The sequence below is a fragment of the Garra rufa genome, chromosome 2, assembly GCF_049309525.1.
Source record: "Garra rufa chromosome 2, GarRuf1.0, whole genome shotgun sequence".
NCBI classification, from domain to species: Eukaryota; Metazoa; Chordata; class Actinopteri; order Cypriniformes; family Cyprinidae; genus Garra; species Garra rufa.
The window spans coordinates 57,400,177-57,470,876 of NC_133362.1; the positions used below are offsets into that span (position 1 = coordinate 57,400,177).

A 70,700-nucleotide genomic window follows, 5' to 3' on the forward strand; every position below is an offset into this window, starting at 1 on the left:
CCATTCTGAATTCTTATTTGGGGTTATCCACACAAATATGGATTCAAATCCAGACTTTACTTCGTCTCTAGCTTTATATTTTTGTGGAATTCCTCTTGGTTGGCCAATTGAATCTATGTATACATTTGGATCTGTTTCATAGGCTCTTTTTACTCTGTGTCTTTTTGGCTGGGGCTGTATTATTTCAGTTAAGTTACCCCCAATCATTGTTACCCCTTGTAACAATCTTACTCTGGCACAAGTGCCTTTCCAATCTTTTGGTAGTGTTGCCCTCAGTCTTTTTCCCCCACATACCCAATAATAGTCTGCTACTGCTTCTGTCTGATCTTCCATAGCACGAATCTGTGGAAAACTAATAGTTGCTTCTGTACAATTGTCTTTAACCTTTATGATTGTCATGTTCGTCTTTACAGTAGCTGTGGCATAAATCAAACTGAATGATTTTAGTACACTTGAGTCATAGTACATATCTTGGTCTAGATGCCAAATTATGGCGCAATTCCCTCTAAACTTTCCCACATCGTGATTCCCTTTTGATTTGTTGAAACACTCATATTCTAATGTGCGATCAATCATATAAGCAACTGGGATTTCCCTTTTCTTAATGTCAATTCTTATATCCATCCTTTGGCACTCATCCCCCCACCCTGGCTGTTTGTAGAACTGATGGAAGTCTTTGTTCCCAAGCATGGTCAAACATTCTGATGGGCAATAAGGATACATCCTCCCAGTGACATTATCACAGTAATTTGAGTAAAATCTACCACAGTGTCTGTAATCATATGGGCTTGGAACAACCACAAGTTTTTTAAGGGGAGATGGGGAACAAAGTACACAATTAATCATTCCTGCTTCTTTTGCTGTGTATTCTGCCCATTTGAACCATTCATTGTGATAGGCTGCATCTAACAGCCCTTCTTTTTGTAAGTATGTTTCTATATCATAGACTAAGGTTTCATTTTCACTATCATGAAACCCTTCCACTGACCTTTTTCTAACATGTTTGTTTGCATAAATACCTGCTATTTCTTCAACCACATCAGGAGAATAGGTCAGCAATGGTGGCTGAATCAAGTGTGAGAAATTCATCAGGTTGATATCTGGATTGGGCACTAGTAGAGGGTCTTGACTCAGTGGGGCTTCTGGGCTGCCCTGTATCTTGGGCAATTGCTTCAGCAGGTATATCAGCACTAGGACCAGGATCAGTCTCTCCCTGACCTTCTTGTTCAGTGTCAGCAGGTAGCATTTCATCTTCAGACAGTTCTCCTGTTTCAGCTTGCTCTGTTCCCCTAAAATGAGGTGCATCAATATTACTCTCTTCCCTTTCCTCAGAATCATGGGCTTCAGGGATCTGTTCTCTTTCTGGGGGTTCTATTTCTTCTTCATCACCCTCATCATCAATTTCTGGTTGCTCTTCTCGCCGTCTAGGTCTTAGTCTGGGCACTCTAGTGCAATGGTTTAAATGATACCAGGTTGTGCTTCCCTCTACCTGTACTGCAGTTGGAGTTGCTCTTACAACAGTATAGGGACCTTCTCTTCTTGGTTCATTCCATCTACGCCTAAACACTCTCAAATATACTCTATCACCAGGTTGTATAGAGCAGGGAGTTTCTTCTTCCTCCCTTGGGGCTCTGCTCTGTTCTTGAGCATTAATGGCTTCATGAATGGCTGTCAATTGTTTCATATATGCCCTTAATTCCATTTGTAATTGTTCAAGAGGCGGTCCTTCGTATGGGCCCCTCAAATACGGGACTGGCATTGGTCTGCCAGTCAGCATTTCATGTGGAGTCAAGTTTGTTACTCTATTGGTTTGCATACGGTAGCTCATTAACGCTAGTGGTAAAGCATCTACCCAGTTCAACTTTGTATCAGCACAAATCTTGTTCAATTTTGTCTTTAAAGTCGAGTTCGCCCGTTCAACTATTCCTTGAGATTGTGGTCTATAAACGCATCCAAGTCTTTGTTTTATCCTTAGTTGTTGTATTACTGTCTTTACTGTTCTTTGAATGAAAGCTGACCCATTGTCTGAACTGATCTGGGATGGTATACCAAATCTAGGAATTACTTCTCTTGTCAGAAATTTAATCACTGTTTGGGCTCCTTGATCTGCTGATGGGACTGCTTCTATCCATCTGCTAAATCTATCAATTATTACCAATAAGTATCTTTTTCCCCTGACTGTTTTTATCATGTCTGCATAGTCCATTACAAGATGCTTGAATGGACCCTCTGGGACTGGTATGTGGCCAATTGGAGCAGATGTTCCTTTTCTAATATTATTTTGGGCACAAACTTCGCATTCGGATAGATACTCGTCCACCATTGCTTGTAAATAAGGCGACCAATAACCTTGTCGCTTTATTTTTCTAATCACTTCCCCCCTCGCGCAATGGTCAAAACCATGCGCGTCAGAGATCAGGATTGTAAGCAATGGTGTAGGAGCAATCATATGGCCTTCATGAGACCTCCAAAGTCCGTTTGCATCTCTTGTTGCCCCTCTTTGTTGCCACACACTAATTTCATATGGTGTAGCTTGTTGTTGCATACGTGTAACATCTGCCAATTGTGGTTGAGGTTGAATCAAAATAGAAGGAGCCATTATTGCTGTTTGACAGCCAGAAGCTTGTCTAGCATATTGGTCTGCTGCATTGTTGCCCTTAATTACAAAATCATTACCTTTTTTGTGTGCCTGACACTTGATGATGGCCAACCTCTTTGGATACATCATAGCTGATATTAAATCAATTATCTGGCTACCATGCTGGACTGGCGTGCCGTCACTTTTCTTAAAGCCTCTTTGCTTCCACACTGCTCCAAAAAGATGGCAAACGCCGTGGGCATATGCAGAATCTGTGTAAATATTTACAGTTAAATCTTTGGCTAGCTTACAAGCCTCAGTGAGAGCCTTCAGCTCTGCCAGTTGTGCTGAGCATGGTTGTTCACAATGCTGCACCACAACTGGGACAAAATCATTATCAACACGTTTTACAATAGCAAAGCCAGCATGATTACCCAAATGGTCTCTGAAACATGAACCATCCACAAAATAATCAGCATGTGTATCTGTAATTGGTGTTGATTCTAAATCTGGCCTCAGTCTAGTAAATGCTAAAGAGTCAGCTATACATTCATGTGGTGTGCCTTCATCTTGTAATGGTATGAAATTGGCTGGGTTAACTGTTGTGCATCTTTTTATTGTAATGTCTGGAAAGGTCAGCAATGTTGAGTATGCTATACACCTAGATGGAGTCAGGACGAATTTTCCCTGCTCCAATAGCTCTGCTACTTTGTGGTGTGTATATATTGTGACTGGGTAGCCCATAGTTATTGTAGATGCTTTTTCATATGCAAAATAGACTGCAGCCAACCCTTGTTGATAACATGGCGGATAACCTTCAGCTACACTGTCCAGTTTAGTGCTATAATAGGCAATTGGCTGTTTCTTTCTTCCGCTACATGTTTCCTGCATTAGTACTGCAGATGCATAACCATCTTTTCGGTTAGCAACATACAAATGGAATGGTCTGTCATACATTGGCATGGTCAAGGCAGGAGCATTTTGTAACTCTTTTTTCAGTGATTCAAAGGCTACTAGTGCATCAGTTGTCCATACTAGGAGTGCTCTAAGATTTTGATGGCCTACTTGTTTCATTAGAGATCTTAAAGGAGCTGTTTTGATGGCATAGTCTTCAATCCAGTCTGCACTAAATCCTGTCATCCCTAAGAAAGTCATCATCTGCCCTACTGTTTGAGGTTTGGGTGCTTTACTGATACCTTCTAACTGACTGGGTGAAACTGCTTTCATCCCATGTGAGATTGTACGTCCTAAGTATTCAACTTGTGGTAAGCAATACTGCAGTTTTTCTTTAGAGGCCTTGTGTCCCCCCTCAGCCAGTTTGGTCAATACTTTAATTGAGTCTTGGTGACACTGTTCTAAAGTCGCAGAACAAATTAATAAATCATCTACGTACTGTATTAACGTGCTGTCCAGCCTTAGATCACTCAGGTCCTCTTTTAAAATTTGGTTATAGACATGAGGACTGTGTTTAAAGCCTTGTGGTAAGCGTGTGTAGGTGAGTTTTTTACCTTGGTAGGTGAATGCAAACAAAGGTCTGCTCTCTTCTGCTAAGGGAACACTGAAAAAGGCGGAACAAAGATCAATTACAGTGTAATAATTAGCAGCAGATGGAACATTGGTTAGTAGCGTGTGTGGATTTGGAACTTCTGCAGGCCAGTCTTCCACTACCTCATTCACTGCTCTCAAGTCATGCACCAAGCGCCATTTTGATTTATCTGCCTTAGCTACTGGCAATATTGGGGTATTACAATAACTAGTGGTTTCAACAAGCACCCCTGATTTAATCAATCCCTCAATGGTCTTTTTAATCCCTATTTCTGCCTCTTGTTTCAAAGGGTATTGTAATTTTCTTGGCATTTTAGCTCCAGACCTAAGTGTTATTCTAACTGGATTAGCTGATTTTACTAACCCCACATCAGTGTCATGTTGAGACCACAACTCAGGTGGTACCTGTTTCTCCATTTCTTTTAACAATTCAGCCTGCTTTGTTTGATTGTCTTGATGTGGTAAGTCAGTTTTAGTATTTACAACTATTCTGGGGGTACCCATCATTGGGGTAGCACACAAAATTTTGAGGTATGTTTTATCTGCTGATTGGAGAATTAGAGGATTTTCTGTGAGCTCCCACTTACTTTCTTCTGCTTTTTTCATCATGGGGCCTAAATCTTTGGATGCACAGTCCTTATTTACATACAGAGTAACATGGGGAACTGAATCTGGCACCTCAAACCATTCATCAATGAATTTTTCCCTGTCTACCTGCAGAGCTGCTCCTTTTGGTCCTATTACTATACATTGTGAGATCATAGGAATTTTTAACCCCTTTGTGTCTGCTAACCATCTTTTTTCAAAGTCTGGGTCTTTGTTTTCATCATACTTCATTGTACAATGAAATTCAGTTTTTGGTAGACTTGGTTCATAAAGCTGTTCCCTTATATACCTTCCCCATTTGCTAAGTGTTTCTTCTACTTCCTGTTTTAGGTCACCTAACCAATACATGTTAGCACATGGCTCTTGTGTTTGTTGAAATACAGAGACATTCATTTGTGTGATTGCCCGTTCATCTATATAAATTCCGTCTGGGGTGCATAATATCTGCATCTTTAGCTTACATATGGCATCTCTTCCTAACAAATTAACAGGTGTGTGTTCTGAGACTAAGATTGGTATTCTTATTTCAGTGTCTTTCAGGCTTATGCTTACAGGGGCCGTCATGGGAAGTAGTTGTGTTATCCCCGAGAATCCTACTGTCTTCATATATTTTCCAGACATGGGGAGGTGTGAGGCATACATTGGATTTAAGCATGAGAATGTGGCCCCTGTATCAAGAAGCAAAGAAATGGGTTTTCCTTCTATTTTGACTTGCAGCATTGGTTCTTGATCAGCATCATATGTTATCATTGGAAGTTGACTCCTCCCCGTAGGATTCTCTGGGCAGCCCTAGTAGCCTTGGTCAGGCCCACGCCATGGGTTAACTGGGCCTTGGGCTTGAGCTTGCACTTGTTGCTGTCCATAGTTGACTCCTGGGGCCATGGGCTGGTTTTGTTGCCAAGGGTTGATGGGGCAGTCTCTTCTGTTGTGTCCAGGTTGATTACATCCCCAACACACTCCTGGTGGGCCACCACCTCTTTGCTGATTGTTGTTGAATCTCCCTCTGCCACGTCCACCTTGTTGCTGTTGTCTGTTCCAGTTTCTGTTGTTTGACTGTTCTGGCTTAAAGTATATGACAACTGGTGCTGGGCCTTGTGGTGAACTGACTGGTCCAGCAGGTATTGGTTGTGCTGCCATGGTCTGGTTTACTGGTGCATGCACATTCACTGCTGGAGATGGATTGGCTGGCGCTGGGTTATTAACAGGCGCCATTACTGCCGGTGGTTCTTCTTTTTGAACTGCCTGTATCTTCTTCTTCTTGTTGAGCAGTTCCTCAAGCTGCAGCTGAGTCAGCTTCCTTTGGAGCTCCTTTTCTTGGTTCTTCATTTTCAATTCTTGCTTTCTGTACTGTTCCACAGCATGGACCACATGGTCTCTGAACTCCTTGTGTGTCTTGGAGTTCAGACCAACCACGTCCTCCAGCTTTGCTTTCACTGCTGCAGGCATGGCTTCCACAATGGCGGTCCTAAAGAGTGCTGTCAGTACCTTGTCGTATTCTGGATCTCTCTCCAGCTCCTCTTTCCAACGTCTTAGCTGTTTCTGGATATAAGTCGTTGGGTTCTCAGCTTCTCCCATTGGCTCCCCCTTCAGAAAGCCAGGATCAGTCTGCATGGGATACTCAGTTCTCAATGTCTTCCATATGTCACGACGATGTTTGTCAAAGGAGACTCCATCTGCTTGAGGCCTGTCCACTGCTTGCAGGAGGCCAGATTGCTTGAGAACATCGTTCATCTTGGAGGCCCCCAGACACTTGGCAAGCAGTGCCTTGATGTCACCCAGGGCCAGAAGTTTTCCAGTTGTTTCTTCTTCAAATGTCCTGATCCACTTTCCAGCACCTTCATGAATGTCTGGTAGACGTGAAACCAAGGTATCTAGGTCTTGACTTGCCCAAGGTATATACTGGGCGTGGCCTTGCTTGATGAGGATTGGGCATTCAGTGCTTGGGGCCCCACTTCTCTTTGACAGCCTTACTGGTCTGTGTTCCCCTCCTGCTCTCTGTCTCTGCAGCTGAGGAATCTGAAATAGATCATCAGGGTATTTGATATCTTGCAAAAGCAATGTCCCTGATACTTGCTTGTATTTCTTTCGATGGACGTAGTCACGTGGACTTGGATGAGACAGCAGTGGCTCACATTCGGCTTCTGACTTACTCAGTTGCTGTCTCAGTGCATCAAGTGAATCTTGAATTCTTTCCCTTGTTTTGTTGGTTCTTTCCTCCATCTCATCCAGAGCATCCAGGATGGGGTCAGGAACAGGAAGTGTTGCTGTGTCTTCAGCTTCAGCTTCAGGCCCCTCTGTTTGGCAGCTGCCCAAGTCCTCAGAAGCTGGTGTCTCATATCTGTATTGGTCTTCCAATTCTTTTAGCATTTTTGTTAAGTGTTGGTGTGAGTGTGGCCCACCTGTTTTCCCCTCTTCTCTGTGTTGTCTGGCCCCTCCTCTCTTGAGTCTTGACTCCGCCTCATGGGTTGTTCTCACTCCTTCCCTTAGGTTTGGATGCAGCGCTGGTGTTGAAGCTCTGTGTTCAAATGATGTTAATCCCTCCCCCAAGTCTGTGTATGAGTCTCTCTCTCTCCCGTCATCTGCCTCTCTTCTCAACTCCTCCTTGCTGCTTTGTTGATCATTTTCAGTTTCAATATTATCTTGTACATACCCTTCAAATTCTATTGGCCCCTTTATATCTATTTTTCCCTGTACTAGAGGCATTTGGTTCACAACCTGGTTGCAGGAAGGAGCATATGGAGGTGGCCTTTCTTCTTTTGTTTCATTACTTTTAGTTTCTTTTTCCTGCTTTTCCCATTTTAATAATTTCATCCCATATTGTTTAAACAAAGTAAGTACCCCTAATTCTTGTTCTCTTTTCTTTTCTCTCTTTACAGATTTGTCAGAGGCTTTGTGATTTTTTATTAAGACCTCCATTTCTTTACACATCGCTACATCAAACGTGCCTTCTGGTGGCCATTTAGTTGTCAACTTCTTTGTTCTATCTGCCCATTTCTTTGAGAGTTCCCTTATCACTTCTTTACAGGCTGGATTTTTAGAGGCCAATAACTCTGCTGGATCTGACATTTTAAGAATTTAGAAGTGATATTTTATCACTTCTTGTGAGATCTGATCGGATCGTCTCAGATATTTTAAAATGATCACTATATGTTTTCTTGTCAATAAATTGAAGGGTAACACAAGGCCCTTTGGTTCTTCCTTCAGAAAATTGCTTTTTGTCCAGATGATGCTGTCCCCCAAGCTGAATGCCTCAAAACTCCACAGTCTCCCTGCATGAAATTTGCGACCTGTAGCCGTCACTCCTCCTGCCCAAATTGAGTAAGTGAGAAATGGGGTTAACCTTATGCAAAACCCTTCTGTCCTTGATACACTGATATTTAATTCATCTTTTGTGCAAAAATAGGGAGCTAGTGGCTCCATATAGTCAATTAATAGTCTTTTATCTTGTTTTGATAAAATTCGTCTACCCCTTTTACCCCTCCTTTTCTTCTCTTCATTTACTGCTTCTTTGTTTTCCATTGTCTCCTTTCTACATGAATTGGCTAGCCACTGATCGGACTATCTCTTGTTGCTGCACTTCTGCTCTCTCACGATCTTTGTGGATTTCCAACCACATACGCTGTACGTATTGGGGATCACTTTTTAGTACAATCGTCACCAACAAACGTCTCAATGTTGTTCCTGTCCCACACATTGGCACAGTATTTCCTGCCTCATCTGCCCGGACCAAAACTCTAGATGTCCAGGTTACTTGTCGTGTGACAGCTGTCAATCTGAGACGAATGTTGCTGAGGATTGTGTTTCCCACAACACCCTGTGGGCACACGCCCTCCAAATTGCGCCTTAGGTAAGGTGCTACCACTGGGTCAATGGGGATTTCTACTACATTTAATGCAGCTTCCAGTTGTGAAGACACTGGAGTGCAAAGATTTTCCAATTTACCTATCAATTGTCTAAGTGTGATATTCTTACGAACAATTTCCTCCCAGGGTATTAATGGCCATTCAAATGTTATCTCTTCTAGGTTCACTATTCTAGTCAGTTTCCAAAGAAAATTATTTTTTCTGCCTTCTGTCAATCTTTGTACCTGCCCATTCAATTCAAGAAACTGTGATTCTAACCAAAAATGATTATGGAGGCCTCTTGTTCTTGCTAAGGTCTCCAGAAATGCTTGGTGTTCTTTTGCATTCAAATGTCCATCTGATTCATCATAATATTCATTAAACTGGTACATTTTACTCTACTTTGAATGGGACAGGCACAAAAATTATCTATCAGATGTCTCTCCCTTTCTCTCTCCCTTATTTTCGGTTTTAACAGGGCTCCCTTACTCACTCAGCTCACACACACTTGCCCCCACTCTTGCTCTCTCTGATACGCACTCAGGTTACACACACAAGACTCCTCCTCTGCTCACTCACGCAAGAACCCCCACCTTTGCTCACGCACACAGAGAAAGAGAAACCAACTTGCCTTCCTTTCTCTCTCTCTCTTCAGGAATGAAAAATCAATCAGTGCTTATCTTTTCTTTATCAATAATTGAGTTTCACAATTTGGATCACAACGTCGGCAACTTGGATGATGTCCAAATAACCGACAAAGCCAATTCTTTGGAGTATTTTTTGTTCTTTCAACTCTTATAATTCTCTTTATGTATTCTTTATTTTCCATTCAATGTATTTGTTTTACTTTTACTGTTTTTGTAATTACACTTGATTGTTCATTCCTTTTTCAACCATAAAACATTTACACAAAACATATATAACATACACAGCGCAAACCAGTCAGCGTGGTTAATGGTTAGTAAAATATTTCAACGCTTCAACGCATTAACACACACACAGAGCTCTTGACATACAACAGATAGAGACTAACGGTTCAACTTCTTCTAGTCTGCAGACACCCGTCTATGCGACCCTTCCGTCATGGGAGCCCACCAGGGCCACGCTCAATCGACCTCTGAGCGGCTCCCTGGTACCCCTTGGCACCCCCACTCAGGAAGTCGCCCTTACGGGATTTTTATGCCCCTCTTGGGCACCGTGCACCTCTTATGCACACAAATCTCTTTTATCAGCCTTTTGAAATCTGGAACTCTCTAATTTATGTTCACTTTACATTTACTTTTTATGCTCAGTTAACTTTACTTCAATACTTTTAAATCTTTTTTATTCTGGTGAAGCCCTTTATCTCAGATTACCATCTCAGGTTTTAGCCTTAGCAGAACACGCAAACAATCCTTTTATCAAATTATAAGCAAAACTGCTTACCTTATTTTTTGGCGCCTTTTTGGTTTGTTTGCGTGTCAGCCAGGCCTTCCACCCGCGACGGCTCTCGTCGAAGCCGGACCTCAATCCAGTCCCATCTGGGGTGCCAATTGTTATGTTGTGGAGCAAAGATGATGAATTCTCTCAATGAAGTCAAAAAAGCTAAAAAAAAAAACAGAGTTCCAGAAGTCAAAATAAGACTTTATTGAACAGTACAACAAAGCCGAGATAACGGTCCCGCATCTCGCCTTTGTCTGTCGGGGTGTCCATATTTATACCCATCTTCGCTACCCAAACTTGGTAGTTCCGTTTTTTTATTGGCTATGCTTGTCCGGTTCGCCACAATTATTTATTGCCCCACCTGGCCCATTTTTAATGGTGGTTTTTGGTTGAGTCAGCCATTTTTTAAAAAGTAAGTTTATTCCGCCGCCTCCAATTGGTTGGAGGCGGTCCAAGGGGTCTCCAATCAGTTGGAGGTGGTCCCTTTAATTCATTTATCAAACCTGTTTACATGTATCTGTCATATGTTGGACGTCACCCAAAGTTCACTGGTTCATTTTAAGTTCACTGGTAATTTCCAGTGGAAACCACCGGTGCTGCCCTATAGAAAGCACCTGCATTTTAGCCTGTGTTAATGCAGTTTAATCTGTATTGAGACTTCTAGTATTGTGATACTCAGCATTTTGATAGATATTGATTACTGTTATAGCCATACATCATTTGTTTAAGTAAAATAATATTGTTTAAGTAAAATAATATCATATTGAGTAAAATAGCACAATATATTTTTAGGATACACAATAATACACGCAACAAAACTACATGTTATAAGAAATGCAAGAGAAAGAAAACAAATGTTAGAGAATTAACAAAAACGGCCACTCTCTCCCACAGAGCGCGCCCTCCACTTCGCAAACACACACTTATATATACTTTCAATTAACAATTAACATAGGATGGGGCCAATCAGGAACTGCCACACTCCGCCCATTAGGTTCTCAAGAAAACTCAGAGTCGTCACAGTAGCGCATGGGCCATGGGAGTAACTAGGCGTTGCGTTTGAGCGTAACCGTTTTGGTACGACCGCAAATAGTTTGTTCATGAACTTGATAATTTAGTTTGAAAGGGTGCTGGGATTATCAAGATCTGTGACGGTGCTAAATCGTGATTCCGCCGGGATTTTGCTTACATGTCGTTTTAAAGTGGCTAGGTTTAGAATGTTAAACAGAGTGCCTACAGCCGCAGCAGCCCCAGCAGGGCGCCCAATAATCGTTTGGGACGCCGGTTGTACCCGCTTAATTCAGCCTGGGTTACGATCATTTTCTGTAATTAGCGCAGCATGTGGTTCACATCTGCCTGCATGTGGGCAAGGACTTCCCGTGTCTGACGGGTGTCGGCCCAAGAGTTTTGGGGGCTGATAGGGTGTAGTGTGTTCTGGAAAACATCGTAGGGTCGAATCGGCCATACACCTTTAGAGGTAGACTTTGCGGTTAGTTACTGATAATCCTGATTACGCAGAGAAACAGGGCGGCGAATCATAACATCTACCTGGAGATAGAAAATAACAATGGGACAGTTAATCACGCGGATCATGGTTTGGCGGGGTCGCCTAATATGTTAACGTTTCTGGCAATGATTTGCAAATAATATGGTGTACTGAGTCAATCCCATCTTCAGGGGCCTAGACTTAAAAGAAAGTTAGGTAAGTTTCTGATGAGGGCTAGAAGGAAGGGACACATAGAGAAAGGGAGAAAAAGGAAAACACGAAGAGACACAATGACACTGACTGAGGTTAGACAGTAAGGATAAGTGTCACATGTGTGGAGCAGCTCCTCTCTGCTGGGTGGAGGTTGGTCCTAGCAGTGCGGCAGAGGAGAATGTTTAGGTGATTTGTGTTGTGTTTAGGAAGTTAGCTGTGTGTTCACCTAGAAGGATAGAAATCATGTTAGTGTGAGGCATAGTCATGAATTGTCGGTCTGTGTCAGTGGGTTTGGTCTTCCCCCTTTTGCTGTTAGCTGGAACCCCAGTGTCTCTTTATCTGCTTTTGGTGAACCCATCGAAGAACGGGCTCGCTGCGCCCTTGTCCGATTCTGGTTCGGTCAGTAACAGGCGAGAGCTTGTGGGATTCCTTTCAGTGGGGTAAGGACTTTCTCTGACAGGCGATAGGGAGTGTTCTGCCAAGGATGGCGGAACCGTAATACCACACTTTGTTTCCGACACTGAGTTCCTTGTGCGAAGGAGATAGCATGGGGCTTTACATCCAAATGTCTCTATATTTCCAGCATCATTTTTTTCAATTTTGAGTTATGCTCGGTGGCTTGGGTTTCTTGGTTGAAACTGGCAATACATCAGGCATCCTTCTATGTAATCTGCCACATCTTGTTGTATGCCAGGCCACTGTGCCACCTGTTTGAATGGGTAGTAGGTGGTTTTGGCACCACAGTGCACTGCGCATGGTGCATCGTGTGCATGCCTAAGCCTCATCCCCCTTTGGCTCTGAGGGACTACAAGCTTTGGCGCAGTTAGGGGCTCAGAGACATATGTGAGGGCACCATTTTGCAGATGCAGCATGTTTTTAATGGATTGGAGGGTGCGGAGGTCTGAAAACGTGGATTAGTCGAGTGTAGATCTCGTAAGGGAAGAAAAGTTCGAAGATGTGAGCAGAAATGGGTGGGTCTGCTGATGTGGGAGTAGGAGGGGTGTTGCATATTAATGGTATGTTGGTGGCGGGTAAGAGCTGTAGCCATCGGGATGGGTGGGAGGGCATGAAATGTATTGAATGGTTGTGATGGGCAAGGGTCGCTGTTGAGCCGGACCACGCCCGCTTTCAGATTGCCCTGGTGACTGTCTGGGCAGTCATGGACTTACGCTGTGGGCATCAGTTTCATTGGGCCACAGTCCGGGACGTCCTTTGCAAAAGAGTCCCTGTACTCATGTAGAATTTCTTTAAGTCCTTGGTGATCTGCTTTCTTGAGTCTGGTGTCCTTTGGTAGGCTTTGGTGTCTGGGCTTCGTTGCTTTGAAGAGATTCAGGCTGCCGGCTGAGTTTTCCTGCCCAGGGGCTAGCACTGCGACAGATACTAAAGTGTCTTGGACATTTATGGCAGTTCTGAGTTGAGGGGGACCTGAGTCCCACGCTTGCAGTGAGCAGAGGGAAGGGCCTTGTTCTTTGCTGCTTGGCGTTGAACTTGAGCTTGGCCTTGACTTTGACACTGCATCGTCACTAAGCAAATTGAAGGCAACATCTGTGGCTTGACACTGCGACTCATTGGGGACTACTGACTGGAAGGGCAATGGCTCACGGACTTGCGTCCACAACTTCAGGTGCTTAAAGTCTATCAAGGGTTTGAAGCGATTTAGCAGATCTTTTCCTATGAGGAGCGGATAGTTGTTTAGAGGTGAGATGTAGACTGGGTGAATGAGATTCATCGGTCCCACTGTTAGGTGAATTGGGGCCACATGTTTCAGCTGTAGGCCCATGTTTGAGTATGCTTGCAGGTTCAGTTCGCACCTTTGGAGTTTGACAGTTCCATCAGTTATCGTTCTTTGAATTTCCTCAAGGAGTTCAGTTGACATTAGAGTGATGTCGGCTCCTGTGTCTATAAGGGCTTCCACTTTGACATGACCCTCGATGGTGATGGGAAGGTAAAACTTTCTCGTTGTACCTTTCTCGGTGAGATTGCCTAGGAGTTGAGGGACTGGCGTTTGAGATGAGATAGGTAGGAGTTCAGGACTGGTTCGGTGTTCTTCGGAGGAGTGGCAGACGACTAGGACAGCACTTTCAGGTGATTGAGTGGTTATATCAGCAGGTGTTTGTTGGAAGCTTCTGTGATCTGACGTGTCATGTGTTGAGTCAGTTTCTGTCTCTTGCTCTGGATGTTTAAAGAAGCTTTCTTGTCCATCTGAAGTTATGACAGTTACAGTGTTCTTGGGGTAAGGAGAAGAGGTGCTGTTCTGTGTGGTTTGTTGGAGTAGGTGGTCGTTGCCTTCTTGTCTGGTCGCTAGTCAGGCCGCAGTGGGTTTCTCTTTCTTTTCCCACTTCCGATCCTCCTTTTTGCGTTTGAAGAACTCTTGCATCATCATTTTCATCAGGTCTTGTGAATCAAAACACGGCAATGTCTCTTCTTCATGTGTAGATTCAGCTTGGGCTTGATCAGTGTGGGATCTTTGTAAGTTCTTTCGTCGATTTGTTGGACTGGTTGCATTAGATTCCCACGAGCCATTTCCTGAGCTTCCTGATGAGGTTGGCTGGCTCCATGATCTCTCCCATCGATTCTCACAAGGTCTTGGATGGTACCAGGATTTTTCCCAGTAGCGTTCAGGTGAGTGTTGTCGTCCGCGTGGTCCATCCCAGCGGTCGTTTCTTTGTGTAGGTCGGGCGCCAAAGTGAAAGTCACGTTCTCTGTTGAATGAGGATGGTCTCCATTCTCTAGGAGGTGGCTTGAAGCTTTCTTGGTGTTGGGCGCCCTCTAGGGTCATTTCTTGACATTGTGTGTTAAAATCAAGAACTGCAGTAGACTTGGTGCCTTTTTCTGACGCCATCTTTTGCTTGCCGTAGGCTTTGTGCGCCAGGTCTCGCAGCTGTTGAGACGTCATTGTTTGTGGGCATGCAAGGACGCCAAGGTGGTGGCTTACCGCAGGATGGAGATTTCTCAGAAAGAGAGTCTTAAAGTTCATGTCCTGCTCCATGTCAGGTTCATTGCGAGCTCCGAAGTATGCTTCTCTAAGCCGGCTATAGTATGCCTGGGAGGATTCATGACGACCCTGTTTTGTCTCCAGGGCGGCCACCAGTCCTTGCTCTGATTCCGGGACTGCAAATTCCTTGATGAGGGCTTGGCGGAGCGATTGGTAGTCATTCTTTGTGTGAGAAGGCTGTCGGTCCAGGAAGCTCTGCACTTCAGGGCTGGATGTCGTTCGCAGCAGATAAAGTCTGTCTTTGTCAGTAACGTTGGGTCTCATTTCTAAGTGAAAATCGACATCATTCAAGTAAGAGTGGACGTCTTGACCATCTGGCAGACTCGGGGTGAATTTGCTGATGTTTCGGGTCAGCTTGTCAAGGTCTTTGAGGTCCATGCCATGTGATGGGTTATGGCTGGCCTTGGGGAGTTCTCGTAGCTTGGGTGTGAAGTAGGTTTCTTCAGAGGGAGCTGGCGAGGGTTTCTGAGTCGCTCCCTCCCCCTTTTGTTCACGGGACATTTCAGGAACAGGGGACCCGGGCCTGCTTAGCAGGGGTGAGGCCGGGGCCCGTTGCGTCCTGGTTGGCTCAGGGCGCAGTTCATAAGCATATCTGAGTTCATTTTTGACACTGTCAAATTCCTCTTTCATGTCGTCAAGTTGTTGAGTGAGGTAACTTATCTCAGTTCTTGCCTCGTTCAGATGTGTTTCGAGGGCTTTAATTCTGCTGTTCTTGTCTCGGAAGTCCAGCCTTGCCTTTTCCAGTAGCTGCTCTGCGTACTGTAGCTTGTCGCTGAGGTCGGCGCGGGCTGACTTTGCGTGCTCCATTTCTTGTGTGTGGTTTGCTAGAGTTTCTTGTAGTCTAGCGATCTCCTCAGTTGCTCTGGGATCCGTCTCATTGGACCCTTCCCGTCGATCTTGAGCCTCCAGCTCTAGCTGCTCGATGCGTTGCTGTGCGCGTTTCAGCTCCTGCTGGAGATAGGCGAAGCGTCTGTCGCTCCGTTTGAGGGAGGCGATGAGGGTGTGACTCAGGGAGCCAGTGATCTTTGCTAGCTCTTTGTGTCCGTAGCTCTGACCTGGATCATGTTTCATGATTACTGTTATGTTGTTGTCCAGTTGGTCTTGTGTCTGTTGTTTGACAGCTTCGGCGGCTTTGGGTAAGAGGCTGTCCGTCACGGCACTTAGCCAGATTTCCAAGTCCTCCCAGTGACCAACGGGGTCTGTTGGGCGAGGCATGTTTTGATGCCGTGAGGAAAGACCAGACCACTGACTGACACAGACCTGTGGAAAGAAGAACAAACAAACAAAACAAACAAACAAAACCAAAACAGTGGTGTGAGTGTGGTGGTGTCGGGTGTAAGTGGGTTTTGGGTGTGTTGTGTTGAGGTGAGTGTGGTTCTCCCCGCAGGTGGTTCACTGGTGTGCACGCCTCCAGCTAGCGTCGCTATGGAGGAGGCGAGGGGGTAACCACGGGTGTTGTAGCTAGAATAGAGAGAGGAAAGAGGAACAAACACCCACAGCAAAGAACGGCGTAGTCGTCGGCTGCTTCCCCCTTTTTCTAAAGAGAAGAGAGAAAAGAGACAACAACAAAAGGAACACTTTGGGCAGAAGGTAGAAAGAGAGAGATTGGGAGAGAGAGGGAAAGTGAAATACACCTTTCTGGCCCCAGAATGAGTACAGTCAAGGTTTTTTTTTTTTTTTTTTTTTCACTTGATGTATGCTTCTAGATACGGTGCTCAGAAATGGGAATTCCAACACGCCAGGACTATGATTGTTATTATAATCCCCTCCGGGATGAGGGAATATACAATAACAATGACAGTATTGGCTTTGCAGCTGGTAGGATTGACACTGTACACCAATCAGAGCGTTTCTGGAAACGGGTTCACGACTGGCGCCTATCAGTCCTCGCTGGATTCGTTGGGACCTTGGCTGTAGGGTTCCACGATGAGAGGGGAAAGTGAGAGTTAGACACAAGTTTAATTGGCGTTTTCAAGTTGTATGAACATTGAACATTGATTAAATGTCTTTTAAACAACCAAAATTCTCTGCTTTTATGATTCTCACAGGCACAATCGAGGAAATAGCAGCAGTAGTCAAATCAAGAGGAGGACAGCTAGGTGAAAGAGAGAGAGTGAGGAGAGAGACAGCCAATTGGAAATGAGGTTTCGCTCCCAAGTCAGGGAATATGACAAGACTTGATTATTACAATTACAATTAAAGCCTTGGTTTGCAAATTAAAATTGATGTTTCAATTCAGTAATGATTGTGGGAGAACTAAAACTGTAACGCTTTGTTAAAGTTTTAGTCAGCAGTTGTAATCAAATGAATCAACACAAACCATTGAGGTATGGGAAAAGGAACAACTATTGATTGTAAAAAGGAGTCGTTTTCAAATCAAAAATGATTGTTCCTGGTTATAATTTAGAAGTTTTCATTAAAAATTGGTCAAGGAAATTATAATTTCTCTATTCAACGTGTATCATTGCCGTCTGAAAAGGGGAAATGTGATTATGATTAAACTTAAAATTAAAATGTTCAATTAAAATCAAAAAATTTTAATTGGAATCAGAAGTTTAAATTAGAGATTAAAATTTCCAAATAAAAAAATGTTTAACATAAATTATCACCTTGGCAATGAAAGTTGGTGACCAAATTAAAATGATGCCTCCTTAAAATTGACTACAAATAATCAATGTTAAATCAATCACAGAAATTGCGGTGTGGCAAGGAGATGTGATTATTTATTAAGATTGATCAAAGTATTCAAATTAATCAGCTTAAAAATAGTATTTGATTATAAAGCTTGTAACAGTTTAATCTGGCAATGCAAACAGTCAAAAAGGAGAGAGCCTTAAATCGAAACAATAAAATGTTTTAATTTGAGATTTATGATAGGGCTTTAATGGTTTGTTACAATCGCATCAAAAAGAGATTTAAGTTTAAAATTGTCAGTATTCCTGTCACATGGGAGGAGGGAAGAAATACAAGGAATAGTGTACAGAGATATGAAGTAAAGAAGTTTGCAGAATGTGCGTTAAAGTTCAAAGCTTGTGATTGAGTCACCCAAACAACGTTACACACACTGAGTTCAAACACAATGGATCACCCTAACCGATTGCGTGCTAACTGCTATTTTTCAAGGCTAATGGTTTTACATAGGCTTCAATGCACACGCGTTAGCTTTAGCTAGGTTAGCTATACCACTTGTTGTTTACAATATGAGCAGGCGGACTGCGCCTGCACAACGAAACTCTGCCCCGGAAAAGGTGTGTTAGGATATCCGGGTCGCAGCGTTTCTATGGCAACCACCAGCGTGTGGTTCAGCAGTCTTAAATACAAAGCATGAAATGACAGGACATTTCGGAATTGCAAAGCAAATAAGCACTATTTAGATTATTGTCTCAACTCGTTAGAGTGAGGCACATTTATCCACAGCTTTACTGCGATTAATACAACATATTTCACAGGTCTCGGCGGACCTTAATTCTGTGCTTGTCTGTTTAAACAACACCACAGCACATATGGACTCAGCCACACAATTTTAAGATCTCAAAATTTCTCCCATAAAGCAACGTGTGGGTGCTCGCGCTGAGCGCCACGTCTTAACTTCACTAACGTTAGTTTTAAGTGAATATTTGGTAAAAGAGCATTAGGTCGCGAGCCTAAAGATCTTAAACCGGGAGACAGCCAGCTTAGTTTCTTTTCACTCTGGAACACGCAGAGTAAAACACTAGCTGCAAGGCCTTTTGACAGAGAGGAAAAACAAGGAACACGCTCGTTTTTCTTCTTTTCTTTGTCTCAATTTCTAAAACTTTACTGCAGTTTAAATTCTTTACACAACAACTCAAAGTTACGCTTTCATTCATTCCAGACTGGCAGCCACAATAAAGCATACAGTACACAATAAACTGTTTCTCTGTCTTTGAACTATTTCTACCGGATAAAATAGAACAAAATACCATATAGAATGACTTGTTTTATGTTCAAATAGTTAGATGTGTTCGCGTTATATTCTCCACCATCTGTAAGGATTAATTAGCTCAAATTTATAATGATTCAAATAAGGAATCGAATCGAAAGATTCGGAACTTGATTAAATTGATTCAGAGTTAATAGATTGCACTTCTTAACCATTCGTCCAGCAAAGTGGTCAATTCAGCATACTGTATTAACTCAAAAAGGTTTATATTATGTTCCTGGCCAAGATCACAAATAAACCAAAATATTACGTTAGGAAATTTTAAAGCTGAGGTAGCTTGATCTAAACACAGATAGAACTTTTGTGAACATAAAGTCAAGACACTTCTTTTAATGAAACAATGATTTATTGAACTACTCTAAGACACAACGCTAATCTACTAAACACAAATAAACACACACACACACACACACACATTCACACTCACACTCATACAGTTCCGGGGATGAGAAATTACTGAGTTGAAGAGAACCCCAAATGTTCTAGTATCTTAACTAGTTCTTAGATCGCAACCTTAGAAAATCACAAAAGCAGAGACTTAGCTTTTAACTACTTAGGGAGTATTTTGCACCAGTTTCAGCGAAGTAAAGAGAGATCTTGTTACTTGCGTTAAGTAACAAGATATAAACGAAAACATGAAAACATACGATGTTGTTTGGTCTAATCGTAACACTGATAAGCTGATTGTTTCTTAAAGAAATGTCTTTGCAGTGTACGTATCTCTATTGAGAGACGTGGTGTGTGGGAATGTCCGAGGAGAGGGGGACAGGAAGTCCGAAAGGTCACGCGAGTCACGCTGGACCTCGTGTAAATCTGTCCTTTTCTGTTTCTCTGATTGAAATTTATGTTGGGAGAAGGCTGAACATCTGTTTCTTGGCGCTCTCAGACAAAGAGCGGTTTGTGGCGTTATCGCTGTTTTAGTGTCCTGTGTTTAGGTCTCCTGACGTGAATTAATGTTAACGGGCAGGCCGGGTCAACACTAGGGAAGACTTGTAGACTAGCTGGCGTCTGGTGATTGTCATGTGATGGTCATGTTAAAATTTTATGGCTGGGAGGAGGATTCTTTTTGATTAACAGAAATGTGAACACTTCTGTTTGGGTGCTTTGTTCCGCATTCCTACACCCACAAACGCGTATACCCCTTCTCCAAGCTATGGAAGACTCATGTAGAGATTTAGCAGTTGATGCTTTTCATGGCTGGATTCACCATGCTAGGTGATATTTCCTCCGCTGCTTGGCCAGGGAAAACATTGTCTGTGATGTGGATGAGGTGCTGTGGCCAGACCGAAACAGAAGACAGGATGCAGCATAGTTTTTTTTTTCTTCTTTTTTTTTTTTTTACAGTAACTGTATACAGTAAATCCTTCTTTTGTAGACCACTGTACACTATGTGGAACTTTGTGTTGGTTGGGATGTACACTGTGTACATTGTTTTTGTGGGAAAAACATATTCATATATTCATTACCATGTATTTGTGTGCTCTGAGTATAAAAACAATATTCTCAAATATTTTACATCACAACACACTTATGTATATACTGTCTGTAGTAAGTGTAACACTGAACAAAAAAGGCCTAAGTCATTACGATGAAAGGAGAAGTGTGTTTTACATTGAGCATGTCAGTGTTCATCTGGTTCTTATAAATGTCTATTGATATGATGGTTTGTGTGTGTCATTTGAAAACAAAATACCATTTTGAAAAGAAATAACATTGTTTTGAATGTGAAGTTTAATTTTGCAGGAGAATTGAGAGGTTTTGCCCATTGTGTGTGTGTTTTTGGATTTGTGTGTAGAGTTCTGAGAATATGAGGCATGCTTTCAGAAAATGTGTTTAAACAATCGAGAAAAACTGTAATCAGAATAAACAGTATTAATACAACAAATACAAAATAAGTAATAATAACAACAACATCAACAATACCACAGTTCCATTGGTATTCTTTATTTTTCATGAAAGAATTGTACATATGTACACTTTATTAACCTTAAAAATTGCATTTATTTAATTAAATTAACAATATAACAATAACAATACAAAAAGTTGCCTTTAGCTGGATTCGAACCCCGGTCTTGGTGAGCGCCTGCAATAGGAAACAGTGTAATATAAATGCGCGATTTTCACGCACAAAGAAACCGGAAAATGTATCGTAGCGCGCATTCTAATGAAGTATTATGTTTAAACGTCACATTTCACCCTTTCTTTTCATCATTTTTTCTCTTTCTTCTTCCCTTTCTCCTTTTCTTCCTTCCCCCTTTTCTTCCCTTCTTCCCCGTCTTTGACGGACTATTGTTCCCCAGCTTGAACGCAGCGCCTTAGACCGCTCGGCCATCCTGACACGCTTGCGTGGTGGGAGCTGACCCGTTGTGGCTACACCCAGCTTGTGGTCTGAATCCCTAACGAAATGTTGATTCGATTCAAATATAGCTCCACATGTTCTGCCAAGCGCTGAAGACTGTAGCTGTTATCCGAAGCCAAAGGACAAAGGACAGTTCTGTCGGAAAAGTGGGATTCGAACCCACACCTCCAGAGGAGACTGCGACCTGAACGCAGCTTTTGGATCTACGCCCTGCAGGCAGGCACCGACACGCTAGCGCTTCGCATTTCAGACCAGTCATCCCGCCGGCCTCGTTGGCGCAGTTAGGCAGCGCGTCAGTCTCATAATCTGAAGGTCGTGAGTTCGAGCCTCACACGGGGCAGCGTGGTGCCTTTTGATAGCTGAGAGCGCTTACACGACAGAGCGGGCTTCTCTGTTCCCGTCCGCCTGCTTGTCTCCTTCGCCTGAGGGAAAAAGGCCACAGCTCATCTGAAGGGTGGACGACACGACATTGCGGGAGAAACTGTGAGTTTCCAGGTAAATTCCCTAAATCCCATCCAGCGACATTGCATTCAGTCCTAGGCCACCCTTTGACATGCAATATAATCGAAATTCAGTGTTCACGCTGGGCTAATGCTGAATGAATGCAGGAATACCATCCCTGTCGTATTCATGTAACATGTGGCGGTGTTCTTGTGAGGTTTTCTTAAGGGTAATATCATGCTGGCATTGGAAATGAAATTCCCTATTAATGGGAAGGCAAGCTTTCGTGAACCTTAAAGCAATGTTGCCTTCATCTTAAGGAAATATTGACTCGATTCTATTACGACTTGACATAGTCTTTCAAGGCATTCTTTAAAAGTGCCTGCAACTTGGTATCGGGGAAGGAGTGACGTCGCACAAACGATAAAACGGAGTAATTCTCAAGTTTAACGGAACGCCCGTCGGCGTTACTGCCACTTTATACTAATTCTGACGTCGACTGAAATGTGGTGCTTTGGCAAAGTTAATGCCCTGACACAAGGCAAAGTTGGCAAAGTTACAGCCTTGCGGCTGAAGACCGTAGCTGTTGTCCGTGGGCCGAAACTTAAGTCTGTCAGAAGTGGGATTCGAACCCACGCCTCCAGGGGAGACTGCGACTTGAACGCAGCGCCTTAGACCGCTCGGCCATCCTGACACGCTTGCGTGGTGGGAGCTGACCCGTTGCGGCTACACCCAGCTTGTGGTCTGAATCCCTAACGAAATGTTGATTCGATTCAAATATAGCTCCACATGTTCTGCCAAGCGCTGAAGACTGTAGCTGTTATCCGAAGCCAAAGGACAAAGGACAGTTCTGTCGGAAAAGTGGGATTCGAACCCACACCTCCAGAGGAGACTGCGACCTGAACGCAGCTTTTGGATCTACGCCCTGCAGGCAGGCACCGACACGCTAGCGCTTCGCATTTCAGACCGGTCATCCCGCCGGCCTCGTTGGCGCAGTTAGGCAGCGCGTCAGTCTCATAATCTGAAGGTCGTGCCTCACACGGGGCAGCGTGGTGCCTTTTGATAGCTGAGAGCGCTTACACGACAGAGCGGGCTTCTCTGTTCCCGTCCGCCTGCTTGTCTCCTTCGCCTGAGGGAAAAAGGCCACAGCTCATCTGAAGGGTGGACGACACGACATTGCGGGAGAAACTGTGAGTTTCCAGGTAAATTCCCTAAATACCATCCAGCGACATTGCATTCAGTCCTAGGCCACCCTTTGACATGCAATATAATCGAAATTCAGTGTTCACGCTGGGCTAATGCTGAATGAATGCAGGAATACCATCCCTGTCGTATTCATGTAACATGTGGCGGTGTTCTTGTGAGGTTTTCTTAAGGGTAATATCATGCTGGCATTGGAAATGAAATTCCCTATTAATGGGAAGGCAAGCTTTCGTGAACCTTAAAGCAATGTTGCCTTCATCTTAAGGAAATATTGACTCGATTCTATTACGACTTGACATAGTCTTTCAAGGCATTCTTTAAAAGTGCCTGCAACTTGGTATCGGGGAAGGAGTGACGTCGCACAAACGATAAAACGGAGTAATTCTCAAGTTTAACGGAAGTTACTGCCACTTTATACTAATTCTGACGTCGACTGAAATGTGGTGCTTTGGCAAAGTTAATGCCCTGACACAAGGCAAAGTTGGCAAAGTTACAGCCTTGCGGCTGAAGACCGTAGCTGTTTTCCGTAGCCGAAACTTAAGTCTGTCAGAAGTGGGATTCGAACCCACGCCTCCAGGGGAGACTGCGACCTGAACGCAGCGCCTTAGACCGCTCGGCCATCCTGACACGCTTGCGTGGTGGGAGCTGACCCGTTGCGGCTACACCCAGCTTGTGGTCTGAATCCCTAAAGAAATGTTGATTCGATTCAAATATAGCTCCACATGTTCTGCCAAGCTCTGAAGACTGTAGCTGTTATCCGAAGCCAAAGGACAAAGGACAGTTCTGTCGGAAAAGTGGGATTCGAACCCACACCTCCAGAGGAGACTGCGACCTGAACGCAGCTTTTGGATCTACGCCCTGCAGGCAGGCACCGACACGCTAGCGCTTCGCATTTCAGACCGGTCATCCCGCCGGCCTCGTTGGCGCAGTTAGGCAGCGCGTCAGTCTCATAATCTGAAGGTCGTGCCTCACACGGGGCAGCGTGGTGCCTTTTGATAGCTGAGAGCGCTTACACGACAGAGCGGGCTTCTCTGTTCCCGTCCGCCTGCTTGTCTCCTTCGCCTGAGGGAAAAAGGCCACAGCTCATCTGAAGGGTGGACGACACGACATTGCGGGAGAAACTGTGAGTTTCCAGGTAAATTCCCTAAATCCCATTCAGTCCTAGGCCACCCTTTGACATGCAATATAATCGAAATTCAGTGTTCACGCTGGGCTAATGCTGAATGAATGCAGGAATACCATCCCTGTCGTATTCATGTAACATGTGGCGGTGTTCTTGTGAGGTTTTCTTAAGGGTAATATCATGCTGGCATTGGAAATGAAATTCCCTATTAATGGGAAGGCAAGCTTTCGTGAACCTTAAAGCAATGTTGCCTTCATCTTAAGGAAATATTGACTCGATTCTATTACGACTTGACATAGTCTTTCAAGGCATTCTTTAAAAGTGCCTGCAACTTGGTATCGGGGAAGGAGTGACGTCGCACAAACGATAAAACGGAGTAATTCTCAAGTTTAACGGAACGCCCGTCGGCGTTACTGCCACTTTATACTAATTCTGACGTCGACTGAAATGTGGTGCTTTGGCAAAGTTAATGCCCTGACACAAGGCAAAGTTGGCAAAGTTACAGCCTTGCGGCTGAAGACCGTAGCTGTTGTCCGTAGCCGAAACTTAAGTCTGTCAGAGTGGGATTCGAACCCACGCCTCCAGGGGAGACTGCGACCTGAACGCAGCGCCTTAGACTGCTCGGCCATCCTGACACGCTTGCGTGGTGGGAGCTGACCCGTTGCGGCTACACCCAGCTTGTGGTCTGAATCCCTAACGAAATGTTGATTCGATTCAAATATAGCTCCACATGTTCTGCCAAGCGCTGAAGACTGTAGCTGTTATCCGAAGCCAAAGGACAAAGGACAGTTCTGTCGGAAAAGTGGGATTCGAACCCACACCTCCAGAGGAGACTGCGACCTGAACGCAGCTTTTGGATCTACGCCCTGCAGGCAGGCACCGACACGCTAGCGCTTCGCATTTCAGACCGGTCATCCCGCCGGCCTCGTTGGCGCAGTTAGGCAGCGCGTCAGTCTCATAATCTGAAGGTCGTGCCTCACACGGGGCAGCGTGGTGCCTTTTGATAGCTGAGAGCGCTTACACGACAGAGCGGGCTTCTCTGTTCCCGTCCGCCTGCTTGTCTCCTTCGCCTGAGGGAAAAAGGCCACAGCTCATCTGAAGGGTGGACGACACGACATTGCGGGAGAAACTGTGAGTTTCCAGGTAAATTCCCTAAATCCCATCCAGCGACATTGCATTCAGTCCTAGGCCACCCTTTGACATGCAATATAATCGAAATTCAGTGTTCACGCTGGGCTAATGCTGAATGAATGCAGGAATACCATCCCTGTCGTATTCATGTAACATGTGGCGGTGTTCTTGTGAGGTTTTCTTAAGGGTAATATCATGCTGGCATTGGAAATGAAATTCCCTATTAATGGGAAGGCAAGCTTTCGTGAACCTTAAAGCAATGTTGCCTTCATCTTAAGGAAATATTGACTCGATTCTATTACGACTTGACATAGTCTTTCAAGGCATTCTTTAAAAGTGCCTGCAACTTGGTATCGGGGAAGGAGTGACGTCGCACAAACGATAAAACGGAGTAATTCTCAAGTTTAACGGAACGCCCGTCGGCGTTACTGCCACTTTATACTAATTCTGACGTCGACTGAAATGTGGTGCTTTGGCAAAGTTAATGCCCTGACACAAGGCAAAGTTGGCAAAGTTACAGCCTTGCGGCTGAAGACCGTAGCTGTTGTCCGTGGGCCGAAACTTAAGTCTGTCAGAAGTGGGATTCAAACCCACGCCTCCAGGGGAGACTGCGACCTGAACGCCAGCTGCCGAAGGATAGTCCGACAATATTTTGGAAATGTCGAGCAATGTTGAACTGCGCAGCCAATCACGTCGAAGCACTATAACATTTGGGCCAATCGCGTCGAAGCGCTTCAACATTTCCAGCCAATCATAAAGCGCTATTCTTAACATTTTCTTAACATTTTCGACATTTGACCAATCAGAGTAGAAGAGAATGTCGACGGCACGTTTTCGCGTATTGCCGCTAGGCGGAGGAGTCAGCGTTCTAGTCAGGTGTCAATCAAGTTGCCGAACCGAGCCGAAGGTGTACGAAAGAATGACATATCCTCAGGGGGCGTGTCAGAGGTCAAAAAAGTTCAGTACTGAAGTTCATGACCTACGACGAGCATCATTGCTACGGAGTTCAGCATCATTTTTACAGAAAACAGCGAAATTGTATTTTTATAACCAAGTACAGCATTATCACGGACTACAACAGGTAAGAACATGGTCTAATTGAAAACTTCTTTATGTTTTATGTATTTTTCCAAATGAGTGTATAATTTTTATTTTTTATTTTAAAACTGTTTCATCGAGTGCGAGAAAAAATGTCTGGCAAACCAACAAAATCGCATAAAGCGATGTCGGACGCTGAATGGGTTTCACGTCTAAAAAAGTTTGCCAGCACAGGAATTTGGCCATCAAATGAGGGTAACAGGCCAGCCCCTCGACAGAAGAAGTGGTACGAGATTTATCAAAGGGTGAGTGTGAGTTTGTTACCTTTGCCTGATAGAGCAATAAAAAAGTTGTTTATTGTTGACTTGTATTATTGAACATTAATATAGTCTCTTTGTTTAATGTATTTGCATAACAGAACAACATATTAGGCCTCAATACAAACATGTACCTGATCTCATTCATTAGAACAATGTAATGTGATGGTTGCGTTATTTTATGGTTTTCACTAATGTAAACCAGGTGTCATTATTGTTTATAGATATTTATGTTGGTAATGTTGCAGGTATTTTAAGATTTATGTCATACTGTTAAAGAAAAGCTCCATTAAAGACTTTTGAGTACTGTTAGATACAGAGATTTGAAAAGGTGGGGGAAGGGATAGTAAATGAATGGTGTGTAACTGTATTGTATGTATATATATATATATAAGAAAAATATGACTCATGTTCTAGAGATTAATAAATAGATAAATAAATGTAATGAAGCATTTTATGCCATATTTTATGCCCTTGTATTGTGCATTGCATTTGTTATAAATTTGTTATAATTGCTTACAGATTGAAAAATGTCCGATGCAGTCTCGTGGCCAGATGACCTTGCTTGGAGGTGTGCTGAAATGCATTTGTGGCTTTCACACTCCAAAGGTAACATTAATGTAGCAAGTATTTTTTGTTATTATTATTTACTGAAATTGTTTCCTTTCTGAATTGTTACATGTATTTTTGTGGTTGTCTTAAGCAGCCCACTGCCTCTGCTGGACCAGCACAAAAGGTTGTGGAACAACCTGCTCCTGCTTCTGGAACAGCAAAGAAGGCCATGGAGCAGAGTCAGCCTGGGCCCCAGTCCCATCTCCAGCCCCAGCCTCATCCCAACCCCCAGCCTACTGCACCTGTAGTAACAAAAGCACCACATTTGTCAATGGTAAAAGAATTAAAACATTTTTTAAGCATTGAAGTATAAGTTCAGTTCAAATTTGAGGAAGTACAGAAAGTCAGAAGAAAAAAATCAAAAGCAAGAAGATTAGAAGTGTTGGCTGTGACCTGCTAAATTTCACACCTTTTGAACAATGGGGGTAGCTGTAGTGTCCTGATTGGTCAGTTTGAATGTCTCAGATTTGGTTTTAGTCACATGGTCAAGGATAAAAGAATGTAACCTGTGTGCTTTCTCTCTTTCATCTTTGGCCTATACTTTTGGATTGTCCTCTCTTCCTCTCTAACTGAGCTCTGCCTGGGTTGAAGGTCACTGAGATAGACTCATGGCATCTCTCTCTATAGTTTTCATGTGTTAAAGCTACATTTTCTCTTTTCCATTCTCTATCTCAGGTAACATTCCACATATACACTGGCTGTTATTAAATTTTACACATTTTAATATTTATTCCATAATGCAAACACTTTGTATTTATTTTTAAGATTAACCTAGGTCAATACTGCTAATAAATAACAATTCCTCTTATAAGAACTACACAAGTTTTTTTTTAAAGGCTCCATTTATTTAAAATAGAAAACTATGAAACTAAAGCTATTTTAAACTAATAATTTTAACAATATTAAACAAAAACAGTTACAATATTACTATGTAAATGATTTGTAAAATGTAATTTATTTTGTAATGTTCAGTATCATGACTACTTTTCCTATCCTATTCGAACACATTTTGTCCTTTCACTAAAATGCCTATTTTCTTGACCCCTTTTTAGTTTACCAAACCAAGATTTACTGGTTCTCACATTGCTGCAGCAAAGCCAAATCTTAGTGTGGCTAGGAGACCTTCTCAGGTTGGAGACCAGCCCAGCGCAGCAGTGTCTCGTGCCTCTACACAAAGCACCACTGTCACTGTAAGTAATGGCATAAATCACATTGTATTCTATGACGACACTTTCCATGTTCTGTTACATCCAAATTATTACACTTTAAAAAAAATTATATCAGAAAACCATTTGAATGAATAAAAGCGATATTAAATAGAATAAACAGATTTCATACACACTACCATTCAAAAGTTTGGGGTCAGTTAGTGTTTTTTGTTGTTGTTTTTTAAGAAATTTATACTTTTATTGAACAGGATGGCATTGTTCAAAAATCTCAGTAAAAACATTTAATGTTACAAAAGATTTCTGTTTGCCATTAATGCTGTCCTTCAAACTCAATTCTGAAAAACTCGAACAATGCAGTTCTATTAGGCATTAGCCATTTTCTTTCTTTTCTACTTTTATTTATTGCGAACATTCATTTGAGTACAATCAATCATAAAGCATATTTCAACCTATATACAATGATTGATGCAGCCATAGAGTATTTTTAACAACATGTAGATATGTACAATTATTTATTTTAAACTATAAATTATATTTTGTAAATATGTTTTAATACAATAAAAAGAGGGAGGTAATTATATATCCTATATATCAATATATCCTGATTTAATTTCATCCAGAACAATCTCAAATGACCTTCATTATGTATATAGATGCTGAACAGAGTACATGCATATTTGCAAACAAATATAAATATATAATCATCTTCTATTTATTTGTAACAACAAAATAAGACCTTCTTTATACATATTCAACCCATTTCCTCCACTTTCCCAGAAACACATCCTTCTTTAAATTAACCAAAAAGTGATCTTTTCAAATAATCAAATAATATAATCTTTTCCAATATCTTTTCGATCTATGGTCACATCTATCCAATTATCTGAAGTTGGTCTCTCTTGTGTAACCATTTATGTGAAGCATTTTCAACTAATAGTAATAAATGTTTATTTTCATAAAAATTATTTTTGAAGGATCATGTAACACTGAAGAATAGAATAATGCTGAAAATGTGCTCTTGCCACGACAGAAATAAATTACATATATGTATACATTTAACTGTACATTTAAGTTGTTGTAATGTTGTGTATTTAAAAAATCTATTATATTTCACTTCACGATTGTACAGACACAAGGTCCTCACATTCCACCCCCTGTCTCCAAAGCCACTGCAGATGTGACCAGTCCCACAGAGCCATGCAGTATTGTCTCAGTAAGTAAATTCATATTCTGTTGGTCTAAAAATGTCAATTAATCAGCTGTCACCAGCTAGGTGACAAACTATGGAGATAGAATTGTTGCATAATTCCAAATAAATACATTATGATCCACAAATAAATGTAAAGCGATTGACAAAAACAACCATATACACAAAATAAATAGAATGAGATCCACAAATAAATCTTAGAGTTCCACAAACATGAATTATATTCACAAGTAAAAAAATTCGAATTGCAAATAAAAAACATACTCACAAATATATTTTTTTAATCCTACAAACACAAATTCGACCTGCATTTATATGTGAATCGCGTATTGTGCATTTATAGATCGCTACTCGTATTTGTGGATTGCTCTCTGTGCATTTGTAAATCACTGCGCGTATTTGTGAATTTTGAAACATTTCAAGCGTCAAGACCATAGACTGTAAGGTCAAGACGCAAACTAATCCACAAATGCATGGACTCCACCCACCTTTTACTTAAGCCAATCAGATACCGGCCACGTGGGGCTGACCAATCGTTGCATGTTCTTGCTCCAACCAATCACGTTTTTATACGGTGACCGTAAGGGGAAACCTTCGGTTCACTTATGTTTGTCTTGGCCACTACATTTAACTCGTGGGAACCTGATATTATGTCGTGGCCACGAGATATTAATTCGTGGGAACATCATATTATGTTATATGTTATTCGTCTCATATTCGTTATTTTTCCTTTCATTTTGATCTCTTAACTTTCTGAATGTAGGTTCTATGACTGGGATATTTACTGGAATGCAGTTCAAAGGTTGAATTTAACATATATTGTATTTTATTTAGTCTATTAATAGACAAATCTAGTGTTTCACTAAAGAGTGAATTAATCACGTAGTTTCGTTTGGAAATCATTTATCGTAAGAGTAAAATAGGCCTACATGACATTCCTTCTATTAACTGATCGTCTTTTTTCCGTAGTTGTATTATTATTATCGTCATCATTATTATAATTATTACTATTATTATTAGCCTACATTTTATATATTTTTATTTTCGTTTATATTCGTTTCCCCCCTTAATTTTGATCTCTTAACGTTCTATATGATGATTAATGATACTGTAAAATGCTTGACATATATTATATGACTTTATGATTGTAATTATGCCTGTGTGTTGCCCACGTTTTCATTTACAAATTAAACTACGTGAATGATTCATTCCTCAGTGAAATGTCAAGCATTTACACAGTATCATTTCCATATAGAAAGTTAAGTAAAGAGATAGAAATCAAGAGGGAAAACGAATATAAACAAAAATAAAAATATATACAATAATAATAGGCTAATAATAATAGTAATAATTATAATAATGATGACGATAATAATAATACAACTACGGAAAAAAGACGATCAGTTAACGTTAATAGAAGGAATGTCATGTAGGCCTATTTTACTCTGACGATAAATGATTTCCAAACGAAACTACGTGATTAATTCACTCTTTAGTGAAACACTATATTTGTCCATTAATAGACTAAATAAAATACAATATATATTACATTCAACCTTTGAACTGCATTCCAGTAAATATCCCAGTCATAGAACCTACATTCAGAGAGTTAAGAGATCAAAATGAAGGGGAAAATAACGAATATGACGAATAACATATAACATAATATGATGTTCCCACGAATTAATATCTCGTGGCCACGACATAATATCAGGTTCCCACGAGTTAAATGTAGTGGCCAAGACAAACATAAGTGAACCGAAGGTTTCCCCTTACGGTCACCGTAAAAACGTGATTGGTTGGAGCAAGAACATGCAACGATTGGTCAGCCCCACGTGGCCGGTATCTGATTGGCTTAAGTAAAAGGTGGGTGGAGTCCATGCATTTGTGGATTAGTTTGCGTCTTGACCTTACAGTCTATGGTCTTGACGCTTGAAATGTTTCAAAATTCACAAATACGCGCAGTGATTTACAAATGCACAGAGAGCAATCCACAAATACGAGTAGCGATCTATAAATGCACAGTACGCGATTCACATATAAATGCAGGTCGAATTTGTGTTTGTAGGATTAAAAATATATATTTGTGAGTATGTTTTTTATTTGCAATTCGAATTTTTTTACTTGTGAATATAATTCATGTTTGTGGAATTTATTTGTGGATCTCATTTTATTTATTTTGTGTATATGGTTGTTTTTGTCAATCGCTTTACATTTATTTGTGGATCATAATGTATTTATTTGGAATTATGCAACAATTCTAACTCCATAACAAACACTTTGAAAATAAATTGATTTATTTTGTTGTTGTTTTTTCACTTAAAGTATGTCTAGAGATGTGAAAAGGCTCACATGCCCTGATTTTTTGAATATGACTTTTGGTTACACAAGGTGTCCTTATTAAATGTTACATGTACTTACTATTATAATAACATTTAATAACATGCAAGTGACCCTAAATCAAATTCTAACCCTATAGTAAATACATTAATACAATAAGTTAATTTATATTAGTAAGTACTTAAATGTGTAATTACATTGTAACAAGGATACCTTAAAATAGAGTGTAACCCTTTATTTTGAGGTGTCTTTGTTACAGTGTAATTATACATTTAAGTACTGAGTAATATAATATAATTTCCTATATGTACTTACTAAATGTTTAGGGTTCGGATTAGGGTTTGTCTTAGGGTTACTTGCATGTACTTATGCATTAATAATTGTTATTATAATAGTAAGTACATGTAACGTGTCACAAGGACACCTTAAAATAAAGTGTTACCTGACTTTTATTACCAGTAGTTTCTTAAAACACTGATAAACAGCTGATAAAACAACAACAATCAAACTATGGTAATAATGTCAAGCTGACGGAATCCTAATTTACTAATGATTAATAATTTATAGATGTTAACATTCATGTGTCAAAATAAAGATAGATTGTTTGTAAAATGTATTCTTTTATATATCAAGCAAGACTTTAGAATATTTTATATATAATTCCTTTTTTTTTGGAAGACAGAAATGGGTAATATAAAGTTATCCGTTTCGTTGTCATAATTATCATTGTAATACAACACAAAAAAGAAAACAATAATTGTAATGATCATTTTATGTAAAAGTAGCCATGCCTTGATGAAATGCTTATTAAATCAATAACCTTACTTGACTAAATGGTTTGTCTTTTTTCTTTCACAGACGTTTCCTTCGGGGACATTATTGAAAGCTCCATCTGTAGTTCCACTTCCTCGTTTGTGGTCGGAGACCTTGCCACCAGAAGATCACAAGTGGATTGGCAAAAGGCTTTTCAAAATGGGGTCCAAGGGAAAGCCAGAGCTCCGTGATGACCTCCAGCTCTGGTATTACCCACCACAGCCAGCACTTACCTACAATCAGGGTCCAGCTCCAGACAGATTCTTTTGTCATGCACTTCTGCTGTGGATGCCGTACAAGCTGTGGAGGGTCAAGATTCTCTGTCCCAATCCTGCCTGCGGACGGCATCAACTGACAGGAGGTGGTCTGCACAAAAGGGCACGGCAGGTTCTGGACATCGACAGAATGTACAGCATGGTCACAGAAACCCTCATCTGTACCAAGTGTAGAGCCTCGCATGTGTCCTGGAGTCAGACAGTCCTGCAACAGCTAGACCTGGGTCATCGCTCCGAGTTTCGGGTTATCCTCACGCGGAAGTAAGCACACTTTCATTCTGCATCATGTTGTTAGGCCATCATCACATACATATGCAAATAGTTTACAAATCAAATATGTAAAATATATGAATGAGTGTATTTTGCTTTTTCTAAGGTATGCCTGTGATATGCGGGTCATCCGGCTACTGCGTGAGCGTAGCTTAGGCAACAGCCCCACGCGGGTGATAAAGCAGCTGCGTGAAAACCACAGCGAGGAGTGGCTCCAGCGTCTGGCCCGATACACCACCCAGTGTGTTGACTTCCTAAATCGACCCGGAGTGTTGCCAGTAAAATTCCAGGAACCCCCACAGCCTACAGTGGTGCCAAGCTGCAAGTGGCTACTCACCGTGTACAGCCAAGACATCCTAACAAGGCTGGATGAAATCCATGCAAGGATAACATCCACCTATGGCTCTGTCTTGAAGATGGATTCTACTAAAAAGGTTAGTTGTGGATTTTTGTTTATTAATGCTGTTGTTTATATACACAACACAGCAGTATATCTGTATTTTACATGGTGGGATGTTTGATTGCATTTACAGCATGTTCCATATCATGTCTTATTACAGATAACCAAGAAGCTGGCTGGGACAGCGAGGGGAACGGGACTCTGGCTTACCTCTGTCGGCAATGAGTTTGGTCAGGTGCTCATGAGCGTGCTGACAGCCCAGGAAGGAGCAGGACTGGATATGATGGTAGATGGTCTGGTGAAAAGATACCAACAGGCTGGTGTGGATCCACCTGCTGTGTTGTATGTGGACTGTGGGTGCTGCACTGAGGTGGGCGAGACAAAGCTGAAAACCAGATTCAGAGGTTGGCCAGATCTCATGATACGCTTGGACATCTGGCATTTTATGCGCAGGATTGCCCTGGGGTGTACAACTGATGCCCATCAGCTGTACCCCATCTTCATGTCGCGGCTATCAGCGTGCATCTTTGAATGGGATGCAGCTGATCTCTCAGTGCTTCGCAAAGCAAAGAGAGCGCTATTGATCTCCCAGGGTTGGCCTTCGCTGGCAGATGAAGATGTCAACAAGCATCTTACCAGGAATGAGCTGGCTCTACATTGCCGGAGGAGAACCCGCGGAGAGGAGACTACCATCCTTCTCCTTGAACGGCTGTTTACAGAGCTCTTGAGCAGCAAGGGCAATGACTCCCTGGGTGTTCCTCTCCTGGATCAAAAAAGGATGGAGCACATCTGGAGTGTCCAGAAGAAGCATGTAAAGTGCATCCAAGACCCCCCTGGTGTTGTGCTCTATATAGAGACTGGAAGCTTAACCAAGGGAGGTGTGCTTCTAACGACATACAGATGTGCCAGAGGCTCCACTTCTCTCGAGTCCTTTCACCTACACCTGAACCGTTTCATCCCAGGTATGTCTCTGTCACACTCCCTGTGCATATATATAATATATATATATATGTATGTGTATATGTATATGTATATATATATATATATATATATATGTATGTATATATATAAAACACATTACTTGTCTTTTGTGTTTCTTTAACACTCACCTTTACACTGTTGTGTCCATTAACAGGGACCAGTGCAAACAGTCTTAACTTTCAGATTTATCTGCTGGAGGGACTACACCGGTGGAACCAGGACAGGGAGGCTGCTTCATTGTCAGCAGAACCATCAGCTTTATGCAGCTACACAGGAGAACTTGTTCACTGTGTAAACAGCAACTATGAAAAGCTGTTTGGCAAGAAAGTGGTTCCAACATTTTGTTCCCCTGCCTGTTACACCGGTAAGAAAAAGTGTTATTGTTAATGAACTTAGAATTTCTGTGTAATCTCTGTCTATATATTTAACTCTACAAAGTCTACTGTCATGATTGATATGCAAATTTCTAAGGCTTTTAAATTATCGACATTATCCAAACTTTATTGATAGTTTATACTTTTAATCAAGAAAAAGGCATTAGGAAAATCATGTTACATGTAAGTATCTAATATGATACAATAGGTTTTTGAGGAATATTTATTTGTACGTCTCTCAATTATCATTTGTATTGTGTTGCATTATGTGTTTTTGCATATGTTTTTTTCCTCCTCAATGATTCAGCATTGTATTTAATTCCTGTTTGTTTATTATTTTAATTTCAGGTGAGCTCATTGGAGTCCAGTATCTGTTTCAGCAGACAGGTCAGGCACTGCAGGACATGAATCCAGACTCCGAGCAGAACGCAGAGCTCATTGTAGACCTCAGTGTGGAGGAGCGAGATGAAGATGAGGGCTTCTGTGACATCAGCGAGGATCAGACCATTACTGATCTGGAGGCTGACTTGTCACCACCCTCTTCCACACTTGCACTTAGTGGTACTTCTGTACTGGGCTCTCCATCCCCTTCACCAGTCCCTGACCCTACACAAGGCCTCTCACAGTCTCCCACATCACCTGGACCCTCAGGGACTGCTGTCTCACCTGTCCCATCTGAAACATCTGTTTCACCTCTTCCCTCAGAGCCAGAGGATGCTGGTCAGAAAGATGATGAAGAGATGGTAAGTGCAAGATGAAACAACATTTAAAAGATCAAACAACTAGGGATGCACCTATCCGACTTTCTCAGTCCCGATACCGATACCTGGGCTTTGTATATCTGTCGGTATATCTACCCGATACCGATCCGATACCATTGTTGAATTAATAATAAACTGCATACATTCAACCTTATACCTTCCTTCCACCATGTAGAAGAAACTACAGGCACCAAACTTTCCTAACTAAACATTACTTTCCTAACTAAGACAAAACACATGTAATGTATTGAATACTTATTTATTTGTTATTTAAAGAACAATTGTGCATTCAAATCGAAAATAGAATGTAATCAAACTTCTCAAAATAAATTTAAATAAATAAAATGTAGTAGTAGAAATGGAGGAAGAAAATAAAAAAGAGCCCCGTGGATCTGTTAATTCTTCCGATCCCCGATCCAGCTATTTTTTTAATATCGGGGCCGATATCCAATCCTAATATCGGATCGGTGCACCCCTACAAACAACATCAAAGTCATTAATAAGCTGCAAATACACATAATGTCAAGTCAGCTTTCTTTCCATTGTGTTTTATACTTTAAAGAAGGTGCCAAAACAGCTTCCCACTGATAAACATTATAATGTTGGTGTTGGTGTTTTTTAATAGGCCGTTGACAGCCAAAATGTCCCTGGTTATCAACATGTGGACAGATTGGCAGAATATCTGGTGGATCTCCGGGGTCACACAGCCCTCAGCCTGACCAACCAGGAGGCCAACACCATAATTGCACTTTGGCAGAGCTTGGATGACCAGGACAAGCAACGGGTGGTGTATGCAGCTCGACATCAGAAGAGACTGCTGAGTGGACGCTTCAGAGTACCTAAGAGGCCCACTCAAACCCCTGGAGTAGAGAGCACCACCAGATGTGTGCTGGGTGCAAGCAGCGCACCTGCACAATGGCCTGACTGTTGCCGCCTGGTGGAGACCATCTTCATCAGGCTTTGCACTGTTCACCCAAGCCCCAAAAGAAAAGGCAAGGGAGCGCTGTCAAGATGGTCTCTGATCCTTCAAGACTACAGAAGGATAAGGCAGCTTGTACTGGGCAACAGTTTGGTGATGGAAGGAACATCACTGCAGCTGGTGGAGGTTAACCAGAACACCCTGATTCAGTGGCACAACAACAGACAGAAAAAGCAGGAGCTGTCTGTGCTGCTTCAGGGCATTCAGTTGCCTCAGTCCCTCCCTGAAGCTCAGGAGCCTCTCCAGGCTGCCAAGCATCTACGGACTGAGACAGAACAACCAGCGGAGCAGCACCAGTACAAGCTACCAGAGAGCACGGCAGGTCAAGCAAAGCAGAGGCAGGGTTCTTCTGGGCGACCCCCTCTCAGACCCAAGGCACCAGCACAGAGTCCTGTGTCAGTTACGCCATCAGCACCTGGAGCATCAGCACAGATGCTACCCAACATAGTCCTATCAACAGGACCAAGTTTTCAGGGAGTGCCAATGCTTCAGGGTTTGCCAGTGCTACAGGGTCTGCAAGTGGTCCAAAGACTGCCAATGGTCCAGGGAATGGCGATGGTTCAGGGAATCCCATTTGTCCAGGGGATGCCAATAATTCCGCCTACAGTTGTGCAGGCCATCAGTTCACAACCTGCTGCACCAACTGCCAGTCCGCAAACCATGCCCAAGAGACCCTACAGGAGAACTGTTGAAGCAAACACTTGTAAGAAGTGTGGGCAGTTTAAAACAAGTGCAACGGGGCATAGCCAGTACAGGGGCAGGGTGTACTGCCCACAGACTGAAACTGTTACAAAAGAACAGTGGCTGGAGGAAATGCGGAGAACCATTCCCAAATAAAGTATATATTTGTGTGTATGTGGTGTATATAGCAAAAAGAGTTCACTATTGTTAATATTTGTGTAAAAAAAAAATATTTGTGTTTTTAACTTTTTGTAGTTTTTTTTAACTATTATTTAATATTTTATTAAACTTTTTATTTCTTGTTTTTGAGAACTTAACTTTTTATTTAACTTATTTATTGGTTTTGAAAACTTAATATTTGTCATTTCCCTTTTAGTTCATTGTTGTTTAAATACTTCTTATATAATTTATATAATTTAATATTTATTATATATTAATATTTATTTTTATTTTATTTATTTCATATTCATTACTGTATTGTTGGAATAATTTTTAAATAAAAACAAACTTTCCAAACTGTAAAGTTATTGCTTTTTCTTTTTTACTTTTATTTTCATTTTATTTGCCTTTTCATTTATTGTTGTCTGTAAACTTATTTAATATTTAATTTGATTTATTTAATATTCATTACTGTATTGTTGGAATAATTGCAAAATAAAAATAAAACTGGGAAATGATTGTTTTTTGTTTTTGACTTTTATTTTCATTTTATTTCCCTTTTTATTTATTGTTCTTTGAATACCTAATTAATATTTAATTGTATTTGTTTAATATTCATTACCATTCTGTTGGCACAACTGCAAAACAAAAACAAACTGGCAAATTATAGCTTTTTGTTTTTTACTTTTATTTTCATTTAATTTGCCTTTTCATTTATTGTTGTTTGAATACCTAATTCATATTTAATTTTATTTATTTAATATTCATTACTGTATTGTTGGAATAATTGTAAAATAAAAACAAACTGGGAAATGATTGCTTTTTGTTTTTTACTTTTATTTTCATTTTATTTGCCTTTTCATTTATTGTTGTTTGAATACCTAATTCATATTTAATTTTGATTTACTTAATATTCATTACTGTATTGTTGGAATAATTATAAAATAAAAACAAACTGGAAAGTTATTGCTTTTTGTTTTTTACTTTTATTTTCATTTTATTTTCCTTTTCATTTATTGTTGTTTGAAAACGTATTTAATATTTCATTTTATTCATTTAATATTCATTACTGTATTGTTGGAATAATTATAAAATAAAAACAAATTGTCAAATTATTGCTTTTAGTTTTTTACTTTTATTTTCATTTTATTTGCATTTTCATTAATTGTTGTTTGAAAACCTATTTAATTTTTAATTTGATTTATTTAATATCCATTACTGTATTGTTGGAATAATTATAAAATAAAAACAAATTGTCAAATTATTGCTTTTTGTTTTTTACTTTTATTTTCATTTTATTTTGCTTTCCTTTTCATTTATTGTTGTTTGAAAAATTATTTAATATTTCATTTTATTTATTTAATATTCATTACTGTATTGCTGGATTATAAAATAAAAACAAATTGTCAAATTATTGCTTTTTGTTTTTTACTTTTATTTTCATTTTATTTTCCTTTTCATTTATTGTTGTTTGAAAACTTATTCAATATTTAATTTTATTTATTTAATATTCATTACTGTATTGTTGGAATAATTGTAAAATAAAAATAAACTGGCAAATTATTGCTTTTTGTTTTTTACTTTTACTTTTATTTTCATTTTAATTTATTGTTGTTTGAAAACTTATTTAATATTTTATTTTATTTAATATGCATTACTGTATTGTTGGAATAATTGTAAAACAAAAACAAACTGGGAAATTGTTGCTTTTTGATTTCTGTTTTTATTTTCATTTTATTTCCCTTTTAATTTATTGTTGATTGAAAACTTATTTAATAGTTAATATAATTGTATTTATTTAAAATTCATTACTGTTCTGTTGGCATGATTGTAAATTAAAAAACATATTAATGACTATTTTATTCTAATTACTATCTTTTTTTCAATACAAATAACATATTTGTAAGTGTCTTGAATGAAGGTAACATACAAAACTCCTAATCAGAATAAGTAATATCAATTAAACAAAGAATAATATTATGCTTAATCAGAATAAATAATATTAATACAATAACTACAAAATAATAAGTAATAATAACATCAACAATACCACAGTTCCATTGGCATTCTTTATTTTTCATGGAAGAATTGTACATATGTACATTTTATTAACCTTAAAAATTGCATTTATTTAATGAAATTAACAATATAAAAATAACAATACAAAAAGGTGCCTTTATCTGGATTCGAACCCCGGTCTTGGTGAGCGCCTGCAATAGGAAACAGTGTAATATAAATGCGCGATTTTCACGCACAAAGAAACCTGAAAATGTATCGTAGCGTGCATGCTAAGGAAGTAATATGTTCTAACGTCACATTTCACCCTTTCTTTTCGTCATTTTTTCCCTTTCTCCTTTTCTTCCTTCCCCCTTTTCTTCCCTTCTTCCCCGTCTTTGACGGACTATTGTTCCCCAGCTTCCAGCTTGAACGCAGCGCCTTAGACCGCTCGGCCATCCTGACACGCTTGCGTGGTGGGAGCTGACCCGTTGCGGCTACACCCAGCTTGTGGTCTTAATCCCTAACGAAATGTTGATTCGATTCAAATATAGCTCCACATGTTCTGCCAAGCGCTGAAGACTGTAGCTGTTATCCGAAGCCAAAGGACAAAGGACAGTTCTGTCGGAAAAGTAGGATTCGAACCCACACCTCCAGAGGAGACTGCGACCTGAACGCAGCTTTTGGATCTACGCCCTGCAGGCAGGCACCGACACGCTAGCGCTTCGCATTTCAGACCGGTCATCCCGCCGGCCTCGTTGGCGCAGTTAGGCAGCGCGTCAGTCTCATAATCTGAAGGTCGTGAGTTCGAGCCTCACACGGGGCAGCGTGGTGCCTTTTGATAGCTGAGAGCGCTTACACGACAGAGCGGGCTTCTCTGTTCCCGTCCGCCTGCTTGTCTCCTTCGCCTGAGGGAAAAAGGCGACAGCTCATCTGAAGGGTGGACGACACGACATTGCGGGAGAAACTGTGAGTTTCCAGGTAAATTCCCTAAATCCCATCCAGCGACATTGCATTCAGTCCTAGGCCACCCTTTGACATGCAATATAATCGAAATTCAGTGTTCACGCTGGGCTAATGCTGAATGAATGCAGGAATACCATCCCTGTCGTATTCATGTAACATGTGGCGGTGTTCTTGTGAGGTTTTCTTAAGGGTAATATCATGCTGGCATTGGAAATGAAATTCCCTATTAATGGGAAGGCAAGCTTTCGTGAACCTTAAAGCAATGTTGCCTTCATCTTAAGGAAATATTGACTCGATTCTAATACGACTTGACATAGTCTTTCAAGGCATTCTTTAAAAGTGCCTGCAACTTGGTATCGGGGAAGGAGTGATGTCGCACAAACGATACAACGGAGTAATTCTCAAGTTTAACGGAACGCCCGTCGGCGTTACTGCCACTTTATACTAATTCTGACGACGACTGAAATGTGGTGCTTTGGCAAAGTTAATGCCCTGACACAAGGCAAGGTTGGCAAAGTTACAGCCTTGCGGCTGAAGACCGTAGCCGAAATTTAAGTCTGTCAGAAGAGGGATTCAAACCCACGCCTCCAGGGGAGACTGCAACCTGAACGCAGCGCCTTAGACCGCTCGGCCATCCTGACACGCTTGCGTGGTGGGAGCTGACCCATTGCGGCTACACCCAGCTTGTGGTCTTAATCCCTAACGAAATGTTGATTCGATTCAAATATAGCTCCACATGTTCTGCCAAGCGCTGAAGACTGTAGCTGTTATCCGAAGCCAAAGGACAAAGGACAGTTCTGTCGGAAAAGTGGGATTCGAACCCACACCTCCAGAGGAGACTGCGACCTGAACGCAGCTTTTGGATCTACGCCCTGCAGGCAGGCACCGACACGCTAGCGGTTCGCATTTCAGACCGGTCATCCCGCCGGCCTCGTTGGCGCAGTTAGGCAGCGCGTCAGTCTCATAATCTGAAGGTCGTGAGTTCGAGCCTCACACGGGGCAGCGTGGTACCTTTTGATAGCTGAGAGCGCTTACACGACAGAGCGGGCTTCTCTGTTCCCGTCCGCCTGCTTGTCTCCTTCGCCTGAGGGAAAAAGGCCACAGCTCATCTGAAGGGTGGACGATACGACATTGCGGGAGAAACTGTGAGTTTCCAGGTAACTTCCCTAAATCCCATCCAGCGACATTGCATTCAGTCCTAGGCCACCCTTTGACATGCAATATAATCGAAATTCAGTGTTCACGCTGGGCTAATGCTGAATGAATGCAGGAATACCATCCCTGTCGTATTCATGTAACATGTGGCGGTGTTCTTGTGAGGTTTTCTTAAGGGTAATATCATGCTGGCATTGGAAATGAAATTCCCTATTAATGGGAAGGCAAGCTTTCGTGAACCTTAAAGCAATGTTGCCTTCATCTTAAGGAAATATTGACTCGATTCTAATACGACTTGACATAGTCTTTCAAGGCATTCTTTAAAAGTGCCTGCAACTTGGTATCGGGGAAGGAGTGACGTCGCACAAACGATACAACGGAGTAATTCTCAAGTTTAACGGAATGCCCGTCGGCGTTACTGCCACTTTATACTAATTCTGACGTCGACTGAAATGTGGTGCTTTGGCAAAGTTAATGCCCTGACACAAGGCAAAGTTGGCAAAGTTACAGCCTTGCGGCTGAAGACCGTAGCCGAAATGTAAGTCTGTCAGAAGAGGGATTCAAAGCCATGCCTCCAGGGGAGACTGCGACCTGAACGCAGCGCCTTAGACCGCTCGGCCATCCTGACACGCTTGCGTGGTGGGAGCTGACCCGTTGCGGCTACACCCAGCTTGTGGTCTTAATCCCTAACGAAATGTTGATTCGATTCAAATATAGCTCCACATGTTCTGCCAAGCGCTGAAGACTATAGCTGTTATCCGAAGCCAAAGGACAAAGGACAGTTCTGTCGGAAAAGTGGGATTCGAACCCACACCTCCAGAGGAGACTGCGACCTGAACGCAGCTTTTGGATCTACGCCCTGCAGGCAGGCACCGACACGCTAGCACTTCGCATTTCAGACCGGTCATCCAGCTGGCCTCGTTGGCGCAGTTAGGCAGCACGTCAGTCTCATAATCTGAAGGTCGTGAGTTCGAGCCTCACGCGGGGCAGCGTGGTGCCTTTTGATAGCTGAGAGCGCTTACACGACAGAGCGGGCTTCTCTGTTCCCGTCCGCCTGCTTGTCTCCTTCGCCTGAGGGAAAAAGGCCACAGCTCATCTGAAGGGTGGACGACACGACATTGCGGGAGAAACTGTGAGTTTCCAGGTAAATTCCCTAAATCCCAATCCAGCGACATTGCATTCAGTCCTAGGCCACCCTTTGACATGCAATATAATCGAAATTCAGTGTTCACGCTGGGCTAATGCTGAATGAATGCAGGAATACCATCCCTGTCGTATTCATGTAACATGTGGCGGTGTTCTTGTGAGGTTTTCTTAAGGGTAATATCATGCTGGCATTGGAAATGAAATTCCCTATTAATGGGAAGGCAAACTTTCGTGAACCTTAAAGCAATGTTGCCTTCATCTTAAGGAAATATTGACTCGATTCTATTACGACTTGACATAGTCTTTCAAGGCATTCTTTAAAAGTGCCTGCAACTTGGTATCGGGGAAGGAGTGACGTCGCACAAACGATAAAACGGAGTAATTCTCAAGTTTAACGGAACGCCCGTCGGCGTTACTGCCACTTTATACTAATTCTGACGTCGACTGAAATGTGGTGCTTTGGCAAAGTTAATGCCCTGACACAAGGCAAAGTTACAGCCTTGCGGCTGAAGACCGTAGCTGTTGTCCGTAGCCGAAACTTAAGTCTGTCAGAAGTGGGATTTGAACCCACGCCTCCAGGGGAGACTGCGACCTGAACGCAGCGCCTTAGACCGCTCGGCCATCCTGACACGCTTGCGTGGTGGGAGCTGACCCGTTGCGGCTACACCCAGCTTGTGGTCTTGATCCCTAACGAAATGTTGATTCGATTCAAATATAGCTCCACATGTTCTGCCAAGCGCTGAAGACTGTAGCTGTTATCCGAAGCCAAAGGACAAAGGACAGTTCTGTCGGAAAAGTGGGATTCGAACCCACACCTCCAGAGGAGACTGCGACCTGAACGCAGCTTTTGGATCTACGCCCTGCAGGCAGGCACCGACACGCTAGCACTTCGCATTTCAGACCGGTCATCCAGCCGGCCTCGTTGGCGCAGTTAGGCAGCACGTCAGTCTCATAATCTGAAGGTCGTGAGTTCGAGCCTCACGCGGGGCAGCGTGGTACCTTTTGATAGCTGAGAGCGCTTACACGACAGAGCGGGCTTCTCTGTTCCCGTCCGCCTGCTTGTCTCCTTCGCCTGAGGGAAAAAGGCCACAGCTCATCTGAAGGGTGGACGACACGACATTGCGGGAGAAACTGTGAGTTTCCAGGTAAATTCCCTAAATCCCAATCCAGCGACATTGCATTCAGTCCTAGGCCACCCTTTGACATGCAATATAATCGAAATTCAGTGTTCACGCTGGGCTAATGCTGAATGAATGCAGGAATACCATCCCTGTCGTATTCATGTAACATGTGGCGGTGTTCTTGTGAGGTTTTCTTAAGGGTAATATCATGCTGGCATTGGAAATGAAATTCCCTATTAATGGGAAGGCAAACTTTCGTGAACCTTAAAGCAATGTTGCCTTAATCTTAAGGAAATATTGACTCGATTCTATTACGACTTGACATAGTCTTTCAAGGCATTCTTTAAAAGTGCCTGCAACTTGGTATCGGGGAAGGAGTGACGTCGCACAAACGATAAAACGGAGTAATTCTCAAGTTTAACGGAACGCCCGTCGGCGTTACTGCCACTTTATACTAATTCTGACGTCGACTGAAATGTGGTGCTTTGGCAAAGTTAATGCCCTGACACAAGGCAAAGTTACAGCCTTGCGGCTGAAGACCGTAGCTGTTGTCCGTAGCCGAAACTTAATTCTGTCAGAAGTGGAATTCGAACCCACGCCTCCAGGGGAGACTGCAACCTGAACGCAGCGCCTTAGACTGCTCGGCCATCCTGACACGCTTGCGTGGTGGGAGCTGACCCGTTGCGGCTACACCCAGCTTGTGGTCTTAATCCCTAACGAAATGTTGATTCGATTCAAATATAGCTCCACATGTTCTGCCAAGCGCTGAAGACTGTAGCTGTTATCCGAAGCCAAAGGACAAAGGACAGTTCTGTCGGAAAAGTGGGATTCGAATCCACACCTCCAGAGGAGACTGCGACCTGAACGCAGCTTTTGGATCTACGCCCTGCAGGCAGGCACCGACACGCTAGCGCTTCGCTTTTCAGACCGGTCACCCCGCCGGCCTCGTTGGTGCAGTTAGGCAGCGCGTCAGTCTCATAATCTGAAGGTCGTGAGTTCGAGCCTCACACGGGGCAGCGTGGTGCCTTTTGATAGCTGAGAGCGCTTACACGACAGAGCGGGCTTCTCTGTTCCCGTCCGCCCGCTTGTCTCCTTCGCCTGAGGGAAAAAGGCTACAGCTCATCTGAAGGGTGGACGACACGACATTGCGGGAGAAACTGTGAGTTTCCAGGTAAATTCCCTAAATCCCATCCAGCGACATTGCATTCAGTCCTAGGCCACCCTTTGACATGCAATATAATCGAAATTCAGTGTTCACGCTGGGCTAATGCTGAATGAATGCAGGAATACCATCCCTGTCGTATTCATGTAACATGTGGCGGTGTTCTTGTGAGGTTTTCTTAAGGGTAATATCATGCTGGCATTGGAAATGAAATTCCCTATTAATGGGAAGGCAAGCTTTCGTGAACCTTACAGCAATGTTGCCTTCATCTTAAGGAAATATTGACTCGATTCTAATACGACTTGACATAGTCTTTCAAGGCATTCTTTAAAAGTGCCTGCAACTTGGTATCGGGGAAGGAGTGACGTCGCACAAACGATAAAACGGAGTAATTCTCAAGTTTAACGGAACGCCCGTCGGCGTTACTGCCACTTTATACTAATTCTGACGTCGACTGAAATGTGGTGCTTTGGCAAAGTTTATGCCCTGCTGGACCATTCGGACTGAAATTCCCTGTCACTGGGAAGGCAAGCTTTTGTGAACCTTAAAGTAATGCTGTATTTATAGTAATGAAGTGTTGACTCGATTCTAATACAGCTTCACATATTCTGCCAAGTCAAGGCTTCAGAGAAAGCTGTTGCGATCAATGCGTCAGGGAGACGCTTTTCTTGACGTGACACAAGGCAAAGTTGGCAAAGTTACAGCCTTGCGGCTGAAGACCGTAGCTGTTGTCCGTAGCCGAAACTTAAGTCTGTCAGAAGTGGGATTCGAACCCACGCCTCCAGGGGAGACTGCGACCTGAACGCAGCGCCTTAGACCGCTCGGCCATCCTGACACGCCTGCGTGGTGGGAGCTGACCCATTGCAGCTACACCTACAGGCAAGGACAGAGAAGCTAGTTCTTCGCTGTTCAGACCGGTCAACCCACCGGCCTCATTGACGCAGTTGGGCAGCGTGTCAGTCTCATAATCTGAAGGATCCCTTCCGCCTGCTTGTCCCTTTTCTCCCGAGTCAAAAGGCCACAGCTCCTCTGGAGGGCGTGCGACATGATGTTTTGTGAGAAACTGTGAGGTTCCAGGTAAATTCCCTGACTCCCACCCAGTCCTAGACCAACCGTTTATATACAGTGTAATCGAAATTCAGTGTTCATGCTGGGCTAATGCTGAATGAATGCAGTAATAGCATTCATAATCATGTAACATGTGGCCGTGTCCTTGTGAGGCTTTCTTGAGGTTAGTATAATGCTGGCATTCGATGAAATGAAATTACATGTCATTGGGAAGACAAGCTTTCGTAAACCTAAAGGCCCGGACACACCAAGCCGACGATCGGCCGTGTGGCCTCGTTGGGCTGTTGGTGGGCGTCGGTGAAGGAGCCTATCTGTCTCTGCCCTAATAGTCTGTGGCCTTCATCCTGTAGTGCCACAAACTGTAAGCAGACAGAGAATGCACATTTTCTGCTGTCATGCAGGTGGCCCGGATAGCTCAGTTGGTAGAGCATCAGAGTTTTAATATGAGGGTCCAGGGTGATAAGCTGTCAGTTTGCTGAGGCCTCCCCTCATGACCTGAATTAAGTACATGCAGCGCTGTTTGCTAAAGTAGCATACTTTGCAGGCATCCTATCATATGCACACTGCTGGTATGGATACAGTCAGTTTTGACTGCAAGAGATGAGGTAATTTGATGTCTTTGATTGTTTACGGCACTCCCATTTTCCTGTTTCAGCATAAAAGCGGCATTTTGCTTGTCAGAAATACATGCTCTGTTTTAATGTTACTTTAAATTGGGGTAGAACTAAATTAATGGCAAAGCTCAGCATTTTTTTGGCAACTCCCTTCCGTCACCTCGCATACCCCAGTTTGAGAACAAGTGCTATAGAGTGACCCACAAAAGTGAGTACACCCCTCACACAAATTTAGTATATTGTCTTAAGGGATAATACTATAGAAATTTAACTTGGATATATTTTATAGTCAGTGTGCAGCTTGTATAGCAGTATAGATTTACTGTCCTATGAAAATAACTCAGCATACAGCCATTATTGTCAAAATAGCTGGCAACAAAAGTGAGTACACCCGAAGTGAACTTGTCAAAACTGTGTCAAAAGTGTCAATATTTTATGTTAGCACCATTGTTATCCAGCACTGCCTTAATCCTGCAAGGCATGGAATTGACCAGAGCTGCACAGGTTGTTGCTGGGATCCTCTTCCATATAATGGCATCACATAGCTGCAGTACATTAGACACATTGTGCTTCTCTACCTTCCATCTGAGGATGCCCCACAGGGTTCAGGTCTGGAGACAAACTTGGCCACTCATTCACCTTCAGCTTCCTCAGCAAGGCGGCTATCATTTTGGTGGTGTGATTGGGATCGTTATCATGGAAAACTGCCGATCTGCCTGGTTTCTGGAGGGAAGGCACCGTGTTCTGCTACAGAATGTACAGTACATAATGGACTCCATGTTTCCCTCAATGAACTGCAACTCCCCAGAACCAACAGCACTCATGCAGCCCCAGACCATGATGCTACCACCACCATGCTTGACTGTAGGCAAGACACAGTTTTCTTGGTACTCTTAACCAGGGCATCACCACACATGCTGGACACCATCTGAGTTGATCTTATAGTCTCATCAGACCACAGAACATGGTTCCAGTAATTCATGCTCATGGACAGGTTGTCTTCAGCAAACTGTTTGCGGGCTTTCTTATGAGCCAGCTTCAGAAGAGGCTTTCATGTGGGATGACGCCTGTGCAAACTGACTTTTAGCACTGTGCAGCGTATGGTGTGAGCACTGACAAACTGACCTTTAACTTCTGCAACCTTTAAAGGTTGTATCAGCGATTTCTAGCCTAAAACATAAAGTGTCAAATTCAGCTGACCTTTATTCACGATCCGCTCGCTGCCTGCCCCATAAATTGTCTGTGAAAAAACCGCGTCTCTCTGGTCAGCCTAGGGTCCGAGATATGCCAAAAAAACAATCAGCAACTACCAACCTTTCCACAGCAAAAACAAACATTGTTCCAACCAATCAGCATCAGGGGTTTGGTGTTGTGGACTTTCGCTCCGCCTCCCTCACATCCCTGCACCAGTAGGAAAGTCCACAACACGAACCCCCTGACGCTGATTGGTTGGAACACTGTTTGTTTATCTGTGGAATAGTTGATAGCGCCGATTGTTTTTTGGCATATCTCGGACCCTAGGCTGACCAGAGAGACACGGTTTTTTCACAGACAATTTATGGGGCAGGCAGCGAGCGGATCGTGAATAAAGGTCAGCTGAATTTGACACTTTATGTTTTAGGCTAGAAATCGCTGATACAACCTTTAAAGCAAAGCTGGCAGCACTCATGCATCTGTTTTTTTGTTGTTGTTTTTTTTGTTTTTTTTGAAGCCAGGTTCTGCACTTGATGCACAGAACAGTCAAGCAGACAAAAACATAAACATGATGAATAGGACATGTGGCTTTACATGGCTAAACAACATACTGCTGTTATCACTTAGGGTGTACTCACTTTTGTTGCCAGCTATTTTGGCAATAATGGCTGTATTTTTAGAGGACAGTAAATCTATACTGCTATACAAGCTGGACACTGACTACTCTAAAATATATCCAAGTTTCATTTCTATAGTATTATCCCTTGGGAAGATATACTAAAATGGTTGCTGAAATGTAAGAGGTGTACTTACTTTTGTGAGATACTGTATGTTTCTCATCCCCCACCCCATTTTTGTATTATTGTTTGTTGACAATGAAACAGAAAAAGGGGGTTTGGAGCGTTTTGGGATTTTTATGAATGCACAGACAAAAAAAAGTCACAATTACAAATACATTTTAAAATCCAAATACTGGTTAATGGCTGGTAAGCAATATTTTGGCCTGTGCATTTTCTCAGTTCGGTTGCTGTTGGCAAGTGATTTTTTTGTAATCTTGTTTGCTTTCCTCCTGCTTTGTTGTTCATGTCTTACTTTCTTTAGTCGTAAAGAAATGTTTTTTGAGGAAAACATTTCAGGATTTCTCTCCATATAGTGGACTTCTATGGTGCCCCCAAGTTTGAACTTCCAAAATGCAGTTTAAATGTGGCGTCAAAGGGCTTTTAATGATCCCAGCCGAGGAAGAAGTTTATTATCTAGCGAAACGATCAGATATATACTTTTTAATCTCAAATGCTTGTCTTGCTGAGCTAGACAAGACTTTGAGGTTAAAAAGTATATAAATTGTAATTTTTTTTTTTTTTTTTTTAGAAAATAACATTGTTTGCTAAATAAAACCCTTCTTTCCTTGGCTGCGATCATTTAGAGCCCTTTGAAGCTGCATTTTAGAAGTTCAAACCATATAAATCCTGAATGCTTTACTCAAAAAACATAATTTCCTTACGACTGAAGAAAGAAGGACATGAACATCTTGGATGACAAGTGTGTGAGTACATTATCTGTAAATTTTTGTTCTGAAATGTGCATTTCTCAAATCTCTCACAATTGTGATTTTCATGCTGCCCAAATGTGGTTTACATACATGACACTATTAATCTTAGTTAAAAATTACAGAAGTTTCCCCCAAAATCCCAATCATACCTTTACGTCTATGTAATGCTGCATTTAAAAAAAAAACTTGATTCCAAGTTTTCAATGAGGAATTAAAACAGTAGTCAAACATCAAACACTTCAAACATCCCCAGTAGAACACATTTTGATGTTTTCACATATCCAAGACTTTCTATAAATGTAAACTGGGGTGTCAAGCTCAGCTCTGCAGAGTTTAACTCCAATTCTAACTGAACACACCTGAATCATGGTCTTCAAGGTTAACTTATTAGAGGTGTGTTGGAGCTTTACTCTGCAGGACTGTGACTCTCCAGAATAAATGCCAGATCTGGGCCATTGTTGCACTCTGTTCTACTGTTGCTTTTAAACAGGGGTTAACTTGTATTTGTCTCTTTTTAGAACTGGTGGTGCCCAGAATGGAGAGTGAAGTACTAGATGAAATGCAAGATGAAGATCAGTATTTTATAACTGGACGAGAATCAATTAGTTGCTCTCAGACAGAAAATACTTCAAGTAAAACTCATTTCACCTGCCAGTATTGTGGAAAGAGTTTCAGTCAACATGGAAACCTTATAGTCCACTTGAGGATTCACACTGGAGAGAAGCCTTTTACCTGCCAACAGTGTGGAAAACATTTCAGTGAACATGGAAATCTTAAAGTCCACATGAGGATTCACACTGGAGAGAAGCCTTTCACCTGCCAAGAGTGTGGAAAAAAAAGCAGCCCTCAAAAGCCACATGAACGTCCACACAGGTGAAAAGCCCTTCACATGCCCTCTGTGTGGAAAACATTTCAGTCAACAAGGAAGCATTAACAGGCACATGAGAACTCACACTGGAGAGAAGCCGTACCTTTGCAAACTTTGTGGAATAGGTTTTACAACCAAACCAAACCTTGAGTATCACATGAACATTCACACTGGTGAGAAGCCATATGCATGCGATCAGTGTGAAAAGAAGTTCAGTCATAAGGGAACCCTTAAAAAGCACATGGTGGTTCACTCAAGAGCTCTCTCTCTCAGTTTTATATGCCATCAGTGTGGAATGAGTTTCTCAGACAGTGATCATTTTAAAAAATCATGTAACATCTCACACTGGAGAGAAGCCGTTCATGTGCAATCACTGTGGAAAAACTTGCTCAAACAAGACAAACCTAAATCTACACATGAGAATTCATACTGGAGAGAAGGATTATATCTGCCCTTATTGTGGAAAGACTTTCAGATTTAGAGGAAACCTTCGGGCTCACATGAGAGTTCACAGTGAAGAAAAACCTTTTAGTTGCCTTTCATGTGGAAAGAGTTTCACACTTAAAGGAAACCTTACCGCTCACATGAGGCTTCACACTGGAGACAGACCTTCTGCAACATAAGTTTCACATATCAGAGAAACCTGAAAGATAATTTGCAAACGCATTCTGGAAACACACTGACAAGTTTAGAAGGAGCAATTTTTAAAATCACTCTGAAGGCGGCGCAATGGAATAATTTTTGTCTATATGTGATTTTGCCATCACATATAGACCTAGAACAGTTATGTATAAACAAGTCCGTATTTCTGTTTTTGTACGTAAATAGTTTCAAATAGCTCTGCAGATATAAAATGGCACCAGAAAAAAGTTCTACTTCAAAGATTTTTTGCCTGAAATAGCAAAAATAATTTGAAGGCTGAAATTATTGACTGAAACCGTGACAAATATTAAATATAAATTCTCAAGTGAGTTATGTTGTGTGTACGTAAAAGTTCCTTCTTACTGAACTGTCCACTTGTGCCAAGAAATAGTGGGCTAACAAGTCTGGCATGAATTTCAACAAGTACAGTGGGGCAAATAAGTATTTGATACACTGCCGATTTTTCAAGTTTTCCCATTTACAAATAATGGTAAAATCTGTAATTTTCAATATAGGTACACCTCAACTGTGAGAGACAGAATCTAAAACAAATCCAGTCACATTGTTTAATTTTTAAATAATTACGTTCCATTTTATTGCATGAAACACGTCTTTGATACACTAGAAAAATAGAACTTAGTATTTGGTTTACAGTTACAGAGGTCAGATGTTTTCTGTAGTTCTTGACCAGGTTTGCACACACTGCAGCGGGGATTTTGTCCCACTCCTCCATACAGGTCTTCTCCAGATCTTTCAGGTTTTGGGACTGTAGCTTGGGCAACAGGCCCTTACTGAGGGAAGGTTGTTGTTGCCCAAAATCTTGTGATACATGGCCCCATCCATCCTCCCCTCAATACGGTGCGGTCGTCCTGTCCACTTTGCAGAAAAACACCCCCAAAGCATGATGTTTCCTCCCCCATGCTTCACAGTTGGGATGGTGTTCTTTGGATTGTACTTATCCTTCTTCTTCCTCCAAACACGGCATGTGGAGTTTATACCAAAGAATTATATTTTGGTCTCATCTGTCCACATGACCTTCTCCCATGCCTACTCCAGGATCATACAGATGGTCTTTGGCAAACTTCAGACGGGCCTGGACATGTGCTGACTTGAACAGGGAGACCTTGCACACGCTGCAGGATTACAATCCATGACGGTGTAGTGTGTTACTAATGGTAACCGATGAGACTGTGGTCCCAGCTCTCTTCAGGTCATTGACCAGGTCCTCCCGTTTAGTTCTAGGGTTTGCATTAGTTGGTCTCTCATAACCATGATGGTTATGGTTTAATGTAATCATTGCTTGACCTGAATCATTGAACTCAATTTAGAGTCAAATCTCTGAGTTATTTTCCATTAAAGGAACTGTAACTCAGAGATAAGTTTCTAAAAGTGTTCAGTCAAATAACTGTTATAAATATTTAGTCTCATGAGTCCACAACAAACAATACTCTCCATCTATTGTTAAAATATACTTTGGAAGAATTTCTCACAAATTAAAACTTGTTTGTTTAGACACACACAGACATCAAGAACCAGCGTATGAATCTCAGCAACGGTGACAAATGATGTATTCAGATAAACATATCAACTCTGAACATCACAAAACAAGTTATTAAAAAGTCACATAAAAACAACAAAAACAAATGAAAATAGTAAGAATAAAATAAATTATGAAGACAATTCAGCCCATAATTTATTCATGCCGCAATGCATGATGGGAATCATGGATGAGTTCTGATTGGCTACAACATGCTTTTTCTGATGGTCACCGTTGTTGTGATTCTCACACTGATTCTTCATGTTTGTGTGTCTTAATAAAACTATTTTTTTTTTACATATCTGTCTGACTATATATGCGACTCTCAATTATAGAGTTTATGTAACCAGTGATAAAACCCATGGTCTATTACTTCACAAACATTTCTTGAAAACATGATTGCCTTTAGTCTGGTGTGTCTGGCTGTTATAACACTGCTACAGCAGCCAAACAAAATCTGCTTTTACAAACGTTAAACTCAAGACCCCAACTAATGCAAACACTGACCACTGTAATGGTTTCCTAAAAAATGTGATTTTCTCATTTGGTGATTCTGCTTATTAACATCAGGTGTCTTCAATAATGATCAATCATCACTTAATTAATCACTAATTATATCATTAACTTTAACTTCTGTTCAATAAAAACCATTAATTCAAGTTAAAAATTTGTATTTAGATCATGTTTAGTGAATGTAATCCGTTCATGTTAAATGAAAACAAATTTTTCAAGTTGGTTTAATATCATCCATTGTTGTTAAGATAATGTGGTGGAATCACATGGAAACACTGTCCATGATTAAATCATGTTCAACCAAAGTGCTATTTTTTTGAGTGAGCAGTATGTTGTTTAACCATGCAAAGCTACATGTCCTATTCATCATGTTTCTGTTTTTGTCTGCTTGACAGGACAATACAAAGTTGTGTATCTTGTACTAGAGCAGGTAAAAGTACCTCATGGCAGAACTCTCTGAGAATTACAGAATTAGAAATGTTACTCTCCACAAAGATGGCCAAGGCTATTAAAGGTTCAGTAACACCCTGAAACCAAGTTACACTACACTGGTCAGGGTCATACAGAGGTTTTCAAAGATGGATTTCATTCGGAACATGCCTTGCAAGGGTAGATCAACGAAGCTGAGCACTCGTTCTGTGCGTCAGGTGCAGAACTTGGCTTCAAAAAACAGATGCATGAGTGCTGCCAGCATTGCATTAAAGGTTGCAGAAGTAGAAAGTCAGCTTGTCAGTGCTCACACAATATACATAGGCGTCGTCCCAGAAGGAAGCCTCATCTGAAGCTGGCTCACAAGAAAGCCCACAAAGAGTTTGTTGAAGACAACCTGTCCAAGAGCATAAATTACTAGAACCATGTCCTGTTTTCTGATGAGACTAAGATGAACTTGTTTGGCTCAGATGGTGTCCAGCATGTGTGGCGATGACCTGGTGAGGAGTACCAAGAAAATTGTGTCTTGCCTACAGTCAAGCATAGTGGTGGTGCATCATGGTCTGGGGTGATGGGGTGGCCAAGTATGTCTCCAGACCTGAACCCTACTAAGCAGCTGAGGGGCATCCTCAAGCAGAAAGTGGACAAGCACCATATGTCTGCCAAATGCCTAAATGTAAATGTAAATGTCTAATGTCCAGCAGCTCTGGTCAATTCCACGCCCAGGATGATTAAGGCACTGCCATATAACAATGGTGCTAACACAAAATATTGACACTTTGGACAAGTTTACTTAAGGTGTACTCACTTGCCAGCTATTTTAACAATAATGGCTAATACTACTACCATTGACAAATTAATAAAACTTAGGCACAGTCACAATATTTCTTTCAGGTTTTAATTTGAATACTAAATCCCCATTACTTGCCAAATTTAATTAATTAAATGATTAATTAATTTTATGCCTTTATTTGATAAATAGAAAAATGTAAATACACAATGCAGAATTTCTGAGGAAAAAAACAAACAAAACAAACCTATTGTAAGAGTAAATGAAAGCCATTTGTATGCATTCAAAGAATTAGAATTATTTAATTAACCAAGAAAAAAGTACAACATTTCATAGGGCTCTAAACATGTAATTTTTGTTAAACCTTTAATAAATTAATGTTAAATAGTATAGATTTTCATGATTTTAATTAATTAGACATATATTTTTTTATTGATACAATTTTATTTAACCATAAAAAAATTTAAAAGCAGTCCATAAAAAATTTAACAGAAAAAAAAAACAATTTTGAAAAAAAAAAAAAAAAACTTTCATAGGGCCAACTGAACAAACATACAGTCACAGGACATTTAACACAACATTAGGAAAACAAATACTACATTCATTACTACATTCATTCTCAAAAAGCATAACTCTGAATCGCATTATCACACTTTTTTTCTTTGTCCAAACTCTGAGCAATTTCCCTCCAGCAATTATTGCACATTTGGCTGCCTTTATATTGTTTTAAAGAAGGATTGTGCTGGTACGAGACGCGACAAACTTCTTCAAATGTGCCAAAAGTATAATATAGGCTTAAAGGTTTAGTTCACCCAAAAATTAAAATTCTGTCATTAATTACTCACCCTCATATTGTTTTAAACCTGTAAGACTTTCTTTCATCTTTGGAACACATTTTAAGATATATTTTAAGATGTCTCAGACTCTCCCATAGACAGCAAGGGTACTACCACGTTAAAAGCCCAGAAAAGTACCAAGACGATCGACAAAGTAGTTCATGGGAAATCAGTGGTTCAACTGTAATTTTAGGAAGCTACGAGAATAATTTTTTGTGCAAATAAAACTAAAATAAAGACTTTATTCCACATTTTCGTCTCTAATGCATCACTTGTCGATGCACTTTCACAAGTATACTCAGACACATTCGTGTGGTGCCACTGATGCAAATCATTAGATTTCAATAGCTTTTATACAGCATGAGTCTCTCCACATGTAACATGTTCCTCATCATAATGCTGGATCTGGGTCAGTGCTGGTGCTGCCACGCGCATCGTGGGACTCTCATCAACTTGCATCCACAAGTGACGCAGTAGAGATGAAAATATTAGAATAAAGTTTTTGTACAATTACAGTTGGACCATTGATGTCACATGGACTACTAAGTACTTTTCTGTGTCTTGATCGTGGTAGAACCCTTGCTGTTTATGGGAGAGTCAGAGACCTCTCGGATTTCATCAGCAGTATTTTAAATTGTGTTTTGAAGATGAACGAAGGTCTTTGTTTTTGGGTGAACTAACCCTTTAAGGCTTCTATCTTGTGTGAATTCTAATGAGGCAGTCATGGCCTAAGATGGTAAGAGAGTTGGGCTTGTAACCTGAAGGTCGTTGTTCGATTCCCACACCGGCAGGAATTGAAGGTGGGGATTGTGAACGAACAGCACTCTTTACACTTTCAATACCATGACTGAGGTGCCCTTGGATGAGTTCAATTTTGAGTATGTGTCAACTATTTCCACAGTTTGCATGTGTAAGGCTTCTCTCCAGTATGGATTCTCATGTGGGTTATAAGGGCTCCTTTTTGATTGAAACTATTTCTACAGTTTGCAGGTGTAAGGCTTTTCTCCAGTGTGAATTCTCATGTCTGTTAAGGCTTCCTTTCTGAGTGAAACTTAGTCCACATTGAGGGCAGGTGTAAGGTTTCTCTCCAGTGTGAATTTTCATGTGGGCTTCAAGATTTCTCTTTAGGGAGAAACTCTTTCCACAATGTTGGCAGGTGTAAGGCTTGACTCCGTTATGGATTCTCATGTGGGTTATAAGGGCTCCTTTTTGATTGTAACTATTTCCACACAGTTTGCAGGTGTAAGGCTTTTCTCCGGTGTGAATTCTCATGTGCCTGCTAAGGGTTCCATTTTGAGTGAAACTTAGTCCACATTGAGAGCAGGTGTAAGGTTTCTCTCCAGTGTGAATTCTGTTGTGCCTATTAAGAGTTCCTCTTCTTGTGAAACGTTTTGCACAGTGTTGGCAGCTAAAATCTCTCCTTCCAGTGTGAGCGCTCATGTGGGCTTTGAGGTTTCTCTGTTGAGAGAAATTCTTTCCACACTGATGGCAGGTGTAAGGCTTCTCTCCAGTGTGAATTCTTAAATGGATTTTCAAGGCTTTCTTTATTTGTGAAAATTGTTCCACACTGTTGGCAGATGAAATTACTTCTAGATCCTTTCTTTTGAGCTCTCTTTTGTGTAGTCTCTTTAGTTTGTGAGCAACCAAACACATTTTCTCCAGTGAAATCATGTTTCTTGTACTGATATTTGTCTTCTATTTCATTTAGTTCTTCACTTTCCTCTTTCAGCAGCATCAGGTCTAAAGCAGAAAGAGACCAATACAAGTTAATCCCCTGCTCTACAAGTTTTGCATGTCTCTTATTTAACACACCTGTCTAATGGTTAGAGAGTCGGGCTTGTAACCCGAAGGTCGCTGGTTTGATTCTCGCACCAGCAGGAATTGAAGGTGGGGATTTTTAACGAACAGTGCTCTTTCTACCATCTATATACCTTTTTCCTGAACACAGAAGTAAGTCCGACTCTTAACTGAAAGAATGCTTTGCATTTCCGGTCTGCATTGTTTCTAGTCAAATTAGGGTATATTCCGAGCTAATAAACTAATGTTAAACCTATTAAAATGTTTTTAAAAAGCACATGGCTCCATAGCGCCATCACTTGGCAATGTTGCAATGACCGTCATTTGTCAGTGCCTCACTTTAATGAGTGTGTAGACGACACGAAGCAGCGGAAGGTAGCTACATTAAAAACACATGGACGCTATTTGAATGGGTTCCTATGGAAACCGGAACAGAAAAGCATTCAATCTGACGTTAGAATTCGTAATGGCGGCGCTCATCGTTTTCTCAGGAAAAAGGTCTATACCATGACTGAGGTGCCCTTAAATAAGGCACCGGAAACCTAATTGTGTTTGTTCACTTCTCACTGCTGTGTGTGTGCACTTGGATGGGTTAAATGCAGAGCACCAATTTCGAGTATGGGTCACCGTATTTTTGATTTTCGTTTTTGGGTGAACTAAGTCTTGAATATCTGACTGTTAGCACTGTGCTTATGTAAATGAAGCCATCTTATCAAACATAAGTATAGAGTAGAGATGCACCAATTGACTGGCTAGTGATCGAAATCGGCCAATTTTTTGCATGATCGGCCCGGATCGTGACCGTAGTCAAAATATTATGTGGGGGAACAACCACAAAAACGTTCGGAACAACAAACCTAACAAGACACTTAAAACACCATCACTCAGCTGAATCAGGCACGTGCAGAGGGGGGGGCGGAGGGTGCTCGAGCACCTGCCCTTTTTGCTCAGATGCCCAAAGTGCCCTTCTGTCAAAGGTCTCCTATTTTTTATTTTTTATTTTTTTAATGTAATGCAGGGCTCGCAAAATTGCTAGCCCGACGTTCCGGGGCTATTGTGTTTTCCAGTCGGGCTACCAGAATGTTTCACCGGCTGCCCGACGGGCTATCGTAAAGTAGAGGGCACCTGCAGGTCCTTAAAAACTCCTCAATTTAGTTGTATCAAATTTAAGGCCATAAAAAGTGTTAAATATGTTAAATAGTATAAGAAAATACTTAATTATAATTTAGGAGGTCGTACATTTGGGGACGGAAAGACGAGAATCGCGATAGGGCTGGATTAAACTTCAAAAGGCAATGATGTCATTGAATAAATATGCACAATGTAGGTTTCAAAGTCAAAACGCGGCACTGATGTCTTTATATGAATGTTTCTGAAGGGAACCGACTGTCCTCAGAAACATGTCGTTGTCATTTTCATTTATTGCCTGATAAAACAGCATTAATGCTGATTTGTATACAGCCGTTACTAGGGAAACCTTAATACTTCAGCGCTCTTAAAGCGCCCCCTTGTGACAGAGAATGACTTTTTCTTTTCCACATTTTTTCAGCTCTTTATGGTCAAATTATTGCAATTATCGACCTACGTTGTTATGCAACAAACACAGAGTTGTGTGAAAGAAGTTATTGTGCCTTCTAAAAATCTAAACAAATAAGACAGTAATATTTATGTTTTAAATAAATATAATAAATGATATACTCGATTTATCCCTTGTAATGGTATAAAGGCTGAAATTCCATTGTATAAGATATTTTGTTTTGTTTTGTGTGAAGCTGTATCTGAATTATAAATCATGCCATTTTATGCCTTCTACCGTACATTGTCAAATCCTACTCATACTGTTCATTTTACTTCTGCGGCTCTTAAAAAGGGTCACAAACTGCCTTAAATTGATATTTAAAGTGACCACTCAGAGTTTAATATAACAGCTGTTCTTTATTATTGTGTTTAACAGAGAGAAGAAAATCTTTAGGTTTGACAATTTAATACACAACCATTTCTAATCAAAATGAATAGGTCCAAGGAAAATATTTTTATCTTTTAAACATTAAAATGGTCTTTTATGTTCCGTTTCTTTCTCAAAACTGCTTCACAGCATAGGCTGCTAGAGGCCACTGTAATAATACATTTATGTGACCCTGGTCCACAAAACCAGTCTTAAGTAGCACAGGAATATTTGTAGCAATAGCCAAAAATACATTGTATGGGTCAAAATTATATATTTTCTTTTATGCCAAAAATCATTAGGATATTAAGTAAAGATCATGTTCCATGAAGATTTTTTTTTTAAATTTCCTACCATAAATATACCATAAACTAGTAATATGTATTGCTGAGAACTTCATTTGGACAACTTTTAAGGCGATTTTCTCAATATTTAGATTGTTTTACACCCTCAGCTTCCAGGTTTTCAAATAGTTGTATCACAGATAAACATTGTCCTATAACAAACCATACATCAATGAAAAGCTTATTTACTCAATTTTGAAGTTTTGACTGGTTTTGTGGTCTATGGTCACATATCAGCAAGGAATGTGTCACAATATACAGTACAGTATTGCTGTACTGATGTTTTGAGCACAGCCCTATTTATGGAGCCCCTTTTATAGTGAAAAAAATATTACTGATTCTGTTGTTTAAAAAAAAAAAAAAAAAAAGTTTGAGTCCTGAAACGCAATTAAAACTTCAAATAATGCATAATTTGTCTTATTAATGACATTGTTACTTGTTACATAAGTAACTGGATGCCTACAATGAGGTGATGGACCCGAGGGGCTCTTTAATGCCTTCTTTCAGATGCCCTTTTTATACTTTGAGCACCTGCCCCTTTAAAGGTCTCTGCACGGCCCTGAGCTGAATATGCATCTCTCTTAGCTAACACACCTGATTCAGATAACCAACTCATTAGAAGTGAGCTCCGTGAATGAACTTTGTTCCGATTGACATGGTCCCTGAATAGTGTACATTGCTACCTACTCCCTGAGCAGGGGAAATCAGTTGAAGTTTACTACACTTGAACATTCGTTCACATATTTGCAATACGTCACCGCATTCAGCGTCTTCACACACAGCTTCAAATTAAACATACTGTATATGCTCACTTCAATCTAATAGTTCACAGTGAGCGTATATGTTCCATTTGAAGGTCATTAAAACGTGCGAGCCGTGAATTTTCATCTGTGTGTGAAGACGCTGTATGCATTGGTGTATAGCGCAAATATGTGAATGAACGCTCCAAAGTGTAGTACCGCTGGATTAACTTGTGACAAGGCAGAAATGCTTCTCTTTATAAAGAAAAATGTGCCATTAATGCTCAAGTAATAGCATTTAGTACTAGCATTGTTATTTCTACCTGTTTAAAGACACAGTGGTCTTTTTGTTATTATAGTTATTGTTGTGAGACGATCCTGTAATTAATGTTAAAAAAATTCTTCCATAACAAAATTCATTGAAGAAAAGTACATTTTTGTTAGTTATATTTTATTTCTAACTGAAGAAAATATTTTTGTATATGCTTTGATTACAGTTTTTTTTTTTTTTTTATCTGAATTGGCAAAAATCTGAATCGGCAAGTCACACTTACTGAAAAATCAGAATCGGCCACGAAAGTTGGAGTGGATGCAGTCAGTTTGGACCACAAAATATTAGTTAACTTGATGTCATTTGACAGTTTACTCACATGTAATGGTTTTTATACTAAAAGTAAATTTGGCTGGTCACAAGTACTTGCTTAGTTTTTATGTTACTTAAAAAATGTGGGGTACAGTTAATCAAATGCCAAAGCACAGCATTTTGTACACATACCTCTTCCATCACCTCACAGTTTATACCGTTCTCGTGGTAAAATACAGTACCTTCTTTATAACAATGCTCCACTATGATGCTCCTGATCAGTGGTCATCAATTTATTCACCTGATTATATTGACATTATTGGAGTTATTTTCTTTATTTCCTCTCTTTATCTATTTATTTGATATATTTTGTTCTATCTTCTTTCCTGACTGAGTGAGTGTGTCCCAGCACTGGGGTTGCATGAGTTAATGCACTCTCAGGGATGGGTTGCGGCAGGAAGGGGATCCGGTGTAAAACGTGCTAAATCGGCTGTGCGGATGACTCCGTTGTGGTGACCCCTGATAAAAAAGGGAGCGAGCCGAAAGAGAGAAAGAGAGAGTTCTATGTTCTTCTTCCCTTTTCCTATTTTTTCCCCCTTTTTTTTTTTTTTTTTTTTAAAAACTACTTCATACAAGATATAGAGGTGTACAACTTAGACATTACAATCGTACACCTCACATAAATACATCTAAATTTAACCTGAATGTTTGTATTTTTGTTTTGGCTTTATATTTACAGTGCTTCTTTTTGTGCTTTATATTTACAGCATTTACAGTTTTTTCTTATTTTGTACAGTTTTTCTGTATGTCCTACATTGTCTTGTTCTTAAAATAACAACCAAAAATAGATATTTCAGTAAAAATAAATGATACTTACTAGAAGAATTGCAGGAATAAGTATCATGTGTTTCATTTGTATAGTCTCAGTGAGCTTTTATGAGGTTTCACGTATGCGCAGTAAGGCGAATTTAACGTTTCCTGACATTTCAGTGTGGATGAGAAACTTTTGGAAAATGCTTGAAAACGCTAGTGTGGACAGAGAAAATTTTATAACAAACACTTTTCAGTTGTATGCAGATTAATTTAGATGTAGCTTTAATATCCAGTGGCTGTTTTATTTGCTTACCAAATAGCTTTAAATGAACAAATGCAGACAGCATGCAGTAGCCAAATTATGATTACTCACATTTCAAGGTTTGCTTTAAGTACTTAGAAGTCGATATTGGGTTTAATTTTACAAAATAAACTAATTTTCAAACATTGTTTAGGCTAATTTCATATTATTGTTACTAAAGTACATGATGCCATAATAAATGCAGTGTGAAAGCTGGATATTCTCAGCTGCACTTGAAGGCAGTTGTTAGTATTTGTCATGTGATCTCAACACTTTTGTCAAATGTCAAAACATTTCTACACACGTGTGACATTATTCATAAATATCATTCATTTCAGCTCTGAGATTGAAAACCAACCTGTTTGTTCCTCAGTATCTTCATGTTTGACTCTGAATTCTTCTTCAATCTTCATGTCTTCAATCTCCTCTTTAATAAACACCATCTTTATAATTGTGTGTCACATGGATCTCTGTTGATTCTCCAGGAGTTTTTTCTGTGTGTTTGTACACTTTGTCCTGTTTAAGATGAGAATAATTAATAGAAAGAAAACTCAATGCAATCTCTGGGTGCGTCTCAATCAGCTCCTAATTCAGTAGTCAGTGCCTTAGTAAGACAGTCAAAGTGAGAGTTAATAGACTTGATTATAAATATATACAAATTACACAGCCGTTCATATTTAGGCAGGCTATTTTTTATTTATATTCAGTATTCAATTATTTGTACATCATATCTAATAAATTTCACTCTCATGAAATCATTCTCGTTTGTGATTCACTCGTTTGTGTTTGTTGTTGTCGTTTGTAGTCCGCGTGCCGCTGAATCAAATCACTGAATCATTTCACAAATGATTTGATTCAAATGATTCGGATTCTCAGTTTCTCTCATCACTTCTTATCATCACACGATTGATTCATGATATAGAGAGCGAAATGAGACGCACATTCTCTGTTACTAAAGGCTAATGCTTTATTTACCTAACACAGGGCTGCCAACTCACGCAATTGACACTTTTCACACGCTCTCACGTCACACATCCATTTTCTCACGCAGTCAAAAGCACCCTCAGTTAAAACTGTAATAATAAGATATTTGCTAAACAGATTTGGTAAAGGCTCCAGGGCGTATTTGTGTTTGTGCTCTAGAAATCGCCAAAAGACAATGTGTTTTCGTAGCGCTGAGCAATGTAGCCAATCACAGACATATCTGTTGATCTTGAACACCTGTGATTGGCCATTGCATTATGAATTCACTCACCTCTAAACACCAGGTTTTCCCCCCAGTCCTCTCCACGTAGGCCTACATCTCGGAGACGTCTATTTGATGTCTGCATTTACATCTGCAAGACGTAGTTTGCTCATCTGCAAGACATCTATTGGACGTTTCCTATCAGATGTCAAATAGACGTCTATTAGATGTCTTTAAGATGTTTATGAATTTGAATGTATGTAAAACTGACATCTTACAGATGTCTGCCAGATGTTTGTATTCAGCAGATGCTCTCCAGATAAAGAGATCTTTAACAGACATCTTGCAGATGTATATGTGCTATCTGTAAATAAGCAGTTCATTGATTATAAAGGGAATTTTACAATTAACTGAAGTGTCACGTTTTTAGTGATTATCAAGAAAGGGCTGTTGCGCACTCCTAGGCCACTACATATAATCCGTTCAGAATTTGAATATAAGTTTTGTTTTTTCGTCCGGCTAAGGAAGCAAGAAGCAAAGTTTCAGGAGTGATAAATCCTTCATGAATGAAGGATTCATTTTTGAATGGGAGAAAAATATAAGTTCTCAGAACAGCAGACTAATAGATTAACAGAAAAATATTAGAATTTTCATGTCAAAATATATTTTTTAAATGTGATTGCAATTATTGATAAAAGTATAATGACTAAATCTTGCAATTCTTTGACTGTACATTGCTATTCTTGTTGTGGTAAAAAGTTAACAGTTTTGCAGCACTGCAACAGTTATTTTACATCATTTTATAATAAAAACACAGTTTAACTTTTTTTTGCTTGTATCATGATTAAAATGGCAGATATGGCAAAAAAAGTTTTAGGTCATGCTTGCAAGTGTAGAAATGATGACAAAGTATTGTAATTTCCCTACTGTAGAATAAGGTAAAATAACATACCTGTGAAATACTCATTTTCATTTATTTTGCAGAATTGTTTTCCAATATTACTGTCGTAAGAATAATAATATAAAATTATTATTATCATTATATTCTAATTTGTTTGGTTTCTAAATATACCAGTGTGAGTATATTTATACTGAGAACTAAAAAGAGGATTGATCCCCTTTAAACCTCAAGATCTGAGCTTTTTTCTTTGCTTAGTTTGCACACTGAAACTGTATTGGAGCTCTTAATTGTGAACTCGTCTCAAAGTGAACTCTCACTCCAAGCTTAACTCAAAAGTTGGCAGCCCTGACTAACACTAAATAAAACATTACACCATTACATTAAGAATACTGCATTTATTTTGTATATAGTGTAAAAACGTTTTAACTGATCTAACAGTTGGCATTATTTAAAAACGCAAAACTACAAACCTTTCTTCAGATGAATCACAACAGATGAGGAGCGGGTCGCGTCTTTATGACGTCACATCGACAGACCAAAATAAAAGTCCCACTCGTGCACTGTTCTCCAGAATCACAAACACATCATAGAAATGTTGTATATGTGATACACCATTGTGTATCCACAATTGTAATGTTTGTTTTGTTATTAATGTATATATTTATTTATATATTTATACTGTGAAAAGTCATTTATTAATTATCATTACTAACGTCCGTGTTTAAAACAAAATATCATCAGCATTGGAGAAAGCACGCGCTGTGAGTTACCATGGCGATGCACGTTGTGTTTACCTTAGACGCTACTAAGCTGCGCTTGAGGAAAGACACTGACGTTTGAATGTGATTTTGTTTCTCCTGATAATTCAGGTATGTTTCATAAAAATTTAATATGTTTGTTGTCATGAATGTAAATACATGCAAGTACACATTTCCTATGTGTTTGAAAACGAATAGCTTGTTTACGGTAGTGAATTGAGTAAAGTCATTCAGATGAAAGTACCGGTAAAATGACAGAGTTACGTTTGTTACAACTGTCTCCCCCATAAATAATATCTATTTATCTCAGTACGTGATAATTAAACAGAAAATGACTTTGAAATAGTATATGAATATGTGTTAGAGTATGTATGTAGTTTATGAGAGTAACATTGGTTATTGGTGTCAAGTGTAACCGTTACAATTTAAATGATACAAATAACAGACGCATGATTGTATCAATTGAGTTTAGTAGTTCAATGGTAAATTGTTATATATGGAGGTATTTACAGAGAAAAATGAGAAAGATGTCTGACTGAAAGAATTTAAAGTGTATTTTTTGTATCATACTGATAAATATACAACACAGGTATAATGATTATATGTGTTATATAAAAGTGCACAGAGTGTATAAGTATTTGAAGACTTTATTGTTGTTAAAGAACTATACAAAAGAAGGGAACAAAACTGTTTGTTTGATTACATGAAATGTGATTTGTGAGGATGTTTTGCTGTTATATGAATGTTAATAAACAGACGCTACTAAGCTGCGCTTGAGGAAAGACACTGACGTTTGAATGTGATTTTGTTTCTCCTGATAATTCAGGCAATTTTAATCTGCCTACGAGTTCCACGGCCGGGACCCGTAACATATATAAAATTGAATTTCGTACTCATATGATGATGCTTTTCAAAGTTACTAATAACGTAAATCAATGAATTATTTTCTCTATTTTTGTTTTCATTTAATGTACATTTACAACACTATACTTCCTGCTTATACATTGTAATTCAGTAAAACTAACACTGCTGCCTAACTGTTATAAAGAGGGTGTGAGGTGTGATCTCATAGGTATCTTTTCCACTTCAAGAGGTCAGAACTGTCAGTCTTGACTGCATTATTTCACTGCAGCCTACTCTCGCCTTCATTCCAGGCTATATACAAGCCTAACGATTATACACGCAGTGATGTAAAAATCTAGGTCATTTATGTCCTATAATACTAATTTAAAGAACAATATATCTTTTTTCCTTGACTCCTTTTAAATGTAAAAGTTCAACGTTTTAGCTGAAATGGTTATTTTCAGTGTATGCAATGTATTCTGGATGAACAAAAAATATACGTCTTCCATATTAACACGCATCAGACGACTGCTTAGTGAAAGAGTGCTATCTGTGATGTGCAGAACCGGGATCTGGCAACCCATTACGTGCAACTGTCGTCATTAATGAAAGTGAAAGTAACTGTTGATATCGTCCTTTTAAACACTTTTTAAAAGACTTTAAAATACAGATTATATTAAAATCTTTAATCAAACGTTTTATAAATGCTTAAACAGGAATTTGATAGCTACCTGATGGATATGTGAACCGGTATGATCCTAGCTAACACAAGTCCAGCAGTCCAGTACCGGCGTTTTGCTGATCGTTATTCCAGCGGCAGCCGCTGCTTTTCCGACAGTGGTCCGCTCTCGGGCCGCTGGTTTATAATAAGTGTCTGATGGCGGTCCACGGTCGGTCTGTGGGTCATATTAATCTTTAAAGACATCATTTAATAAACTTGGAATATAGTTATAATTATATCAAATAAAATGATTTTATGCAATATTAAATCAAGTACACAACTCTTAATAACCATTGTAAGTTTATTAAAAATACCGAACATACGTTAAAAACACATAAACATATTTTATGTTAAAATATTGACAAAACGACATACATTTAAAATATGTAACAATAAATTTGTAAATGTATGCTTCCTTCGATCGGCACACAACAAAAACTGCTGTTCGGATGTTCCCGTCTCTGATATTTTAACATTCGTGACATTTTAATTAAACCAAATAGCCTGCACAAAAGTTTGATCACAAGCAATTAGTGTATTAATAATTAAGCGAAGCGAAATTTAACAGTAACATCAGCGATCACCTCTGCTGCAGCTGTGTACAGAAGTGATTAGTCCTGTTTTCCGGTTCGAACGCTGGGCGCTTCGCATAACCCGAATTAAATGCACGATGTCATAATAACAAATGACCAGTGTAAAAGCAGGATCTTCTCAGCTGCACTTAAAGACAGCATTAGTATGTGATCTAAACTTCTGTCAAATGTCAAAACATTTCTACACTCATGAGACATTATTAATAAATATTCTGTATATTTATTTCTGTGATGAGTTCAGCTTTAAGAATAAAAAACAACCTGTTTGTTCCTCAGTATCTTCATGTTTGACTCTAAATGCTTCTTCAAACTTCATTTCTTCACTCTCCTTTTTAATAAACACCATCTGTGTTTGTTCCTCAATATCTTCATGTTTCAATGTTTCTTCAATCCTCATGTCACATGGATCTCTGTCAATTCTCCAGTTTTTCTGTGTGTTTGAACACTTTGTCCTGTTTAAGATGAGAATAATTAATAGAAAGAAAAATCAATGCAAACGAAATCTCTGGGTGCGTCTCAATCAGCTCCTAGTTCAGTATTCAGTGCACTAGTAAGACAGTTAGAGAGTTAATAAACTTATATATAAAATTTATAAAATATACAAATTACCCAGAAGGTTTATATTTAGGCAGGCAATTTTTTATTTAAATTTCGTATTGAAATATTTGTTCATATCTAATATATTACTCTTTTATGAAATCATTCTCGGTTGTCATTCACTCGTTTGTGTTTGTTGTTGTCGTTTGTTGTCCGCGTGCCGCTGAATCGAATCACTGAATTATTTCACAAATGATTTGATTCGGATTCTCAGTTTATCTCATCACTTCTTATCATCACACGATTGATTCATGATAGAGAGAGCGAACTGAAACGCATCTTCTCTGTTACTAAAGGCTAACGTCTTCAGTAACACTAAAGCATTACAACGTTTTATTTAATAAGAATGATTTATTTTACATAGCTTGTACCCAGCAAACACAAAAACGTTATAAAAACGTTTTTTTAACGTTGTGAAAAGGTTGTGATAACGTTTTTGTCCGACGTATTTAATACGACAAATGTCGGGTTTTTTAGACGTTATTAATACGTAATTTCACAACGTTGCAGAAACGTTTTTTTTTTTACGTTGCTTTAACGTTATTATGCAACGTTCTAAAAACGTAAATATCACGTCCTGTGTGGTACTTTCTGGACATGCCTAGGCTTTTAGCATATTCGTTTATATAACATGTTTGTGTTTGCTGGGTTCACATTCATATAGTTATTCATTAAATAAATAATTATTTTCACATTCATTTATTTATTTATTTATATTGGAAACAAACAAAAAGAACATCCCAGCAATCAAAAAAAAAAAAAAAAAACTATAACTCATCTTTAATACAGTTTTTTCTGAGACCCGTTGAAACACTGAAACATCACTCAACAAAACATGGAGATAAACATTTGGGAATTTATTGATTGTACTTAGTATATTAATTATAACAATTTATCAATTTATTAATACAACACAAACAACAACACAAAAAATCCTATAAATATAATGAACAAAAAAAACAACAATGTCGATTAACCATTTCTTAAGATAAATAGATTATTTTAAGAGAGATAAAATAAAGCACTATGTACAATACAAAGATAAAATAAAGAACTATGTACAATACAAAGATAAAATAAAAACAAAATGACGAAACGGGTCCTCAGTCGCTGTCGTCGAAGAGGCAGGGTGACTGAAATTCAAATCATTGCAATAAAATCAGTTGTTTGTGTCTACCAGTTGTCTCAGTGAAACAATTTATTTGTGAATCAACGTGAAAGTGTACCTGTCCAATTTGGGTCTGTTAAAAAAAGAATTAAAAAATTTGTCATTGTTACCATCGAGAGTTGTAGTCTTGCTAGATTAGGCCCTAAAAGTATTTGGTCTCATTCAATAGCACTAATTTGTGTGTCAAATCCCAGCCTGATCTCACGGCAATTCCTACATGAGATAGTGTTGGAAATTCAACACGCTGCAAACGAACGTTTTTAACGACCAAATCTGATTCTCCAAAAACCTTGTTCTAAAAATGTCTTCTAAATTTATGAAAATAAATATAAGAAATTTTATTAAATAAAAAAAAAAAAAAAAATTCTTAGTGCAGTAGAAAATTTATATTTCATCTCAACAAGACAAATAAATCTTAGAGTGAAAGTTTATCAAACCATGCCCATAGCCAGCTAGGTCACCGAGGTCCAGACTTCTGTATTTTTCATGTTCAAAAATAAAAATAATAATAAAATAAAATAAAATATTTTTCTCCAGACTAGTTTGCAAAAACGTTATAAATACATTTTTTTAACGTTGTGAAAACGTTGTGACAACGTTTTTGTCCGACGTATTTAATACAACAAATGTCGGGTTTTTTAAACGTTATTAATACGTAATTTCACAACGTTGCAGAAACGTTTTTTTAACGTTCCTTAACATTATTATGCAACGTTCTAAAAACGTAAATATCACGTCCTGTGTGGTACTTTCTGGACGTTGCCTAGGCTTAAAGCGAAATAGAACATTACTTAATATCATAATATTGAAACTCAAAATAAATTAGGCTCAAACATTATTAACAAACGTGCAAATAAACACAACGTTTAACAAAAACGTTAAAATAAACCAAAGAAATAATACATTTAAATAAGAAAGTAGACTAAACAAGTGTTAAATATTAAACAAACATTCGTTACAAAAATGTCTAACAACCTCTACAGCTGATCAGAATTACTGGCCGAGTTCTCTTTCTCTTCCCCATTGCACAGCTGCTGTTTTTAATAACGAAGTAATTACATTTATTTTCGTTTCTTTAGTTTATAAAGATAATTTAGAAATATATTTGGAACACGTTTTGTTTGTGAAATTCAAGTTTTTGTTTTTAAAGTAACGAACAAGCGGCCAGCGGCGGACAGATCCATTTAGCCTTCACGAATTAAATTAAAATCCATAAATATAAAAGCGCTATGTGAAACTTCATTTTTGTTCATAAAGGTAAGAGTAATAAATTTAAATTATTACTTCACTTCTAAACTAATTCCAATTCGAAAACAAAACTCTTTCATCAGCTATATGCCTAATCCATAAATTAATCCATAATGCCGTCCAGTGACAGATTCCGAGTCACGATCGTCAACTTCATCTTTACTACACTGACTCAGAAAATATTAGTTTATCAATAAATAATTCGAAGAGGAAGCGCAAGAGAAGCCATGTTCAGAACAATAGTTCATGTTCTTCAATGTTTCATTCTTGTTCAGAAGAAGGTTTAAGGTTAAAGAACTGTTAATACAGTAGGGCTGCAACAACGAATCGATAAAATCGATAAAAATCGATTACTAAAAGCGTTGGCAACGAATTTCATAATCGATTCGTTGTGTCGCGAGACGCAGAGACATTTGGTTGTTATTATATATATAAAAAAAAAAATGAGCGCAGAGCGGAGTGGAAACATTCGGTCTCACTTATGCGCAAAACTGGAACATTTGAGCATAAAGCACCGTTTCTACATTATATATATATATGCTGCCCCGTACTTTCACAGCAGCCAATGCTCGGTTGCAAAACAGCTGCTGTACGGGTCGTTGGATAGTGGAGATGGAGAAAACTACTTCTATAGTTTTTGTAACACTGTCTGTCTGTATAATGTGTCGAAAACATACCACAACCGTAAGGAGAAAGAGGAGCTCTGCTGAGGTGAAATCGTCTCAGTTTTGAATAGGGCTGTGACGGTGGCACGTTGTTTTTTTTATATATAGCCTACTTCAGTCAGCTAACAAGCAGCCTAAAAACGCTAAAATAAATCAAAGAAATAATATATTTAATTAAGAAAGTAGCATAAGAGTATTAAATAGGTTATTAAACAAACATTCCTTGTAAAAATGTCCGACAGCTCATCAATTTTTGGCCGACTGAATTTCCAGTCCGACTGTCTTTTTTTCTCTTTCTCTTCCTCATTACACAGCTGCTGTTTTTAATAGCAAAGTGATTACATTTATTTTCGTTCCTTTAGTTTATAAAGTTAATTTAGAGATATATTTGGAACACTTTTTGTTTGTTAAATTCAAGTTTTTGTTTTTTAAAGTTATACCTAGCAAACAGCGGCAGACAGATCAAAAGCCTGCTTAATTCATCGCGATTTAAATTAAAATCCATTGATATAAAAAACTTAAAACATATCACAATATTAGTTTAATCATTCAATCAAGATAATTCCAAAGTTTGTGCGGAGAGAAGCGCGCTTTGCAGGACATGGAGACGCCAGTGCAATGTGGAATTTCT

The 70,700-nt window shown here is 40.0% G+C and overlaps 4 protein-coding genes, 13 non-coding genes and 1 pseudogene across 17 annotated transcripts; 9 read left to right on the forward strand and 9 right to left on the reverse strand.

The window, feature by feature from the left end:
- Positions 1-13,997: 13,997 nt before the first annotated feature.
- On the reverse strand, positions 13,998-15,902 carry LOC141325844 (uncharacterized). Its single transcript, XM_073834573.1, has 2 exons — positions 15,237-15,902; positions 13,998-15,170 (listed from the first exon to the last, which is right to left on the reverse strand). The coding sequence occupies exons 1-2, from the start codon at positions 15,900-15,902 to the stop codon at positions 13,998-14,000; spliced, it is 1,839 nt and encodes a 612-aa protein (XP_073690674.1).
- A 5,371-nt stretch (positions 15,903-21,273) lies between these two features.
- On the forward strand, positions 21,274-21,347 carry trnam-cau (transfer RNA methionine (anticodon CAU)). Its single transcript has one exon. It is a non-coding gene; the product is annotated as a tRNA-Met (tRNA).
- A 712-nt stretch (positions 21,348-22,059) lies between these two features.
- On the reverse strand, positions 22,060-22,142 carry trnal-caa (transfer RNA leucine (anticodon CAA)). The gene has a single exon. It is a non-coding gene; the product is annotated as a tRNA-Leu (tRNA).
- A 1,053-nt stretch (positions 22,143-23,195) lies between these two features.
- trnal-cag (transfer RNA leucine (anticodon CAG)) lies at positions 23,196-23,278 on the reverse strand. Its single transcript has one exon. It is a non-coding gene; the product is annotated as a tRNA-Leu (tRNA).
- Positions 23,279-24,326: 1,048 nt separating this feature from the next.
- Positions 24,327-24,410, reverse strand: trnal-cag (transfer RNA leucine (anticodon CAG)). The gene has a single exon. It is a non-coding gene; the product is annotated as a tRNA-Leu (tRNA).
- Positions 24,411-33,065: 8,655 nt separating this feature from the next.
- LOC141325998 (uncharacterized) lies at positions 33,066-34,714 on the forward strand. Its single transcript, XM_073834713.1, has 3 exons — positions 33,066-33,380; positions 33,507-34,308; positions 34,482-34,714. The coding sequence occupies exons 1-3, from the start codon at positions 33,066-33,068 to the stop codon at positions 34,712-34,714; spliced, it is 1,350 nt and encodes a 449-aa protein (XP_073690814.1).
- A 197-nt stretch (positions 34,715-34,911) lies between these two features.
- Positions 34,912-37,278, forward strand: LOC141325999 (uncharacterized). The gene is made up of 2 exons (XM_073834714.1): positions 34,912-35,444; positions 36,088-37,278. Exons 1-2 carry the CDS (start codon positions 35,106-35,108, stop codon positions 37,276-37,278), a joined length of 1,530 nt encoding a protein of 509 aa, XP_073690815.1. The 5' UTR covers positions 34,912-35,105.
- Positions 37,279-40,028: 2,750 nt separating this feature from the next.
- trnam-cau (transfer RNA methionine (anticodon CAU)) lies at positions 40,029-40,102 on the forward strand. Its single transcript has one exon. It is a non-coding gene; the product is annotated as a tRNA-Met (tRNA).
- A 698-nt stretch (positions 40,103-40,800) lies between these two features.
- Positions 40,801-40,883, reverse strand: trnal-cag (transfer RNA leucine (anticodon CAG)). The gene has a single exon. It is a non-coding gene; the product is annotated as a tRNA-Leu (tRNA).
- Positions 40,884-41,170: 287 nt separating this feature from the next.
- Positions 41,171-41,244, forward strand: trnam-cau (transfer RNA methionine (anticodon CAU)). Its single transcript has one exon. It is a non-coding gene; the product is annotated as a tRNA-Met (tRNA).
- Positions 41,245-42,312: 1,068 nt separating this feature from the next.
- On the forward strand, positions 42,313-42,386 carry trnam-cau (transfer RNA methionine (anticodon CAU)). The gene has a single exon. It is a non-coding gene; the product is annotated as a tRNA-Met (tRNA).
- A 703-nt stretch (positions 42,387-43,089) lies between these two features.
- On the reverse strand, positions 43,090-43,172 carry trnal-cag (transfer RNA leucine (anticodon CAG)). The gene has a single exon. It is a non-coding gene; the product is annotated as a tRNA-Leu (tRNA).
- Positions 43,173-43,459: 287 nt separating this feature from the next.
- On the forward strand, positions 43,460-43,533 carry trnam-cau (transfer RNA methionine (anticodon CAU)). The gene has a single exon. It is a non-coding gene; the product is annotated as a tRNA-Met (tRNA).
- A 703-nt stretch (positions 43,534-44,236) lies between these two features.
- trnal-cag (transfer RNA leucine (anticodon CAG)) lies at positions 44,237-44,319 on the reverse strand. The gene has a single exon. It is a non-coding gene; the product is annotated as a tRNA-Leu (tRNA).
- A 287-nt stretch (positions 44,320-44,606) lies between these two features.
- trnam-cau (transfer RNA methionine (anticodon CAU)) lies at positions 44,607-44,680 on the forward strand. The gene has a single exon. It is a non-coding gene; the product is annotated as a tRNA-Met (tRNA).
- An 898-nt stretch (positions 44,681-45,578) lies between these two features.
- On the reverse strand, positions 45,579-45,661 carry trnal-cag (transfer RNA leucine (anticodon CAG)). Its single transcript has one exon. It is a non-coding gene; the product is annotated as a tRNA-Leu (tRNA).
- Positions 45,662-48,681: 3,020 nt separating this feature from the next.
- LOC141326000 (uncharacterized) lies at positions 48,682-51,915 on the forward strand (annotated as a pseudogene).
- A 2,662-nt stretch (positions 51,916-54,577) lies between these two features.
- On the reverse strand, positions 54,578-56,592 carry LOC141325628 (uncharacterized). Its single transcript, XM_073834402.1, has one exon. It carries the CDS (start codon positions 56,535-56,537, stop codon positions 55,812-55,814), a length of 726 nt encoding a protein of 241 aa, XP_073690503.1. The 5' UTR covers positions 56,538-56,592; the 3' UTR covers positions 54,578-55,811.
- Between the last annotated feature and the right edge of the window lie 14,108 nt (positions 56,593-70,700).

Bases quoted from the DNA above. Each gene is read 5' to 3' on its own strand.
- LOC141325998 (XM_073834713.1), top strand. From the start codon at position 33,066: ATGCGGGTCATCCGGCTACTGCGTGAGCGTAGCTTAGGCAACAGCCCC. The intron at 33,381-33,506 runs GTTAGTTGTGGA...GTCTTATTACAG, and splicing joins AGATGGATTCTACTAAAAAG to ATAACCAAGAAGCTGGCTGG. The intron at 34,309-34,481 runs GTATGTCTCTGT...GTCCATTAACAG, and splicing joins CCTGAACCGTTTCATCCCAG to GGACCAGTGCAAACAGTCTT.
- LOC141325628 (XM_073834402.1), bottom strand. From the start codon at position 56,537: ATGATTTCACTGGAGAAAATGTGTTTGGTTGCTCACAAACTAAAGAGA.
- LOC141325844 (XM_073834573.1), bottom strand. From the start codon at position 15,902: ATGCCTCGCCCAACAGACCCCGTTGGTCACTGGGAGGACTTGGAAATC. The intron at 15,171-15,236 runs GCCCCGGCCTCA...CGTGAACAAAAG, and splicing joins AGCCAACCAGGACGCAACGG to GGGGAGGGAGCGACTCAGAA.
- LOC141325999 (XM_073834714.1), top strand. From the start codon at position 35,106: ATGAATCCAGACTCCGAGCAGAACGCAGAGCTCATTGTAGACCTCAGT. The intron at 35,445-36,087 runs GTAAGTGCAAGA...GTTTTTTAATAG, and splicing joins AGAAAGATGATGAAGAGATG to GCCGTTGACAGCCAAAATGT.